Raw genomic sequence first — 71,878 nt, forward strand, 5'->3', positions numbered from 1 at the left:
GTTTCGTTTCCATGACAATTGTTAATTTTAGACTATATCAAGCTATCAAACGCCACAGAAACCAAATCCAGGCAAGCTTACATGTACAGCAAGTAGCACAGCATAGCCAGGTAGAAAGTACTACAAAGCCCAGAAAATCTGCAGTCAGTACACTGTATGTGTATCTTGTAGTTTTAGTTTGTTATTTGCCAATGTATTGTTGTATAATTTTCATTGCAATACATGGAAGTGCAGACTGTTTCCTTCGCTACTCACGGACCGTTATGTTTTTCAACTCTTCATTGAATCCTGTTATTTACTGTTGGAGGATAAGACCAATTCGTCAAACCATGATGGACGTACTGCGGAACATATTCCCATGCAACTCGGCATCAGAATCAGTGCCAACGAAATCTTCGCATGAGAGAACAAGAACAGCACATGGCATCCACACTACGAGAAATTTACAAGAAAGTTGAGGCGGTTGTGACCTTAATTTTGACTGAGTAATTAGTACACTTTTAGTACTGCGTAAAGCACTTATAACAAAAATCGTTATGAAAAATAATGCGTTCTATCATAAGACACATGAATACTTGGAATAAAAATCTTAATTTTAAGCGCTCCAATAAGAATCATATCTATGCTCTTCTGGTTTTGATCGGATTTTGTTAGAAAAATTTGTGGGTTACTGATGCTCAATGTGCCATTAAAAAAAAAAAAAAAAACCGTGACAGTAAAAGTGGGTTTCTGTGACAATCTTTGTTGTGCTAGGATCTGAGTGTTTGATAAAGCCTTTGCAACGACGTTTAGTAGAAAATGAAGATAACATATTTGAAGCCTCATTGATGAGTTCTTTTCTTTATCTGACACTGACATACTTCATGCAAAGCGTATATGGTGTAAATTTTTTTTTCTCCCCGCGCCTCAATGCAAATATTCCTAAAAATAAACCATTTTTCATGATGAAAATCTGATTCTGAAGTTATTATCAAAATAGAGGAAATGGGACTTAGCCTTTCGGAGAAACACCGATGAATTCTGAATAATCAATATCGCTTAAGCTTTCAGTGCCTCGCAGGTTTTTCCGCACACCTGCAGCCGAAAGTCGTTCTTCTGAAGTTGTACTGTGTTCCTATTGGTCAAGCTAGACCAAACTCTGAGGCACCCTTTAATCCGGAGTTCAGAGTAAATTTCCTACGCGATAGTCATGGGAATTCTTTCTGTAGCGGCTTATCATTTAATTGGTTGATAGTCAAGCGCGTTAGAACTGGTTTCATTCTTCTTCCTGTAGCCCTTGTGTTTTCAAAAATTTCCAGAACAGTTACGCTATGCTGACAATTCTCCATATGAAATTTTTGGTTTTTCTTGACGGAAATGATTGAAGTACGTAATCAAGTTCTTTTGCGTCATTGCCACCTGGTAGAGGAAGTATTAATGCTTCAGACCGCAGCGTTGAAACAAAAATATTTTTTCTTGAAGGGAAATCAGTTGGTACTTAGAAACTTGGGACTCGTACAGTAGAGTTACGGTCTCGTTTCAATTTTTCACAAAAACAAAATGAAAAAAAATAACCGTTTAATTTGTCTGAGTTACGTATGATCATCTGGCACACTTCACTGGAACAAATTTTCCAAACTGTCGTCCTCTCAGGTCACTGTTTAAATAGGTAATCTTTAATTTGATTCTAGTTTGATTCACCGTTTTAAAACCTGAGTTGTGAGTCTCGCTGCCCCCGCTATGCATTAGCATATTAGACAATCCCAATATGTAAAGTAGAGGTTCGTTTCATGAAATATAGGAAATTCAAAATTCTTTTACTTAAATCTTAGAAATTTATGTCAGTTCAAGAAAAAGGACGCGAATGCTTTTTGCGAATTTTAATTAAAACGTTTTGCGATAACTAGGATTAATGTGGATCTTATTGATACAGAATTGTGATGACCGGCCTTTCGTCAACAAAGATTAAGTTATCGGTAGCTCCCCGTCGAGTGGTCGCCGGTTCACCACTAAGCACAGCTCCTCGCCACCGTGAAACACAGGAGAGTGTTTGACATAATACAGAATAGAAATGAAAGAAAGAAGAGTCAACCTGACAAGTGCGAGCATCGTAAATTTTGACTTGAACGCATCATCAGCCCCAATAGCAGATGTTACTAAAACTGGTTACGAGGAACGGTGAACGGGTAACGGAGGACGGGGAACGAAGATCGGGGAACGGGGAACGGAGAACGGAACGGGGAACGGGGAGCGGAGAATGAGGAACGGGGAACGGGGAACGGGGAGCGGGGAACGGGAAACGGGAAACCGGAAACGGGAAACGGGAAACGGGAAACGGGAAAGGGGAAACGGGAAACGGAACGGCGAACCGGGAACGGGGAACGGGGAACTGGTGTACAGCAGTAACCCGCCTTAGAATTCAAAATGGCGGAGTAAAGAGAACTAAAAGTGTCTGGCAACTAGTTTTGAGTAAGTGCTCTTCGAACGCGATCGTCGGAGCAAAAAGCACGGACGGTAAGAGTAGGTTTTATTGAAGGACTTTACTTTGAAATGTTGAGTGCCTCATAAATTTAGTTTTTTTCTGGCACACATTGCAGGTTGCATAGAAATCAAATCCTCGGAGAGGTAAGTAACTTACAATTCATGCACAACATTTGAACAATCAAATCAGAACTACAAGCTCGCGGCATTTATTCTTATATTCATAGAGTACTTGTACTGAAAGGTAATGAAGTTTACCTCCAATATCTTCACTGTTACAACCTAGCAATGTCAATAATGTTGTAAAGCAAACAGCTGAATGACTTTCACGCCCATTATGGGAATCACTTTCTCTTGAATATGATCAATGCAGTGTAAATATTATTGTAAGCATTAGCATGAATGTGAATTCATACACCTACATTCTTGAAGACATAACTGATATTTTCCTGTTAAATTAAATGTTATTAAAAGTTCTGTCAATGTTTGATTTCTCTATTGTTTACATGGAAGTTTATGGGTCGATACAATGATATGTTCCTGATGTTATTTTGCGGTAAGGTAAGCAGATATCTGCATGTAGTAACTTTAATAACGAGGCTGGTTATTACGTTTCCTAGCTCATTTTTGTTAATATAAAATATTACCTCCTTGCTACTTATCAGCAAAAAATGCTGTTGGGCAATGTAAACAACCAACATACCCAAACCCTGCCAAAAGATGCAGATTTCAAGAAGGAGAAACAAAGAGGGACGTCAGAACAGATGGTGGCAGCCATTGCAGAAACGTTGACTTCGGATACTCGCCTCGGAATACTAGGCTTCGTGGCTTCGCCTGGGCAGTAGTTAAATAAAAGCGAGTCGTCTAATTTCGCTGCAAGCGGCGACCTAGCGATAAAATCAGTGTTTGTAAACATCGTTTACGCCGCCATTTTGAATTCTCAGGTGGGTTACCGTTGTACACCCGTTCCCTATTCGCCGTTCCCCGTTCCCCTTTCCCCTTTCCCCGTTCCTCGTTATCCCTTTCCCGTTACCAGTTTTAATAACATCCCCCGTAGCCATCATTTTGAACAATTTAACAATCCACGTCATGAGAAAGACTGTCGTCGTTGCCAAAGCTTCTAAAAATATTACTGCTGAGTCTTGCTGTCTCTGATCTTGCTGTTGGTTTAATAGCCCGGCCATTATTTATTGCATTGAAGATTTCAAGGTACTATAGCCCATTTACTGTCAAGTTGTTCGGTGGAAATCTGCATGCACTTTCTAACACATTGTTCCTCGGTGTCATGGCTCTGAGCGTGGACAGATTCTTGGCTGTTCAAATTCATCTCAGATATTAGGAGCTTGTGACGTATAGGCGTGTCTTTGGTGTGGTGATTTTACCGTGGGTGTTAAATATTGTTTTTTCAGCAGTTTCCTTGAATTGGATCCACGTTAAAGTTTTAGTTCTCGTAATTTGGAGTATTTGTTTTATTTGCATAGCAGTTATAAGTTGCAGACTTTATTTTGCAGCAAAACGCCATAAAAATCAAATTGAAGCCCTACAAGTTCAACAAGCAGCGCCGAATGGTGAATGGACGATGCTAGGAAGCTGAGAAAATCTGCAGTCGTCAGGGTATTCTATTTATATTTTGTATTCATAGTTTGTTACATGCCAATATATTCTTACTAGTGTTGTTGTCCGGTTAAATTTTGGGAAACATCGCTTCAGCAGCACAGCATCATATCATTTTTATTGTTTCTCTCAGACTCTAATGTTTGTAAATTCTTCGTTGAATCCAATTATTTACCATTGGAGAATGAAAGACATTCGATATTCTACCATTGGCATACTGCGACAGATATTTTCATGTCAGAATTATGGATGATCAAGAAAGAAAAATTTTACAGAACTGACTCGGCTTTCCATTCATGTGTCTACGACATTTGAATTCCTAAGTTTTTTAAGATTTTGCTTCTTTAAATTTATGTAACAGTGACTTTTAAACCTACTAAATTGAGGTTGGAAAGGTTAATAATGTCTTAGTAACTTAAGTATAAACTTCGCTCAGAATTCGATCATATACATTTGTTGCCTCCTTATTCGGGGTGCGTTTTGGAAAATTTAGCAAAGTACCGACCCTGTAGTTTTTTGTATGTATGCAGTGATTGTGTCAAGCGATTTTAGCCACCCTCCCTTTGAAAAGAAACTAGTTCACGGACGCAAGTTTATGCCTTATCCCAAACAAAATTATTCGACTGCAACACCCCTGGAAATAAATTTTGGCATGGTAAAAAAAGGAAATATTCAAGATCACAAGATTTTCTACCGGTTTACGATCATTGCTGGTGCAGAAGATTATAAATCATTCATTTCTTGACTAGCATCAACTTTACAGCTAATCAGGCAAAACTGACAATGACACAGTTTTTTGTCGGGTGGGACAAAGCAGGATTTACATACATACTTTAGTTTAAAGAAGGTTGCACAGTTTGTAAAACTTAGTGGAATATTGATGCGAAAGATTATATGAAATTAAAACTGATAAAAGTAAAGTGATTATTCAAAATAACTGAAATCGAATGCCGGTTAACGGGCCCCCTCAAACTGAAGATTGACTCCTCTTAGATGTCAAGACCCAATCTGGTACCCAAGCAGCTATGGTTAATAAAGCTTAGGAGCTAAGACTCCTTAATCCCAAGGGGCCAGTCCTTATTTATTGCCTTAGGGAGTGGGAGATTCCGAGGGGATCCCATGGTTTTTTCAGGGAGAGCGGAGGAGGGATCGGTCGTTGTCAACAGAGTATAAAGGGGAACTATAGAATACTGACTAACAATTTACTGTCAATGAGCGTTGGGGGGTTATAGGACTATTACAGAGCCTTATAGGGGCATCTGGTGAATTTATCTTGACTCAACAACCAGAATCCTCCCTTCCCTCCCCCCCCCCCCTTCCCCACGTTGTCTTACGAAAATTTTTCAAGATGAATTTGGCAAAGGAAAGAAAAAGGACGTGAGTTCCATAGGTATTTTTTTAAAACTTATGAAGAGTTGTTCATGACGCGCAATAATGAGTTCTCAAGTAATTGTTCTATTTTTACTCTGACAACAAAGCAGCCTTCTGTCACAAATTAAAAAAAGAAGGCGTAACTCAGCTTTGAATGGCTTTTATGCAATTAGTTTGGCTATTGAACAGGAGAATACCGCTCATCTGTCTAATTATGACATACACATGGTGGGAAACATCGTCGATATCTTGATGATTAGTAAAACCTCCTCAGTCTTAAGTCGTAATTTTTTAGTTTGGTATATGTCTGAAAGCCAGAGGCTATTATTCTTTACACTTAGTTTTAACTTGGTACCCATAGTATGAGCACTCGATTTTTTACTTTTTCATTTCATACTCATTTGCTATCAATGACCATGTTTGTTTCCTCCTTTTTTAGTTTTTTTTTTTTACCTTGTCTCAGTCTCGTTGCCAATCTTTCGTGAAAATAAAGACTTGAAATCGAAACCAGGAATGATATCACAATAAAACATCGAGTAGATTAGAAACACATTGAATATTAGTACTTCATTTGGGGCACTATGATTCATATCCCATGTTGTCAGCTCTTCATTTTGCATGTCTCCTCTCAAAGCAGCTGAAGACATCTGGCTTGGTTTAGACTAAATATTTGCATGCATCTTCAAATTGACAAGCTTTCAGCTTGAATAAAACCGCGTGGAATTGAACTTTTCATATAAACGAGTAACTTCCCTCGTAGCAAAATGGCAGATGATGAACGTACACGACATTCTACGTATTTCATTAATGTCGTCTTGAGCGCCCTTTCAGCAGCATTGATAGCGATCGTTTTCAACAGTATAACAATTCAAGCCATACGGAAAACTTCCTCTTTACCAGAACCTTTGAAAATGTTGCTGCTGAATCTTGCCGTCTCTGATCTCGCAGTCGATTTAGTAGCTCAGCCGTTGTTCATTGCAAGTGTCTCAAGTAACCTTGATATCAAAAGTTTATGGCTCATCCAATTTGCAATCGCTAACGTTTCGTTCTTTGGTATCATGGCACTAAGTCTGGACAGATTCCTGGCTATTCATCTCCACCTCAGATATCGAGAACTTGTGAACCACAAACGCGTTCTTTGTCTGGTAATCTTAGCATGGGTGCTCAATGCTATTCTTTCATCCGTTTGCGTTTGGGTCACTACTGATGAATCAAAATTAGTCAACATCAAAATCATCTTTTGGAGCCTTTGATTCATTTTCATAACTGTTACAAGCTTCAGACTTTACATTTTCATTGTGATTCAGTTTAAAAAAGGGGTTCGGTTCAAAGGCACTGTGGATAAATTAGTAGAATTAAATTATGCGATATGAATTCATAAGGCCTCAAGGTCTGCCTTCAGCGCTGCTCATTGGCTAACGTGGCATTATTTCTCATTTACTCTTTATTTAAGTCAGTCTCATTTCAAATCTTTTATGAATATAAATGTTTGCACCCGAAGCGTGAGACGACATCAAAAGAAAAAAAACAGACTAGAACGGGAATTCATTGGATCTCACCAGTTTAGTTAGGAACTTACTAATCGGCACACTGTCGCTTTGAATTTATTCATAACCCAAGTTATAACCCGCTATCATGTTCCTATCAGCAACTTGAGACATCTGGCTTGGCTTGGGCATAAAACATTACCGTATATTGCTAAACTGTTATTCGCTCAGCTCATACTCTGTTAAACCGTTCCGCCGGTAACCATCGAAATTTGTTCAAAATTTCATGTGACATATCAGGAGTGATACAAATCAAATTGAACGCGTGTTTCCATGCAGCTGACAAGCTGAATCAGCCATAACGCCTAAAATTGATTTTATAAAACTGGAATGCCTGTTAAATTGTATATACGAGATCTTCTATTCGTGATTCCGATAACTCTCCAGATAGCTAATTTAATGCTAGCTAATAGAAATATACTTGGATGAGAATATATGACCATCTGAAATTCATAAACTATAACGTCATCACAAAACGCTGGAAAGATGGTGAAGTTTCATCCGCTACAGCGCGCTTTCAAAATATTTATTTATTTTTTGTAGATTTAACTTTTACATGCATTCCCTCAATACTTTAAAATAGAATTTTGAGGAGTGCGACTTAGTTAGTTACCTAACTTTGCAAATTATTTTGAATACCAAACGTCACAGGAAGTGTGATACCTTAAGGACGTTGAAAGGTTGCTTCTAAAATTAATTATTTTACCAGAATGTTCCATATTTGAAGATACTTATTGTGTCCTGTGAAGAGGAAAACAATTCAGAAGCTCCAAAGCCACAAGTGAACGATATCACAACGATATACTTGTTGTTTATTTCACAGAAACATTTGCTTGTGTCGAAAACTCGACTAACTAGCAAAGGAGAGGTTTTCTGCAAAGGGAAAACACGCTTAAAACAAACGAAATTACAACATAAACAACTAAAATGAAAACTCACCGACTGTTCGAGCTTAGGGTTTACAAACAACCACAATACACGGAACAAAACATTTTTGAAATGAAGGCGACGATTTTCCTCTTTGAAGCACATAGGCGATTGCCCGGATGTTCACGTAAACATAGGCCCGCAATGGGAGCTACAATACTGTTTTTTTTTTTTTAATACAAAAGAGTGACGTTTAAAATGACATAGTCTTGCATACTCCTTGAAAGACTTTGTATAAACTTCCTCAACCCTGGAGGAACACCAGACCAAACTACCCTAAAATCAGAATACGTTTTACTGTGGAGATCAATCAAAACTGAGTTATATATGACTTTACAACTCAAAACATTTAAACCATCTGTCAGAACATCTTTAAGTTTCAGTGATCTTACACGGAAATATCGTTCATGCACATCAAACTGTCATAAACTCTTCTGAAAATTTCTACGGCCAAAATGGAACATCGTTGCACTTGAAAAAGCCTCCATGTGACCAGTTTAGGGATCAGGACAAAGGTACTCTCATTGTCTAATTGATTTTGACTTTTGCTCTAACTTGGAATAAACGTGGCATGTTGAGGCTATTCCTCAACAAGTTTTATGTTAGTCCGTTCCGTTCCGTTCCTCATTTTTTTGTATGTCAGTAGACCACAATCCTTCAGTAGTAACTTTATTTTTTTGAGCCCCTTCACGCACGTGGAAAAGCCCTTGTGAATGAGTTAGGTACGTAAAAACTGTTTTCTTTTCTTTCGTTTACCGCCTTTCATCATGTGGTTTTTACGGCTCCCTGAGCCTCGTAATTTATGATGAAAGGGCGACCGGATGGTTTTGTAAACATTGGAATTCTTCGCCGTCATTAAATTCGTTGGGTTAATGAGCTGTTCTGTTGTTATTCGTCATCAACGCCGCTAAATGTGTCCGACCCGGACATTGTTGTAAAAACCACATGGTTGTCATCGCTTCTTGCTGTGGAATTTGTGCTTATTTACGCTGTATGTGACCTGTAACTGGAGAATCGCCGATTCATCGAAAGAAACCGCCGTCGTTCAATATTTGTGTCATGTCGCAACGTGGAATTCTCCATGAAAGGTTAGAGTCGCTGGATAGATCTCGCCGAGGACATTTGTCATCAATTACAAAGGTGTGTAAAACGCTAGATGAAAGTCTTAAAGATTTTGGAAACATTGTTGAGGTACGAACTCAACAAACTCAACTTAATACCGCATGGGAGAAATACTGTGCATACTGTGATAAATATGATGATTTGCTTGACACTTCCTGTGAAAAATATCAGAGTGTTTTGAAAGACCGTGACACTCAACGTGTAAGGGTACAAGCTTACAATGAAAACATTGAACAATTTGTTATTGACGCCTCCGAATTCTACAATGCTCGAGTGTCTGAAGAGTTAAAGGAGAGAAGGGAAAATTCCCAACCGGAATCTGTAAAATCCGGAAAAAGCTATTCCTCAAGATTGAGTGTATCTAGTTCGAAAGCGCGCGAAGCTAAAATCCAAGCAGCAAAGGCAGCATTAATGCAGCAACAAGCTGAAGAGAAGTAGAAAGACAGTTGAGCGGGAGGTGAAAAGGGTCGAGATGGAAATAAAACGAACTCAATTGGAACTCCAACATAGACTGGAACTAACCAAATTGGAAGCTGAAAAGAAAGTTGTGGCCGCAAGGGATTAGGCAGAATTAGCCAAACTTGAGTTCTTTCTGGCAGAACAAGAAATATCTGAACTGACAAATGAACAAGAGGGTATTAAATGGTCTCCGAAAGTTGAAGAATTTCGACCAAAGAACAATCTGATGCTACCTCCGGAAGTACCAATCGCCTCTTTGCCCTCAGTGATCTCTAGTAGCCTTACTCCTGCGCCTGTGTCAGCCGGCAACCCGCCTCTCACATCTACACCAGCGGTAGAAAACCCCGCAGCCACTACCTCGATACATGCTACTGGGGGAATCTGCTTTAGTGATCCACTTCCGGTTCCAAGAATAGAACTTAAGCCAGTCATTGGTGAGAGTAATGTGTCCAAACCCATCAGAGGTGATTGTCAAAATAAACCTAAATCACAACCATTGACTCCTGTGACCGCTATCAGTACGTCCTCTTCAGTCACGCCTAATGTGTCTGGTGCAACTGCGAATGAAAGCCTTGCAGCGATTATGTCCTCAATGGAGAGGATAAGCGCTTCCCATGATCTCCCTCATGTACGAGTCCAGAAGTTTGATGGCTCGCCACATCAATATCCCGCCTTTCGTCAGAGGTTCAAACAACTGGTTGATGCAAAGCCACTTGATGATGCTGTCAAAATTACCCGCCTATTACAATTCCTGGAGGGACCTGCTCTCCTCGCCGTTCAACGGTATGAGCCATTACCAGGTGGTTTATCAAAGGCGCTTAGGACATTGGAGGATCGTTTTGGTCAGCCATTCCAAGTGGTGAGAACATCTGTGGAATCCCTCACAAAGGGACCTGTTATACAACCTAGTGACAGGGACAGCTTGCAGCGATATGCAGATATGGCTCAAGTTACTTATGATACCCTAGAGTCGATGGGATATTTGAATGAAATGAATACAGAAAACCTTGAGAAGGTCATCATGCGACTTCCTAGGTGGATGCAAGCCAAATTTGCTGAACGTTTAAAGCGACTAGAGAGTGAGGGTCATGTCATGCCAACCTTCAAAGATGTGGTGGATTTCCTTAAGGAGCGAGCGTTTGTCTTGAATCATCCTTTCTTCAGTGATAGAAGTCCTGAGAATGCAGTTACCAGAATCAAGCCCACAGTAAAGCCGTCTTTGATGCCTAAATCCCCTTGTTATGTCAACATGACAGCAGTAAAGGATGAGTCTTGTCCACTGTGTCATCAACCCCACCGCCTATACAGGTGTGAGACATTTAAATTCAAATCTCCTAAGGAACGAAACCACTTCGTTAAGCAGCACAACATATGTTTCAATTGTATCAGTTCGTCTCTACACTACTCAAAGAATTGCAAGTCAGCCATTAGGTGTAAAGTGGAAGGCTGTGGAAGGGCACATCACACGTTGTTACATCTTCTTGAGCCTAAGGAAGAAGTTAGCCAGGGAACTGTCAACCAAAACAATGAGGTTAACCGGGACTCGTTGCCTGACCAAGGTTCATCGTTCAATACTTCGACACGTTCAGTCGGCACAGCCTTTGATTCCTTTGAAGTACTACTTCAAGTCATTCCAGTGAAGGTAATAAGCAATGCCGGCCGTCAAATCACGACCTATGGTCTTATTGACTCAGGGTCTGACATAACCATGGTTGACCCTTCTCTTGTGAAGTTGTTAAACATTGAAGGAACACCAAGCAAGCTCTCTCTCACGACAGTGAACAGTGCTGATGTCGAAGAGAAAGGGATGAAGGTTAAGTTTAAAATTGCATCATTGGATAGCCAGAGTGACCATGTGATTGCCGTGAATTCTGCATGGGCTGTAAAGGATCTTACCATTCCCTTGAAACACACAAAGTTGTCGAGATCTGTAGAACAATGGCCACATCTACAGGAAGTGCCTTTCCCAGAGGTGGAAAGAAAGAAGATTTCTATCCTACTCGGTACCAACATCCAAGAAGTCTTCGTACCTCTTGATGTAAGAAAGGGTAACCGTAATGAACCTCTCGCCATTAAGTCCTGTCTTGGTTGGAGCATACTAGGTGGCTCCTCAAACCTACAGTCCCATAGCCAAGGACAAGTTAACCTCATCGGTGGTGAAGATCTTTCCCTAAACAACCAGTTCGAGCATTTCTGGAAGATTGAGTCCTACGGTGCCACAAGGCCTGAAACCAAACCATTATCTGTGGAAGATCGAAGAGTTCTAAAGCTCATTGAAAACTCAATCAGCCTGCTAGATGGCCATTTCCAGATGGGCCTTCTGTGGAGAGATGACAATCCTGTACTTCCTTACAACCGACCTCTAGCCGAAGCAAGATTACAGTACTTGAAGAAGCGCTTCCTTCGCGACCCTGAGCTAGAGGTTAAATGCAGAAATGTGATTCAGGAGTGCGTAAATAGAGGGTACGCTAGAAAACTGAGCCAAGAAGAAGCTGCTGCAGTTAGTAATATCACGTGGTACATTCCGAACCATCCTGTAACAAACCCTAACAAGCCAGGGAAAGTGAGGGTAGTGTTTGATGCCGTCGCAAAGTTCAACGGAATGTCTTTAAATGATCAGTTATTGCAAGGGCCTTGTCTTACAAATGACCTTACTGGGGTCCTAATCCGCTTCCGTGAAGAAGAGGTTGCCTTTTCCGCGGATATAGAAGGTACGTTCTACCAGACCAATGTGACGCCAAGTGATACTGATGCGCTGAAATTCCTGTGGTGGCCTAGTAGCATCAACGACCCACTAGAAGATTACAACATGCTGGTCCACATTTTCGGTGCAAAATCCTCGCTCTGTTGCGCCAACAAAGCTTTAAGTATGACTGCACAAGACAATGAAGGAGGATACTCGCCTGAAGCCATCAGAACGATTCGTAGAAACTTCTATGTTGACTATGTGTTAAAGTCCGTTCCAATCACAGCACAGGCTGTTCATCTGACAACTGACCTAACTAATTTGCTAAGGAAAGGAGGCTTCCGGCTCACAAAGTTTGCAAGCAATAGTCGAGAGGTATTGCAATCTATCCCATCAGAGTTGAGAGCAAATCCACTACTAGACTTAGATCTAGATCAGTTACCATTAGAGCGAGCATTAGGTGTGTACTGGGCTGCACAGTCTGACACTTTCAAGTTCAAAGCTGTTCAGGCGAAAAAACCGTCCACCAAGCGAGGGGTGCTTTCGATCGTAAGTTCTTTGTTTGATCCACTAGGATTCCTTTCACCCTTTGTGTTTTCCGCCAAGCTTCTGCTGCAGGAACTCTGGAGAGATAAACTCCCTTGGGATCGACAAATTCCGGAACCGCACCTCTCTCAATGGCAACGTTGGCTGGCTGAACTACCACATGTTGTTGCCATTGATATCCCAAGGTGTTACAAGACTCAGTCATTTGACAACACATCGACCGTTCAGCTTCATAACTTTGCCGACGCATCCAGACGCGGTTACGCAGCAGTTTCATATTTGCGTTTCGTCAATAAGGAAGGAGTGATTCATTGTTCCTTTGTGATGGGAAAACCCGCATTGCTCCCATTAGAGAGTGCACTATCCCTCGCCTTGAACTACAAGCCGCAGTATTAGCAGCCCGTCTGAGCAAGACAATATTGAAGGAACTCGATCTACCAATAGATCAAACCTTTTACTGGTCGTTGTTGTTGTAATCTTTATTTAGACACGATCAATTCATCAGCCTATAAAAATACATATCACATACGCTAAGATATTTAAAATTAAAACTACATACTATAACACTAAAGCTGTTTTCCGTGAATGCCGTGCGTTAGACTTTAAAAATGTCATTGATCTTACGTTTAAATAACCCCAGAGACTCTGTGTTCCTTATATCGCGTGGTAAACTGTTCCATAATGTGGCGCCATTGTAGCTAAAGCTTTTTCTGTAATAATTAGTGCGCGGTAGTGGAACATTAAGCTTATTTTCAGAGTCCCTGAGGTCATAAGCAGAGTCACGCCACGTAAACTTTGAATATAGATACCTTGGAGCTAGCCCGTGCAGACATCTAAACATCATGGTGGCTTTATGGATTTCCTGCTGGCGTGCAAGATTTTTCCACCCTAAAAACTCGAGTAGCTCAGTTGCATCAGCATCATAGTTAGAGAATGTCAACACACGGGCTGCTCTATTCTGCAATTTCTGCAGTTTGTCTCGTAGCGTTTTCCCACAGCTACCCCAAACAATGTCACAGTAATCAAAGTGAGGTTTTACTAAAGCTTGGTAGATGAGATGTAAGGTTGATGCTGGGATCAGGTGCCTAATTCGCTTTAGGGCCCCGATACCAGAGGCGATCTTTTTCGTTAGTTTTTCGATGTGACTATGCCAATCGAGTTTATCGTCTATTATTACACCAAGCGATTTTGTAGCTGAAACCTGGCTCACTTGAGTATTGTTCATTCTAATTGTTGGAGAAGCTGTGAGAGTATTCAGTCTCTGCCTCGACCCTATTAGCATGAATTCGGTTTTAGTCATGTTCAACGTGAGTTTGTTCGCTTGTAGCCAGTTGAAGACGTTTTCTAGGTCTTCATTTAGACAAAACTGAACGTTCTCAAGATTGCTTCCCGCATATGTGAGGTGCGTGTCATCTGCATACATTCTCGGTTTACAATTTGATAAGCAATTTGGAAGATCGTTGATATATAATAAGAACAATAATGGACCGAGGATGGTCCCTTGTGGGACGCCGCAAGTCAACGAGTAGCTACTGGATAGCGACCCGTTGACAGAGCATTTTTGTGTTCGGTTTTCCAAATATGACTGAAACCATCTGAAAGATTTTCCATGTATACCATAACAGTTTAGTTTCGATAGAAGGATCTGATGATCAACAGTGTCGAAAGCTTTTTTCAAATCTAGAAAAATGACTCCATTGATTTTCTCGTTATCAATATTATATGCCCAAGAATCTGTCGCTTCCAACAAAGCTGTTACAGTTGAATGATTAGCACGAAACCCTGATTGGTTTTGACATAAAATATCGTGCTCTTCCAAATAGGCATATAACTGTTCATAAACTATCCTTTCAAACACCTTCGCCATTATTGGAATCACCGATATTGGGCGGTAATTGTTCGCATCACCGCGGTCACCCTGTTTATAAAGAGGGGTAATCCTTGCATATTTCCAGTCGTCTGGGAACGTCCCTTGGCTAATAGATTGATTGAAAATATCACATATCGGCACACAAATGAGATCAGCACATTCCCTGATAAACCTAGCAGATATTTTGTCAAGGCCTGTTGCCTTTGACTTGTCTAGTTTATTTAAAAGTGAAAATACTTTAGTTGGATTGGTGGGTTGGAGCTTAAACCGTTTATCTGTTGCGGTAAGATATCTTTGATAGCTACCACTATCACAATTTATCTCACTGGCAAGTTTTGGACCAATATTAGCAAAGTGGTGATTGAATTCGTTTGATAGCTCCAATGGATTAGTTATCGTTAATCCGTTCACTTTTAGTGACGCCACTAGCGTTTTCCCAGATTTTCGAGAAGTTAACTCGTTTATAGTCTGCCAGGTCTTTCGGGAGTCGCTGGTTTGCTTATTAAAACTATTTTGGTAATAAGCTTGCTTAGCTGAGCGTATTTGCTTATTGACTATATTTCTTTGTTTCTTAAATAATGCCTAATCGCTAGGATCATTTGTCTTGCTAGCTTTGATTTTTAATATGTCTCTATTATGCATAAGGTCTTTCAATTCAGAGGTAATCCACGGAGAACTCCGTGAACGAACGCGCATCGTTTTCAGTGGGGCATGTTTGTCAGCGATAGCCAGAAATGTACATTTCCATTGCTGCCACATCACGTTTGGGTTGGAAGACTCGTATACATTATCCCAACATTGAGATAGAATATCATAACGAAACTTTTGGCGATCGAAATCTCGGAAATTTCTGTATGTAATAGAATTATGTCCGTTAGACATCCCATTCAGGGCAAGTTTTCTATATACATACACCATGCTATGGTCACTTATTCCGATATGACAAACTCCCGAACATGCAATCTTATCCGAGCAGTTGGTATAGATTAAATCAATTAGAGTTGATGAGGTGGGTGTTATCCTCGTCGGTTCAGAGATAAGCTGCTCGAGTCCGTAGACATCAGCAATACTCCTTAATTTGGATGTGTTATTGTCATATCGAGTCGTGATCATGTCACAGTTCATGTCTCCCAGTACAAAAAATTCTACATTTTCACTATCCAATCTCCCAATTAGGGATTCAAAAGGTGAAAAAATGCCAATAGGAGAGTCAGGTGGTCTGTACCAAGTAACAATCACAAAGGATTTTGAATTTGGCTTATGGATTTCCAAGCAAAGATTTTCTAGTGTATCCATGTGTAGGTCATTTCGTACTGTAAAGTTGATTGAAGTTTTTACATAGAAGCATACCCCTCCGCCGCATTTTGTTAGTCTATCGCGGCGAACTATTTCGTATCCCGGAATATGAACTTCTTGATCTCGAATACTCTCGTTCAGTTTCGTTTCATTTATGGAAACAATATCGATATCATTATTTGCTAATATGATTCTTAATTCGTCTATATGAGTAATTAATTGATTAATATTGAGTGATGCCATTCTAAAACCGCGCAAAGGAGGCAATATTGAGACAGATTTTTCGGCCTTTTGGTTGTTTAATTGATCCCGCACGGCATTGACGGACAGCACATTATCTCATTCTAGGTGCGATTTAAAATTATTATAAAACTGCTCATTACCTTTAAAATTTAAGTGCAGTCCACCTTTGTTGAGTCCACTATGAGATATGTTCTCATGATGGATTAATTTCCATCCATTTTGATGGCAGAACTTCTTTAGATGCTTGTTGGCTGTTTTTGTTGGCTTTGTTTTTGGTCCGACTCAATGACATCTTTACAGTATATCAAGAACGAAACAAGGTGTTTTCAAACCTTTGTCGCCAACCGTGTCACCGAAATCCTTGAAACAAGTCTTCCAGAGCAGTGGCACCATATTCCCGGTGTCCTAAACCCTGCTGATGAAGGTTCACGAGGTGTTAGTGCTCAATATTTTCACGCTGAATGTCGCTTGTGGTTAGGTCCAAAATTCTTTTGGGAACCTGAATGTGCGTGGCCAAGTGTGTTAGTAAAAGATATTCAAGATGACGACGAGGAATTACGGAAGTCACCAAACGTTATGTTCGTCTCACATGCGCCGCAGATTGACACCTTGCTGCAGCGCTATTCATCGTGGTCCCACCTATTGAGAGTAATGTCATGGGTGCTTCGTTTCGTAAAGAGAGTTCGAAATGAAACTCCAGAGTATCCTAAGTCAAGTACACTCAAGCTGGTAGAATTGCAACAATCAAGTCGAGAAATTGTGCGTTTAGTTCAGCGTCAACATTTGCCTGAGGAGTACTTGTGTCTGAAAGAAGGCAGACAAGTGAAACGTCACAGCAAGTTAGCTAATCTCAGTCCAATCTTGATTGATGATGTTATACACGTGGGAGGTAGGATTCATCGCGCACCAATCGCCTTCGAGGCCGCACACCCAATGATCCTTCCAAAATCCCATCACGTTTCCGTCTTAATAGTTCGCTACTACCACCATGTACTGGGTCATGCAGGCCGCGAACATGTATTATCCGTAATCCGTCAGCGTTTCTGGATCATGAGGGGAAGAGCTCTCGTGCGCCGCGTTGTAGGCAGTTGTGTGAGCTGCCGCAAACGTAACTCGCCTCCTCTTCAACAAGTTATGGCTGATCTTCCCAAGGAGAGGTTAGTACCTTACCAGCCTCCGTTCACTTTCACAGGTCTGGATTTTTTCGGACCGTTTTACGTGAAGCGAGGTCGCAGTGCAGTGAAAGTGTATGGCTGTATATTCGTGTGCTTCAATAGCCGAGCAGTACATATTGAAGATGTCAGTTCACTGGAAACGGACACTTTCATCCAAGCCTTGGTACGATTCATCTCGGTTCGTGGTCGCCCAAAGGAGATATGGTCAGATAATGGTACAAATTTTACTGGTGCTCAGAAGGAACTTCGCCTGTCGGTTCAAAATCTGAACGAAGAACGCATCAAGAGTGAGTTACATTCTCGTGAAGTGGAATGGTACAGCTGTAAACTACCAGAGTGGCGTCTTCAACCTCCTGCCGCAAGCCACATGTCAGGAGTTTGGGAAAGGCTCATTAGAAGTGTCAGGAAAGCTATGAAGGCTGTTCTCGGTAGTCAAGGTGCGCTGGTTAGTTTGGAGACGTTGCGTACAGTCTTTGCTGAATTCACATCAATCTTGAACAGTCGTCCTATTTGTCCTTCCAGTGACGATCCCAATGATTTAGAGCCGCTCACTCCCAATCATCTTCTGCTACAACGCCGAAACCTAGTCGTGCCTCCTGGAGTTTTCGTTCAAAGGGACTTGTATTCCCGTAAACAATGGAGACACGCTCAGTTCATTGCTGATTGTTTCTGGTCTCGTTGGATCCGAGAATATGTTCCGACATTACAGCAGCGCCACAAGTGGTTACTGAACAAACGGAACTTAGCAGTTAACGACCTGGTCCTCGTTGTGGACAATACCGTGCCCAGGTGCCACTGGTTGTTAGGTCGTGCAACAAGGGTTTTTCCAGGTAAAGACTTACGTGTACGCACAGTAGAAGTGAAGACGAAGAGCTCGAGACTTGTTCGACCCGTGACGAAGTTGTGTCTTCTTGAAGAGGCAATATGATAAACCAACAGAAGATGTGAGCGCTATGAACATTGACATACCTCAACATTGAACACTGAACACTTAGGTTGAGATCAAATTTCTTAACTGTTGGGTTTTCTCAGCCCTATCCCCCGGGATGTTGAGGCTATTCCTCAAGGTTTTATGTTCCGTTCCTCATTTTTGCGTATGTCAGTAGACCACAATCCTTCAGCAGTAACTTTATTTTTTTGAGCCCCTTTACACACGTGGAAAAGCCCTTGTGAATGAGTTAGGTACGTAAAAACTGTTTTCTTTTCTTTCGTTTACCGCCTTTCATCATGTGGTTTTTACGGCTCCCTGAGCCTCGTAATTTATGATGAAAGGGCGACCGGATGGTTTTGTAAACATTTGAATTCTTCGCCGTCATTAAATTCGTTGGGTTAATGAGCTGTTCTGTTGTTATTCGTCATCAACGCCGCTATGTGTGTACGACCCGGACGGTGGCATAACAAATTTGCATAGACCATCTGACCATCAGAGTCAATGAATCCACTTTTAAAACTGTCATCGATTTTCAGTAAATTCATCGCGTAAAATTATCAATTATCGGGGCATAACAAATTTGCATAGACCACCTGACTATCAAAGTCAGTGAATCTCGCTTTTGAAACTGTCATCGGTTTCAGTAAATTTATCGCGTATAGTGATCGATTATCATTGTTTGCAAACAGTATGGGTTGTCAATGGAAATTCTACCATACGAAATGCCTCCGCGTAAGAGAATTCAAACTGACATCGTTGTCGTTATTATGTAAATTCAAAAGGCAATTCGATTTTCATTTCATTTTCGGGTGTTCATATAAAACAAAAACAAGCGAGAAATAAAGAATCTCAAAGTCTTCATCAATTGGCCTTCTCCCTTGCTTTATAAACATCATACTCGGAGGACATATTACGAGAAAAAGGTTTTCCCAAATTAATTTTTGCAGGATCACGGGAGGTAGGCCTCCAAATAGTTTGGTAGATGGCAATTAATATCAAAATTCCTCAATCACGATCGCCGGGAAGTCATAGATAATTTAAAGCTGCTTTCGTTCACTAGAAGTTACCATTTTGTCCACTGATAGTCTCCTGGTCGACTATCCACGCGTTTGATCTTCATCTGCGTCCTAAACAATGACAAGCGCTGAGGGTCCCTATCGTTCATCGATGGTCGCCAATTGTGTGCTCAACCCATTGTTATCCTACACCGCCATCACATTGAACATCATAACAATTTACGCAATGAGAAAAACCTCGTCGCTACCGAGGCCGTTAAGAACATTTCTGCTGAGTCTTGCTATCTTAGATCTTGGTGTTGGTATATTTGTACAACCTTATTACGTCGTGCTTTTAGTTAGAGGGTTGAAAAGCGCCGATCCTGTTGACGAATCAACGAATAAAGCCATGCTTGCCATCGCGGATACCCTCTCCATAGTTTCAATTCCCAGTGTTTTCGCCCTCAGCATGGACAGATTCCTAGCTGTACATCTTCATCTCAGATATGAGGAGCTTATCACCCACAGACACTCTGTTTTGGCTGTGATATCAATCTGGATGTTCAGTGTATTTCTTGGAGTATCTGGAAATTTTTGGATGCCTCCCTCCCTTCTGATTTTTTTTCCTGTTGTCCTTAGGTTCTGTTTTATGTGCACAGGATTAGTTTACTGCAGGATTTATTTGGCTGTATGGCGCCACACGAGGGAAATTCAGTCCTTCTGAGTGCGGCGAGCCGAGCAGGATGACGGTGACATGGAACAAACCGCAAGGATGAGGAAAATCGCTATTACTACATTTTACGTGTATCTTGTGTACTTGGTCTGTAATTTGCCTGAATACTGCACTAGTATTGCTACTACTGCCAATAGCGAGCTTAGCGTTGCTTTGAAAACTTTTAAGTTTTACAGTTGGACTCGTGTGTATGAATTCATCGCTAAACCCCATTATTTACTGTTGGAGTATGAGGCACATTCGACACACCATCATTAACACTCTCAAAAATATACACCTGTGCGGAAAGTGAGCGACACAGAAAAATAACAAGTCGAACTTCTATGGCTATTGCACCTGACAGTTATTATGTGAGTGGATACAATAACACAACTTGATAAGCTTTTTGAACTAACAGCCTGCATAAAGTAGTAATAAAATGGTTTACTTGTAAAATTCTGTCGCTTTTCCTCGAGTGGAAGCTTTTATATTTTCATTTTACGCTCTGTTAACGGTTGTTTTACACTTCGGGTTTACAAATCTTGAAACAAATAAAGATCCAGAATACATTATCTGACCCTTCCTTCCTAAACGAATCCAAACGAGATTCGATACACACACGTCTCGTAGTTCTCGCAGCAGTTATTGGACATAAACAAATTAGAGGAAACCCACTAACCGGATAATGCCTAGAACATTTGTATTTATAAAAGTGTTTATTTGGCATCGATTATGTAAAATCAGAATCATCATGAAACTTAGGCTCGGCCAAACGCTATCAAAATTTCAACGCAAGATCTTGCAACGTTGTTGCGCGCAACGTGTTCCACACCTTTGGCCACCCCATTAAATTCTTGGTTGGTGTTGTTTCAAGTGGTCAAATTTTTGGTGCAACATTTTTGGATGTTGCAAAATATTGCTCTCGTTTGGCCAGGTTCTTCACAACATTTTTCATCACACGATCCAACAATGTTGCGTTGAAATGTTGCGTGCGTGTTAAGACGGGCCTTGAAAATGTTATTCGGTTTTAAGTACCTCAGAGGACTTAGTGATTATAGTTGGATCAAATTTCTTTATGAGTAATGCACGCCTTTGTTTTGTTTGTTTTTAGGTTTTGTTCTGTGAATGGCACGCATCCTTACAAAATATTTCGGTTTAAATTGGCCAAATATACCCGCAGTTTATTGTCATTCAAGCCAACCCTCCGCCTCCACAGCCCACCACTTATTGTACCAAACAACCCTCTTCCCACACAAAAATATTATTAAGAAGTCTTCATTTCGATTTTTCCGTTTTACAGCGCTCGTTACATAAAAGTAGAGCGCGATATATACTGAGTTAGGGAAATGCAAAGACTACGCTTTCATCCTTACAAGCCTGTTTCTAAGATCACTAAAAAAAGTATTAAATATTTTGAAGTAAAAACGGTATTTTGTTTATTTTCTTACAGCTGAATAGAGCTTCAATCGAAAGCCCATATATATTATGGAAGAAGAAATTATCCCCTACTCAAAATATGAGTCATTTACTTTCATGGAAAACTGAATCGCAGAATAAAAAACCCGCAGTATAACACACGCATCACCCGCGTGTTTTTAGTAGAATGTGCGCTGAGTTTGACTAATGGTCGTGGCTGGTGGGTCGTGGTTACAAGTCGTGAGTCGTGGGTGTGGGTGTGGGTAAAAATGGTGGATGTGATTAATACTTAACAATAACAAAAATCACTTAAAATATTAGTTATAGTAATACATAAAGATTATATATTCCTTGTCATTGTATCAGCTCGGTTTCAGTGATCCTAATATTTCATTGATTTCATCCAACAGAATTAATTCATTTCACCCAAAAAGAAAAGTGAAACCAAAGACAAAGTTCTTATTTGCAGGATGATGTAATCTCTTAAAATGAGGGTCATTCCAAAGACTTTGAGGAGTTTTGTTCAGGTCAAACGCTTGATCAACACACAAAAAAATAATCTTACACTGAAAAGAGAGAAGTGTTACACTTAAAAGAACAACGTTTTCAGAACATGAAAGAAGCTTCGAGGATCAGAAACACGGCTATTGGCCGTGTTCTTGAATTAAAATGAAATTGTGCTCTCAGTGTCGGTTAAAAATAAATGAAGTTTCAAAATTAAAAGTATATCCCTCTGTTGGTTAGGGAAAATAAAACTTGCGTTGATCAATGACATTCAGACAAAGAGCCGAATGCTTCATCAATTGTCATCTCCGTATCGCGTACCATCTACCCCGCATCTAAGAAAAAAAATGAAGTGAAACAGCGAACTGTTGCAAGATAAGCCGATAAGTAGATAGCAACGTTGCAACGTTAGTTGCAGGTCTGGAGATGTTGGCTCCAAGATTTTTCCAAGGCACGAAAATATAAAATCTCTGGTATCCAGTGTGCGGTACAATCGACAACCGGAAATCGCAAGCCAATGTTAAATTGGTCACAACTGGCGTCGGTGACAAGAAATTAAACTAAGAACCAATTAGTAAAATCTTAAAATTTTTCTTCGTCCATTTACTGGCCAGGTCCTTTTCTAAATCATAAAATAAACTAGATATGAAGAATTACTTAAATAAGTAAATTAATAAATAAAGAGGTTCTAATAATTTCAATTTTTAAACGATTCATTTCTTATCTGACAGACCGGACTCCGCAGAGTTGCGAAATGTGACGTACTCAAGAAACAAACCTTTCATTGTTCGTCAAGAAGTATTGCATTACTTCACGGTAGCTAATGACAGTCATGTTTCACGTCTTGTTTTAAGACGCTTACAGGATAAAGTTTTGGAAAAGAAGAATAACAACGGTTCAAGTCACGTTTCCCGAAAAAAGCCAGTCACCTCGCAATTTCCATGAAGAAAAGGCGATTCAACGTTCACGGCGATATAACCAAATCACGTTTAAAACCAGCCAAAGGGCCCTTCACCATAACGAAAAAACCCTTTTCCCCTACAAACATAACAGTAATTGATTATTAGTAGTGGTATTATCGACATTATTAAATATGAGCTCTTAACCATTAATTGTTATGTATTACCCACACCCACACCCACGACCCACGACTTGTACCCACGACCCACTACCATTAGTCAAACTCATGTGCGCTCAGATCACTATCGTCTGAGTGTGACTGTCCCTGCCATAAGTGTTTCCAAGGGGCAGAAAAGTGAGGTTGATTATTTCCGCTGAAAAACCGGTCTCGACGTGTGGAGCCATCATAATCTACTTCACATCCGTATATCATAAATGCATTCGGAGACTAATTAATCCTTTTACTCTGAATAAATACCGCGAGGCTTGTCTAGTCTGTAAAATTCTTTCATCGTAGAAGAAGCCAAACTAAAACCGATCACTCAACTATTTTACCCGAAAATGAATACCCAACATAATTTTTTTATAAAAAATAAAACACATAAAAAGTTAATATACAGAATAAATCCAATGTCTGACAAAACGTTCATAATTTAACTGAATAAAGCTGCCGCGCTCAGATTAAACAAAAAAAAGGACTGAGAAAGTCTAAGAGGAGCCCTTAAACCCAGGAGTAACATTTCATAATATAGTGAGGCTATTGAGCGTGCTTAGAAGGACGTTTTGTTGTCAGCGACAATGATAGGCGCCTCAACATGCTGAGCGGGTGATGATATCCGTTCAGGTCATCTTGAGAAAAATATCTATTATGTGTATATTTTCGAAAAGTTCCCGCAACTTCATGAATGTTTAACAGGGCCGACAGTAGTGTCTACTAAAGTCAAAATATAGGAAAAGCTTGTTCCGCATTCAAACCAGTTTCACTCCCTGAGTAAATAAAAAGACCGTAAAAATAATTTGAATCGAAAGTTGCCCTGAAAAGGAAAATGATTAATTTCATCCAGATAATATACTTTCTTGTTATCACTACGAAAACATAAAAATGTACTCTCTTAAATATATGCTCAGTTCACTTGCAATTGGACTGGGAAGAAAAGAGGACTTTTATACTGCAATGGACAGAGATGTCAATGAACCAAAACATAAATTATGTTAAAAACGTCACAACAGATTCCTCTTCCGAGAAATGCCTTTAATGGAGCAAACTTGAACAATTACATGAACTTTTACCAGCTCAGAGAGCTAGGAGCCTCAGGAAAAGGGGACATAATTACATCCTGCCTCTAGTTAGAACTGAACGTTTTAAACGTTGCTTTTTTAATAGATGTCTTTTCGAACTTGTGTAGCCACTTAGTCTTGTATATACATAATGAATTAATATATGTAGAAAATTGTAAGTCCAGACGTTTTGTCTCTGGACGTGTTTCTTTTAATTTTTCCAAGTCAATTAAGATCTTAACTAAACTTAATTAAAGCAGAAATAATAATTATGAGTTTGAAAGTTTTCTTCCTCGCCTTTGGCCACTCATACAGATATACAAACAGAATGAAATAAAAGTATAGTCGTTGACTTAAGCCAGAGTGCACTTTTTCTCTCAGTACACTCTTTACTAAAGCTTTCTTGATGGGTTTCGAGCAGCGATTGTTTATTCATTGGAAAAAGCTCATTTTAAGAAGGGCAGGTGAACCCGCCCTTGATTGAATTTACTAGTACTCACAATCGGCTGCGATGAATAATATGATTTTAGGGAAAATAAAACAGTTCAGAATCATTCTCTTTTTCTCATGATTAAGTTTTCCCACAAACTGATGAAAAGAACATAAAAAAGACAGTTGAATGTATTCCTAACTTTCGAAAATTTCAGTCCAATATTTGATTCCGACTCTGAAGTCTAAATTCGGTTTTCACCTCGCCGCTATGCTAATGAAATATAATGAAAATCCGGCACGTATTTTACAAATTGAATTTGACAAACTTCATTCAAAAAAGAAAGAAGAAAACAGTCGTTGAAATATTACAAGATATCAGCGATGGAAAAATTACAAAAACTTCTACTGTTGATCTTGATTTTGTGAGGATAGAAAAAAGGCATATACTTGACATGGTATCAGCAGATAAAAGGGTGCGGTAATTTTAGTATCAAGCAAACAAAACGAATTCTTAAGAATAATTTCTGTGAGCAGCTGTTCATCATTAAAGCGGACCATGTTCATCAGCCCGTGAACGGTGCTAGAGACAGTTTACTGTAAACATCTCTGTGGCAACGCTCACTGCAGTTTTCTTTACGACCACAGAATGGAAGTCTCGTACATCGTTAATCTCGTCTTGAACGCCTTCAAATCCTTCACCGCCATCAAGTCCAAGACTTCACGCGATAAGAACAACTTCATCCTTACCGGCTCCTCTCAAAGTCCTTGACTGACTGGTTGACTGCCTTGCTAACGGACTGTTGACTAACTGGTTAATAGACTGGTGCCTGACTGGCTAGCTGACTGGCGACTGGCTAATGGACCGGTTGTCTTATACTGGCTGACTGATTCACTGGTACCTGACTGGCTGACTGACTTGTTGACCGAGTGGCGACTGACTGATTGAGTTAATGGCGACTGACTGGCGACTGACTGGCGACTGACTGTCTGACTAAAACGTGCCCTTTCATTCACAACAGTGATAAAATATCGGGACCTAAACGATCCATTAAGATCACCGATCACTTCACGTGCGCCTCCGCCAATGTAACCTATTGTATAATTTGCACTTATTGCAAAAAGTTATCGGCGAAACAGGCAGAAGACTAGGTGACCGATTCCGAGAACATCCTCGAGATGGGGAAAGGAATGACAAGGACACATTGAAACCAGTCGCTAGACATTTTAATTTACCTAATCATTCTAAGCAACATATGGCAATCTGCGATCTTTCCTTACACTTAAGTAGCACGGAAAGCCGTAAAAATCTTGAACAAAACCTCATCTTTCAAACCGGCAGTCTAAATCCCACAGGGATCAACGAACGCTTTTCATTCCACTAATTTATTCTTGTTCTTCTCGTTGCCATGTTCCCACCAATAGCGTAGCTCCATTCTCTGCCTTTAAAAGCACACACAACCCACAATTCCTCTATTCGCTCCGACGAAGGGCTAACGCTCGAAACGTCAGCTTTTGTAATCGTTACGGTGGCCAATTTACCACTTCAACTTTGTTGATATATCCAAATTATTTCGTTCTATCATAAGACACATAAATACATAAATATCTTAATTTTAATAAGTGCTCCAATAAGAATCTTATCTGTACCCTACTGGTTTTGATTGGATTTTGTCAGCTAAATTTGTGGGTTACTGATGCTCAATATGCCAAAAAAAAAAAAAAAACATTAAAAGTGGGTTTATGTGACAATCTTCGTTGTGTTCAGATCTGAGTGTTTGATAAAACCTTTGCACATTTAGTAGAAAATGAAGATAGCATATTTGAAGCCTCATAGGTGATTACTTTTCTTTAACTGACACTGACATACTTCACGCAAGGCGTATATGGTGTAAAGTTTTTTTTTCTCTCCGCGCCTCAATCCAAATACTCCTGAAAATAAACCGTTTTTCATGATGACAATCTGAGTCTGAAGTTATTATCAAAATGGAATAAATGGGGCTTAGCCTTTCGGAGAACCACCGATGAATTCTGAATAATCAATATCGCTTAAGTTTTCAGTGCCTCGCAGGTTTTTCCGCACACCTGTAGCCGAAAGTCGTTCTTCTTAAAGTTGTACTGTGTTCCTATAGGTCAAGCTAGACCAAACTCTGAGGCACACTTTAATCGTTAGTGCGTTGTCATTAATTCAAGTGAATGGTAGTTCAGAGTTAATTTCCTACGCGATAGTCACGGAAGTTCTTTCCATAGTGGCTTATCAGTTAATTGGTTGATACCCAAGCGTTTTAGAACTGGTTTCATTATTTTTCCTCTAGCCGTTGTGTTTTAAAAAATGTCCAGAACAGTTACGCTACGCTGACAATTCTCCATATGATTTTTGGTTTTTGTTTTTCTTGACGGAAATGATTAAAGTACATAATCAAGTTCTTTTGCGTCTTTTCCACCTGCTAGAGGAAGTATTAATGCTTCAGATCTTTGCGTTGAAACAAAGTTATTTTTTCTTGAAGGGAAATCAGTTGGTACTTAGAAACTTGGGACTACAGTAAGGTTACGGTCTCATTTCAATTTTTCACAAAAAAAAAATGAAAAAATAACCCTTTCATTTTTCTCAGTGACGTATGATCATCTGTCACACTTCATTGGAACAAATTTCCAGACTGTCATCCCCTCGGGTCACTGTTTAAATAGATAATCTTAATTTGATTCTAGAAACCCGTTTTGAAACCTGAGTTGTGAGTCTCGCTGCCCCCACTATGCATTGGCATATTAGACCATCCTAATATGTAAAGTAGAGGCTCGTTTCATGAAATATTGGAAATTCAAAACTCTTTTACTTAAATTTCAGAATGCTTTTTGCATGCACATTTTCTAACACTTTCTAACACATGCACAATTTCTACCACATTGATGTGTTTCAGCAAAAACCAGCATTCCAAATTCCAATTCGATCTGGAAACAGTGGACAAGGAAGAACTACCCAGTTGAATGTCCATTGCTAAATTATTATTTATTACTATTTATTTATTTATTTTAGCCTCGTTTTCACGCTGGACTTCATGGTTCAGAACTTAACCCCCCCCCCCCCCCCCTTAAAAGCGGTCTGAGCAAGTGGCAAAGCTGGCACCAAAACTTTTCATGTTTAGTAGGACCTAATGAACACTTTTACACTCAGGTGCTTGCTTTCAGCACGAACTCCACACGGGACCTTATTTTATGACATTTGCTTCCAGACTATGATATGGAATTCAAACTGATAAAAGTAAAGTGATTATTCAAAATAACTGAAATTGAATGCCGGTTAACGGGCGCCCTCAAACTTAAGATTGACTCCTCTTAGATGTCAAGACCCAATCTGGTGCCCAAGCAGCTATGGTTCATTTGGTTAATAAAGCTTGGGAGCTAAAACTCCTTAATCCCAAGGGACCAGTCCTTATTTGCTGCCCTAGGAAATGAGAAATTCCCGGGGGATCCCATGGTTTTTCAGGGAAAACGGAGGGGGATCGTTCGTTACCAACAAAGTATAAAGGGGAACTATAGCATACTGACTAACAATTTACTGCCAATGAGCGTAGAGGGGTTATAGGACTATTAAAGAGCCTATAGGAGCATCTGGTGAATTTATCTTGACTCAACAACCAGAATCTTCCCTTTCCTGTCGCCCCCGCCGTTTCCCAAGTTGCCTAGCGAAAATTGTTCAAGATGAATTTAGCAAAGGAAAGAAAATGGACGTGACTTCCATAGGTTTTTTTTTTTAAACTTATGAAGAGTTGTTCATGACGAGCAATAAAGAGTTGTTAAGTAATTGTTCTATTTTTACTCTGACAACAAAGCAGCCTTCTGTTACAAATGAAAAGAAAAAGACGTAACTCAGCTTAGAATGGCTTTTATGCAAATAGTTTGGTTATTGAATAGGAGAATATCACTCATCTGTCTGATTATGATATCCGTATGGTGGACAACATCGTCCACGTTTTGATGATTAGTAGAAGCTCCTCAGTCTTAAGTCGTAATTTTTTAGTCAGGTATATGTCTGAAAGCCAGAAGCTATTATTCTTTACACTTAGTTTTAACATGATACCCATAGCATGAGCTCCTAAATTTTTTACTTTTCCATTTCATACTCATTTTCTATCAATGACGGTCTTTGTTTCCTCCTTTTTTCGCTTATTTTTACCTCGTCTCAGTCTCGTTGCCAATCTTTCGTGAGAATAAAGACTCAAAATCGAAACCAGGAATGATATCACAATAAAACATCGAGTAGATTAGAAATACATTGAATATTAGTACTTTATTTAGGGCACTGATTCATATCCTATGCTGTCAGCTCTTCATTTTGCATGTCTCCTCTCAAAGCAGCTGAAGACATCTGGCTTGATTTAGACTAAATATTTGCATGCATCTTCAAATTGACAAGCTTTCAGCTTGAATAAAACCGCGTGGTTTCACATAAACGACCAACTATCGATAATTGTAACTTCCCTCGTGGCAAAATGGCAGCTAATGAACTCACACATGGTTCAACGTTTTTCATTAATGTCGTCTTGAACGCCCTTTCAGCACTGGTAACGATCGTTTTCAACAGCCTAACAATTCAAGCCATACGGAAAACTTCCTCTTTACCAGAACCTTTCAAAATATTGCTGCTGAATCTTGCCGTTTCTGATCTCGCTGTTGGTTTAGTAGCTCAGCCGTTGTCAATTGCATTTGAGTTAGCGGGTTGCCGTGTTACATATATTTTATGGGCCATCCAATTTGCACTCGTTAACGTTTCGTTCCTTGCCATAACGGCACTGAGTCTGGACAGATTCCTAGCTATTCATCTCCACCTCAGATATCGAGAACTTGTGACGCACAAACGCGTTGTTGGTCTGGTAATCTTAACATGGGTGCTCAGTGCTATTCTTTCACCCCTTTGTCCTTTGATCATCAAAAATCATCGATCAAAATTAGTCAACGTCAAAATCATTGTTTGGAGTCTTTGCTTCATTTTTGTAACTGTTACAAGCTTCAGACTTTACTTTGCAGTAAGACTCCATGCAAAACAGATTCAGGCTTCACAAGTACAGCAAGCCGCACGGAATGGTGAATTAGCAAATGCCGTCAGACTGCAGAAATCCGCCGTCAACATATTTTATGTATATTTGGTTATTTTAGTTTGTTATTTGCCTTTTTATTGTTCTCTTCTTGCCAAGCAATTCTTTGAGTCCAAACCAAATTGGTACAACGATTTTTCTTTTTACTGTCGCACCCTAATCTTTGTAAATTCATCTCTGAATCCTATTATCTACTGCTGGAGAATGAGCGACGTTCGATACTCTGTAAAGGACCTAACGCGAAATATAATTGCAAGGCTTAAATGTGGATAAGCAACATGGAATATTATATATTGCCTATACCAGTCCACTTATTTCTTCTTATTATTTAATTTTCCCAGGCGGTTTTTTTTTTTTTTTTTCTCAATTCGGTTACAGTGCAATGAAAGTCGCTCGTAACAAAGAGTAAAAATAGTCAAAACTGAAAAAAATTCTAATGTTCGTTTAAAATACACCTCTCCCTTGAATACCTCATTTTTATAATTATAATAAATAAAATGTGCTGAGAGGGCCTTACTAATAAAAAAAAAACAGAATGAAACCCTCAAACATTAAGATACGAATGTTGCGCACGTGAAGCGTTTCTACGCTCAAAATCGATTTCCTTGTTTTATCATGATCATATTTTCGACTGTTTATCAAGTAAGCCGTAATTTCGCTCCCGCTAAAAAAGAGATTTGAAGAATGTAACAGGATGCGTAGCAGCATAAAATTAAACAATGTTGCATTATATCAGGTACTTTTAAGCCGTTAGCCACATATGGATTAGCAGCACGATATGAGTGTTAAATAAACTGACGTGTGATAGGAAATTAGTGCACATGAATTCTTCTAGAAAGCGAGCAAGCTTTGTTTCTCACTAGGAATTACGCATCTGGGTAAGGACTTCCTTAGCTAATAGATGCAGCATTTTTGTAACCTTGAGATGGATAAATCGTAGACAGTACAAAGTTGAATTGTGAAGAATAAAGTCCGATTTGAGCGAAAGTTTTGCAGTCCAAGATTGTTAAACCAGCGTGAGCGGAACTTCTCTCGAACACAAGTGGGAAATTTTGTGAATTTAGCGCGACTCTTTGGCTCTACGTATACTTTGGGTTCTAACTTTGGTGGAACCCTGTGTTGATAACACTGCCCGAAATTGAATAAAGGAACCACAAGAAATTTAACACTTAAAGGGCTCTGCGCGAACCGATGAGTCAGAGCAAAAAGTTTGTCATTTGTTGTTTATTTTTATTCTGACAGCACTAGCTGTTCTGAAAAAAATTGAGTTTTCAATTCAACTGACTCCATATTTCTAAATCTAGAAAATTGCAAACCATTCTGCTGTCTATTTTTGTGATGGTTCATGTTTTATAAGTAATTATTTGATTCATATTTCTCTTCATTTTGTGATTCAGTTTAGAGAAGGGGTTCGGGTAAAAGACACTGTGGATAAATTAGTAGAATAAAATTATGCGATATGAATTCATAAGGCCTCAAGGTCTGCCTTCAGCGCTGCTCATTGGCTAACGTGGTATTATTTCTCATTTACTCTTTATATAAGTCAGTCTCATTTCAAGTCTTTTATGAATATAAATGTTTGCACCGGAAGCGTGGGACGATATTAAAAGAAAAAAATAGACTAGAACGGGAATTCATTGGATCTCACCAGTTTAGTTAGAAACTTACTAATCGGCACACTGTCGCTTTGAATTTATTCATAACCCAAGTTGTGACCCACTTTATTACACGACTCGGGCAGTCAGAGGGCTAATAACTAAAATTAACCAATCAAAATGCTCTAGTGCCGGTCAATATTCTCTCAGTATTGGACCGGGCACTGTCCCGAATGGTCCCGAATGATACCGTACTTGTGTCCCTTTGAACTTCAGTCGTATAAGAAATCTCTAATTAACCAAGCGTGCTCGGGACCGTACTGGAAGAATATAGGCCCTCGGTCTTTTTTGTACGGACATCACTGCGCTCGGTCCGTACTGTCAAGACCTCTGGCCGATATTCTCCCAGTACGGCCCTCGCACTTGGTTAACATGATATATATCAAGCTCCTATCATTAGCTTAAGACATCTGGCTTGGCTTGGGCATAAAACATTACCATATATTGCTAAACTGTTATTCGCTCAGCTTAAACTCTGTTCAACCGTTTCGTCGGTAAGCATCGAAATTTGTTCAAAATTTCATGTGACATATCAGGAGTGATACAAATCAAATTAAACGCGTGTGTCCATGCCGCTGACAAGCTGAATCAGCCATAATGCCTAAAATTGTTTTTATAAAACTGGAATGCCTGTTAAATTGTATATACGAGATCTTCTATTCGTGATTCCGATAACTCTCCATATAGCTAATTTAATGCTAGCTAATAGAAAATACACTTGGATGAGAATATATTACCATCTGAAATTCATAAACTATCACGTCATCACAAAACGCTGGAAAGATGGTAAAGTTTCATTCGCTACAGCGCGTTTTCAAAATATTTATTTATTTTTTGTATATTTAACTTTTACATGCATTCCCTCAATACTTTGAAATAGAATTTTGAGGAGCGCGACTTAGTTAGTTACCTAACTTTGCAAATTATTCTGAATACCAACGTCACTTATATTTTAAAGTTAAAAGTTTTTCTATAAAAATAAACACTTTTCTTCTTAATAAAAGAAGTAAACAAACATTCCAGCAAAAGGGAAGGAAGCAAAATACTTGTGTGATTTTCTGCTTTTCGAGAGAACGGGTGATGGATCTGCATTTAATGTACAAGATTACCATGTGTTAAACACCGCGGATGTATTGAGATAGCATTTTGACCAGCTGTTCATTTGCTAAGATCAAACTATTTGATTGAGAGCCAGCGGAGAGTTTCTTTACTGCACACTTTCTCATTTAGACGCTCGGTTTTCTGAATTTTAACTCAGTTCGAAATGGACGAGATTGGACGCGCTTCTACTTCATCGAACTTGACTGTCAATAGGGACCTTAAGCGGTCAGGACGGCAACGCCAAGATGACGTCGATTAAAAAATGAATTTCTACTTTAAATTAAAATTTCGAAAATGGCTGCATGTGTTTACCATCTCATAGAGCGCCACAACTCAACCTCAACATAACGTATATAAGTAGCGTTGAGTTCCAAATGTAAAATTAAAATAATTTACTGTCGCTGTTCCGGTTCGCAGACGACGCAAATTTTGGTGATTTCACTTTGTTGTTTTGCAAAGGACGCCCGCTAAGAAATTTACTAAGTTTTAAAATGCAACTGAGCTATTTTTCTGCCGATTAGATCTTTTGTTTTTCCACGTCCTCGTTGCCGTCGCCGTCGTGCTTTGCTTAAACCCTCGTATTATTTTCATAACGGTTGTAAGTTTTAGGCTGTATTTTGCAGTAAGACGCCACAAAAACCAAATTCATGCTTTACAAGTTCAACAAGTAGGACCATGGTGAACTAGAGAATGCTATAAAACTGAGAAGATCTGCAGTTAGTGTACTTTATGTATATTTAGTTTTTTTCCTCCGCTATTCGCCAGTATACTGTAGGCTTGCTGCCAAAATACTTGGAAATAAAACTACTAATGCTGGGCACAATCATTTTTTCTTTACTCTCTAACACTAATGTACATGATAAATTCATCTCTTAATCCAGTTATTTACTGCTGGAGAATAAAAGACATTCGGCATTCGATCAGGGAAAGTTTGCGAAATATGTTTTGTAAGTGAGAAGAGTAGATTATCAAAACGAAAAACCATGTGTTACAAACAAGTGCATCAATATTACTCGGGCCTCCTGAGGAATCCATGAGTCATGAATTGGGCTTCGTTACTATTCTTGTTAGTTTTTACTTTTTCTGATTTTGCTTTAGAGAAAGTTGTGCAGGAAAAAATTTATTAAGACTGATAAAAGTTCTAATGGGTCGTTTAAGTCAATTTGTTTTCATGAAGAACGTTTTTATGAGGTACTACAACAAATATTCACTTTAAGCTCAATGATGTGTCACGTGGTTTACTAAACATCTTCACAATTCGAAAGCCGGTGACAAGGAAAGTTGTAGTTTCAATCCCATGCCGACATACTTGGTCTTAATTAGTTTAGAATGTATTGACATGCCGCTCCCAGTGATCACCAAAATGATAAGTCTATCGCTGGATTCTGATGTGTTCGTTGATGCTTGGAAATGCGCTCTTGTCAATCCACTGCTAAAAAAAGACCTGAGCTGGATCTACTATATAAGAACCACCGACCCATAAGCAATTTACAGTATGTGTCTAAATTGAAGGAGAAAATTGTATTCGACCAGACGCATGCGCAAATGATGGCAAACTCGATATACCCCGCCTTGCAGTCATCCTATGGCGTTTCAAAATAATGAATGACATTTTCACGAACATGAATTCTCAAGAGATCCCTTCTGCTGTTGATACGGTGAATCCTGATGTTTTGATCGAACGTTTGCGGGAAGAATTTGGTATTTCTACCAACACTCTTGACTGGTTCAGGCCATATTTAAGTTTTCATTCAATCTACACCAAACGTCGCTTGACAGAAAAGGGAACTTAAGCAGTCACGACGGCGACGGCAACGAGATCGTGGAAAAACAATAGATCTAACTGGCAGAACAATAACCCAGCAGGTGCGTTTTAAAACTTTGTACATTTCTTAGCCGTCCTATGCAAAACAGCAACGTGAAATCACCAGAATTTGCGTCGTCTGCGAACCGAAACCGCGGCGGCAAATTATTTAAATTTACATTTGGAACTCAACGCTACTTTTATGCGTTATGTTGAGTTTGAGGTCTGGCGCCCTATGAGACGGTAAACACAAGCAGCCATTTTCGAAATTCCAACTAAAAGTAGAAACTCATTTTTTAATCGACGTCTTCCGTGGCGTTGCCGTCGTGACTGCTTAAGTTCCCTAATGACAGACAGACAACCTTTATTTTAGCGCGATAGTAATAAAAGCAATGCAGCTCATGGGGTCGTGCATAAATACTAAACCTAAGAACAAAATATATACATAATAAGTAACAATATCAAATTTTCTCAAAATTAAATTGGTAGAAGCTATGATGTAACCTAAAAGTAATGGAAATCTTTACATCTAAAATTTGTAGTTGTTGTAGAGGTCTCTTTGAAAGTCAACTCTAAAAACATCAATTGAACGGGTTTTCTTCTTTAGGTTTTGATACCTTGTATTGGGAATAGTTGCCATAATACAAGGCCTCTATAAGCAATAGAGTTTTTACTATAAGTAGAGCTGGAACGTGGCACCGCTAAGGAGTCTGACGCTCGTAAAGAGTAACCTGTAGAGCGTTTCGTCATAATATTTTTGGATAGCACTAGTGGGAGCCTATCATGAAATGCTTTGTACATTAGCTTTAACAGAAATAACTTATAACTAGAGCTCAGTGGATGCCAATCAGCTTGTCTTAACACGTCCAACGATCTCATGTCCTTAAGTAAATTAAAAATTATCCTCGGCGCCCTGCAGTGCAATCGTTCCAATGAGTCGAAGAGATCTACATTAAAACACGACCCCCCACAGAACGAGGCCGTAAGTTACTGATGGTAATATGACTCTGAGATAAAAGTTAATAAGAACGTCATTCGGCAGGGACCTCAATCTCCCAATTAGATATAGCTCTTTGCGAAACTCTTCTTGAGATCCAACATGTGCGCTACCCAGGAGAGTTTATCATCGACTGTTATACCCAGTAGCCTGGACGAGACTTGTTAACCCACTTTATGGCATCGGTACCTATATATGTGGATAGGCGCCACTGGCGCATTTTGGTTTTGCAAATTAACATGGCTTCGCTTTTTTGCGGATGTGGGGTAAGGCGATTTAAAATACACCATTTGTACAGCTCATCTAAAGCTTTATCCAATTGAGCTACCGCTTCATCTGCCGTTTGTTTGATACAGTAGATCGTAATATCATCAGCGAATAAGTAGACGGAGCCTGATTTCACACTTGGTGGGTAGATCGTGACAAACAAAGAGAACAGTGTAGGGCCGAGCACTGATCCCCGTGGTATACCGACGGATATGGGAAAAGTGTCAGAGATATTTCCATTATCGACTGTGTACTGCTTTCTCCCAATTAATTAATCTGTAATCCAACCCAGTGCTTGATCACAAATGCCAAAATTTGAGCGTAATTTCTCCAACAAGATCTGGTGCGATACACTATGAAACGCTTTGCGAAAGTCTACAAAGGCAACAGCCACTATGGAACCAGAGTCAACTGCTTTTCTCCATGTTTCCGTGAGATGAACAAGCAGGAGCTCGATAGAGTACCCCTGTCGATAAGCCCATCGTCTGAAAGCTTGAGAGCTTGAAAGCCGATGATGTTCATTTCCACCCGAAATAAGAGAAAACGTAGCAAAGCAAGACTGATAAAATCGTTTGCATGGGGGCTTGGAGAGACAAGTGTTTCCCATCGGCCTTAGGCCTACTTTGTATCTTTTTCTTAGGATGATATAGCAGTAGCACAGATACGCTAAGGAATCACTACTGTTTCGGGGGAAATCACATGATCACGTGTTCGAAGACGTTGCGCAAGAGAAAGCGAGCTGTCCTTGGTAAGGGCTGTGACTAAAAGAGGGACGGGGACGTGGGAAGTGGGACGTAGGGACGTGGGACTCGGTGACATGGGACGCGGGGAAGTGGGACGTGGGGACATGGGACGCGTGGACGTGGGGACATGAGACGTGGGACGCGAGGACGTGGGACGCGAGGACGTGGGACGTGAGGACGTGGAACGTGAGGACGTGGGACACGGGGACGTGGGACACAGGGACGGGAACGAAATTTGCAAGGATAAGGCACAGATGTTGTAAGATCAACAAGAAACAATGGATACTTACAGGGAAAGTCCTCCATGGCTGTCCAGAGTTCTTGCGGTCAAATAGGAAAACAAACATATCCGGTCGAACTATGGACGCTGGAAATCATCGGCTGCTACTGACAAGCTCTCCAACATGAAATAATACCTTTCCCGAGACCACCGAAAATTATACTTTTACAAATTCAGCGCAAAAATCAGGTGTTGTTTGTTCATCACATCCCCGCGTCCCAAGCCCCCGCGTCCCACGTCCGCGTGTTCCACCTCCCCGCGTCCTACGTCCCCGTCCCACTTTTAGTCACAGCTCTGGGTAAGAACATGAGTTAGAGGATTCTTCCCACCGTTCCTCTCCATCGTTTTCTTTTCCTAGCTTTCATTCTTTTTCTGTCAAACACTTAACATCGACTCAGATTTAGTTCTCACTGGAATCAAAGAACCCAATGAATCCCTTCCATAGTTCTTTATACTTTTCAAAAAGATATCAATAACAAGACTATTGCAATGCCATGTTATGAATTTTTTCAGAAGATTGTATCGCTGGAGGAGGGAGAGGGAAAGTGCTTGCTATCTAAAAATTGGCATGTTTGAGGCTCATATTTTTTACTTTGGAACCGATTTTGGTGAAATTCTGAAGAATTACACATGTCATTCTGAAAATTGATGTGCTGTAGAAGAGTTTCGTGATAATTACTGTTTCAGAAAAAAATTGGAAATTTGTGTTAAAATACATTGTTTCTTTGGAATAGGGGGATCAACTGTTGTACCACTTATTTGACAATATCACCCATTTCACAGTTTTACCCTCTCTAAAGTCTTTAATTCTTTGTTGTAAAACAACTGAGCTTTTACAAAGTGTGCTGAGCACAGAAGAGTTATTTTGAAGTAAGAGTTGCAGAAAAGTTGTACATGTTCATATAACCTGTATAAGCTCTTTCAAGAGGTTTAGAAATAACTGGTAGGACCAAGATAGGCATATAGTTATTCTTATCTTGAGGCAAGTCTTTCTGGTAAACAGGGGTTAACCTGGCCTTAACCTCCTCTTCTATAGCAAAAAGAGAGTATCAGCGCTATTGTGTGGAAGCCGATTGCCAGCCAAACCTTTGAACAAACCGACTTCAAGGTAAAAAAAAAATAAAGAAACTTCCTTAATCCCTTCCTTTTTTATTTTCATTGCTTAACTATATCATAGTTAACAAATGACGCTCACTAAATTCGAGCACGTGGCCCTATCCGAGCTTTCTTGGGTTCTTGATCTTTTCCATCTGTTGCAGGGCATCAAAGAAAAAGTTTGATCCTTTGGCAGAGTTTTCAAGGTTAGCTGGAAAGTTGAAAGATAAAGTAATGAATCCAAACAAAGGTAAGTAACGGTGAAGTTGATTTGTGTGCTCCCAGCAAGACTGAAAAGTATTTGAAGCAGCAGTCAACGTGCCATACGCATTAAATTACAGCAGATGTACCCGCTTTGCCATACTTTACTTTAATTGAAAATTTTGTGGGCAACAAAAGCTCTTGACTACAGTTTTACGCAGCAGCGATGGAATCTCTCTTTAATCATTAAAGTTACAAGTTCCCTATAGGTTGTAGGGAAATTTTTTTCAGTTGATATCTACAAGTACTTGCGCAAGTACATTCGCTAAAGATAGTGCAAAGTCAGCAACAAATTATGTGGTGAGTGAAAATCCTTTGAAGTTTTTACCTCATTTCATTTGTTTTACGCTCCAGATGACTCACAGTATGAAGAGGACCCGTGTGATATCCCAGACACACCTCCGGTAACACTCTACAACTTTCACCAACTAACTTAGTAGTGTAAACGATTTGGAATTGTTTAAATGTAGGTGAACAGTGAAAGGATCACAGAGCAATTGAATCATGGTCATCGATGTTGATCCTGAAATCAATTCGTGATTTGCAAAAGCTCGAAAACGAATTTTTATTCATTTGTTTGTATGATTGTGACTGGGAAAGTGAAGAAGAAAATGAAGAAGTGGAAGAAAAGAAGACGCGTGACCTCAGCTTGTGGAAGATAACGATTCCTCACGTGATCATGGAAACTAAACAGGTGATTGGTCATTTTACTTCAAGTAAAAACCGGGAAGATTGGGTCGGGTCTTGAGATTAAGTACGCGACCCGACCCAAACCTTCCCGGTTTTTTTTCACTCCTTCGCTACCATCGCGCCCTTTGCTTTCGCGTTTCGTTTTACTAATTGAACGTCAGGGATAGGCTACCATTGCAGGTTAAAGTGAGGAGGAAATAACCTTATCATTTAGTAGTAGTAGTAGTAGTAGTAGTAGTAGTAGTAGTAGTAGTAGTTCTTCTTTATTTAATGCAGCACCACACTTAGCTACAAGCTACTTTCCAGGAAATAATTTGGATATATCAACAAAAGTTAAATGGTAAATTGGCCATCGTAACGATTACAAAAGCTGACATTTCAAGCGTTAGCCCTTCGTCGGAGCGAATAGAGGAATTGTGGGTTGTGTGTGCTTTTAAAGGCAGAAAATTTCTGCCTTTAAAAGCACACACAACCCACAATTATTTCGTTACCCTCACCGACACAGCCCCAAATAGTTTCTTTTGAAACTATCAGCCTACTTTCCATGAAGCCCACAACAAAATATTCAATAAAAAATTACAACCTACATCAAGAATTATGTACATTAAGTCAACTATTATTAAATAAGGATATCGTAAACTTTAATGACTGTAACGCGGTTGACTTGGAAAATTGTAATTTCCATTTTGTGACAATCAAACCAGATCCTTTAAAATTCTGTTGGATCAGTCTAGTGATAGGAATGGTGACCGTGTTCAAAGATAGTAGAGTGAATCCTTAAACTCGTGTTAACTGTGGTGTGTTCGCTAGCTCTCGATTACTGTATCTGAGAGCAGTAATAGACTTTCATACATGACATAAAAGGTTTCTTTGTTTTGCAGAAATGTATGTTTATTATATCCGTGGAAAGAGCTGATGCAGAAGAAGGTGCGTATGCTGTAAATATACATCATGTACAATTGCCGCTATTCCGAAATCAAAGTTCCTCTTTTTCGTCGTAGAACCTTTAGGTATTCTAGAACAATCAGAGCATTTTCCATCACAAAATCAACGAAGACAGAATTTACTTTTACCCAACAAATGTGTCATCCTTTTCATCAGCAGGTTTGTTTCACTAAATAGTTTATCCCTCAGCGACTTTGACCCTGTTTACTTGACTTAATGTTTTGATCGGAGAGGTGTTCTCTTCTTCCTATGGTTTCCATCTTTTTCAACCAATGTTTCTACGCTCTCATGATTCCAGCTTCCGTTTCCGCCAAATCTCTGGATATTTGTGCGAACTTCTTTTCCAAACTTACTGCTGCCTTTGAGTTATTTGCGTTTGTTCCATGGAGGTTTGTAACCATAATGCACTTCGTGAAAGTCTTCGGTCGGTGAGTGCGAGCTGGTGATTTAAGGTTTCAAGCCAAACGCGCAATTTTTCATATTCCATCATCTTCTCTTTAGAGTTACAAGCCAGGCTCTAGTTCGCTTCATGCTCTATCAACGGTGTATATAGTTTTCAAATAATCAAAGCGACGCTGGCCACCTTTTGAAATAAAAAAGGTATAGTTTCAGCAAAAAGTGGCTTTCTTTGCAACAAAGTCGATAACAAGATGACGATAATTAAAAGTCAAAATTATAATAACTATTACTATTTAAGCTACCAATTTCAACATAAGAACGGTTCATTAAGATGAAACATTCTGTTCGACAAAGGGTTCAATGCGAGGTATTTTTATTCTTACTGTTTCTACTGAAGTGGTTAGGTATTTTTCCATAGCTATGTTCGAGGTTCCTTCGAGTGTCCGCTCATTCCACAGATACTTTGCGAGTGTATTTCTGATTATGAGCGTATCCTTCTCAGTCCCTTACACCTTTCTTTAGTCCAGTGTGAAACGGTTTCAATGGATACCAAACTAGCACTACCTCTGAAAACTGACGCCTTCAAGGCACCCCAGCTCCTCCAGAACCCACGCATATGTCAAAATCGCTTTGTGACTTTACATAAGCGGTGACCCGTTAAAGGAGCAGTGAAAGTGATCCAAATGAAAGAAATCCCTGTTTTCGTTTTACCACTTTCTTGAGGAACGGTACGGTACTGGTAAAGCAGTTTAGAAATGCATGCATTTTGGTAAAAAGGGGGGAAGCTCAAGCAGTGAACTTATATTTGTTTTTTCCCTTTTCTTTGTAGTGACCCGATGGGATGTAGCACGGTAGGTTTTAATTACTGTTTGTCATCAGCTTCCCAGATTACGAGCAGTCTTTCCTTTTCGGCGTAGTTCGTCGCACGAGTCAAAACAAATTCAGTGAAAAAAATAACGGTGTTAGCGCACCGCGCAGAACTCTAGGTGCGAGGCGCACTGATTTTTTCCCCTCGTGCGACGAACTTCACCGAAAAGCAGAGACTGCTGTTAGTAAGGGGAGTTCAAGTTATACAGATGCCCTTCCATTCTATATTTTGTTGAGGAACTAAACGAATTTCACGATTTTGACATTTTTTCACAAAGCAATCGAAGTTTGCTAAACATTCCTCTTACCTTTTCCATTTTGAAAGTGGCGAAGGCACTGGTAATATCGTTTCCCTTTTTGTTCATATTACCAACAATAGTCGCTAAGGGGGAACTATCGTGCAAGTCCTTGTAAGGGGAAGTTGGTCCTTTACAGACTTGGTTTTAACAGTTTTAATCGCCCTTTGATGTTTATTTTAAATCAACAGGCGGTATAAGGAGTTCTTTGTTCTTCAAAGCAAGTTACAAGAATTCCACGGTAAGTATTGGAGTTTGATCCATGTTTGCTTTGAATTATTTCCATTGGAAATATCACACCGAACTAAAAGGCATAGACACAGGGTCATTTTTATCAGCCAGCACGCGCAAGATGAGAGAAACACCCATGAAACCCACTAGACGAGTCTTTTTTCCCGTTCGACACTTCTAAAAAGTGCTTCGTGCATATAATTTCATTTCATTTTGGCTCCTGCAGGTTCAATCGATGACTCGCTTCTTACACCGAAGCGTAATTCTTTAAAATCAGTTTGACAGAAGAGTACAGCTACTTATTTCGATGCTTGCAGAGTTCAGTTTGAGAAATATTTACAGGTGAGAATGAGGCATGAATGAATCTCGAGGCTTGGAGTGAATTCTTCGAATAATTTGTTGTTTTTCTGTTCTCTAGTATTTGTGTTCTAATCCGCTGCTAAAGGGAAGCGGATTATTGTTCAACTTCCTTTCACCAGAAAAGGAATTCAGTAAAATGTTTGGCCCTGACAAGATGGGTGATAAAGCGGGTAAGTTGTATACTGTTTTGCACCACTAATATATCCTATGCACAGATAGAATGAAAAGAATACAGGATGAAATCAATAGAAGAATAGATTAATAAGCAACGTGACGTTACTGAGCGAAAAAAAGCTTTTTTGAAACATACTTACAGCGAAGAGGGTTATAGGACTGATAAATTAGTCAATCTAAGCTAATCAGAAAACAATGTCAAGTGTGACAGGTTGTTTGCCCAACGTGATTCTCTGTCATAGGAATATTACCGACACCCTCCTGCAGTTTTAGCTGTTGGAGTCCATACTTTTTGTTCTAATTTCTCGATTCCACATTTTTCGCAGGTAAAAAGATCAAGTCAATGACAACAATACTCAAAAAGGAGGTAAGCCGGCGATGCTTTAAAGACAAGTGAATTACTTGATTCTTATACTGAGTTCTATTCAAGTATTCAGTCGGTGGGTATACAATAAATGTCCCGTGGGTATACAAGGAGTGTCCCATGGGTATACAATGGATATCCCCTGGGTATACAATGGATATCCCCTGGGTATGCAATGAATGTCCCCTGGGTAAAACTGTTAACCTTGCTGTTTCTCTCTACAGAAAGGTCAGAACCTCGATCCATTTTTGCAGTCGATCTTATCATCTACCGTAGAACCAACAAAAAGGAAGCCATTACCAAAGTTAGTTATTTTCTTCATGTTGATTTTGTTTTAAGCTATCAACCATAAATCTCAGACCGATCTTGCAAACTATCTCTATAATCACAGGCAACGAGCAGAGCCTCTCTTTCCAGTTTATCTTGTCACATGAGTCACAAACAGTTAACAGAAACCAGTTGTTTTATTCACCTCTGGTTATTGGTGACTCGCACAAAAGAACAAAAACAAAGACAAAAACAAATGCTCTTAGCTTAATGGAGCCTATTCAAGGTAAGCCAAAATTGTGCTATTTAATTGACTTGGTAAATATTGGGTTTTATCTATTGTAGGGGTCTTCTAGATGAATCAAGAAGAGGCGAGGTACGCTTACATTTTAGACATGATTTTCTTCTCTCCATATCTGTTTTCTATATTTGATTAAGCGTTTTTGTGTAGATGGCTTTGAACTCACTTTTACCAGCCCTCAATGGTACACTTTCAAACAATTTTGTACTTTCGGTTTTGAAACCTTTTGATCATTTTAACGAGTTACATTTGATTGTTAAATTGCATCTAGGAGGGACTTTTTCCTGGAAGGAAAAAACCGGCATCGTGAGTATTGCGTGGTTCGCAAACCTTTCTTTTTATTCTCGAGAAGGACAACAACTTAAATCAACAATGTTATACATATGATGCACGATCCTCGCAGTAGATAGCGCTATTTAAGCAATAGCGAAAATCAGACCTGAAAAAAATCAGGCCTGTACGGGATTCGAACCACTGACCTCTGCGATACTAGTGCAAAACATATGAACTTCATATATCTATTGTATCTGATTTATCATCACGGGTTTATTACGAATCAACTTAACGGCCTGCTCCCAGTTGGCTTGTTAGCTCAATAGGTGGTTTGCACGTTACGTCATAGCCGCCATGTTGGTGGACGTAAACAATGAATATCTCATTAGCTTCGTTTGTTCGTCCACCAGCATTCGTTCCTTTCACCATTGTTACCTGTGTCTCTAGAGGTTGGTTGCAAACCACCAATTAGTAGAGCGCTGCACTAGTATCGCAGAGGTCAGTGGTTCGAATCCCGTACAGGCCTGCTGTTTTTCAGGCCTGATTTTCGCTATTGCATAAATAGCGCCATCTACTGCGAAGGATCGTGCATCATAAATATATCTTTGATGTTAAAAGAAACTAGTTAACATTTGTTCACCGAAGCGGAGGTGAATTATTAGGGACCTTAAGAAACCACGACGGCGACGGCAACGAGGACGTGGAAAAAAAAGAGATCTAATTGGCAGAACAGTAGCTCAGAACGTGCGTTTTGAAACTTGGTACATTTCTTAGCCGTCCTATGCAAAACAACTTGAACGTGAAATCGCCACAATTTGCGTCGTCTGCGAACCGAAACCGCAACGGCAAATTATTTTAATTTCCATTTGGAACTCAACGGCTACTTTATACGTCATGCTGAAGTTGAGCTGTGGCGCTGTATGAGACAGTAAGTTCCTGCATCCATTTTTGAAATTCTAACTAAGAGTAGAAACTCATTTTTTAATCGAAGTCTACCTTGGCATCGCCGTCGTGGTTTCTTAAAGTCCCTATTATTTTGGTATAGGAGAGGATAACGTGTAAGTAATTCAATCGAAACTAAAATGAGACAAAAATTCATAGTTGTATAAACGAATATCTATTTATCTTTTCAATACTCTCACAGAATCACTCAGTGTACTTACAAAAATAATCTTTCGGCAAAATACGAAATCAACACCTTTAAGAAGCCATGTTAAGCAGGAGATGCTCATAATTTATCGTCTTTACGTGTCATATTCCTATTTCAAAGTAAAAAAAAAGCTTGTTTTTCTTTTTCGTTTTTAGAGTTATCTGATTAAAGACCCTCTAGCTAAGTAATTGGCGTTCGTTTGAATCAATTTCCGGGTAACTTATAGGTAAAAAAATATATAATAAAACAAAAACAATAGCTGTTAACGTCATCGGTCACCCCCTGAGGGTCCCCCAGAGGAACACATAGCCTCTTCACACAGAGAACAACTTACAAATCTAGTTGAGGATTTATATTGAATACCCTACATTTGAAAAAATGCACAGAACTTAATCTAGAAAGATTTTTTATTCAAAATATGCTAGCTTTTTGGCTTAATTTGTTGAATGGTTTAAGTTCGATTTTATCATTATTAAAGCTCGTCACTCAAACCGCACTTTTGAATGATTGCTTATCAGCAGTCGATTCCGGTAACATTTTTGAAACTCTCAATCGAAATTTCAGTAGCATTCCCACCCACTGATTACAGGTGATGCCTGGCGCAGGTCAGCAGTATTGTTTGTGACATGGTCTAATGCGGAAGCAAAGCGTCGTACTGTAAAACCAAGACCTCACAGCGGTTTTTTTTTAAACTAAAAATATAAATTCGATTTATCTGTATTCGATTGGAGGAGTCCTTTATCGATTCTTTGAACTGCTAAGTTTCTCTGTAGTATACTAGAGGTGGAAAAAAGTGTTGAAGCTTCGAAGAAATTAAATTTCTCTTCACTGGATGATTATGACATTTCAATATCAGAACGACTAATAATTGAGTTTACACTCTCTAGAAGACTGCCATAGAAGGGAGCAGGTGATCTGTTTGAGGAAAGTCAACTGAACAGCAGTGAAATGAAAGAAATTTCTAAGTGTCAAACATTCGTCAACAGACTCAGTCATGATAGGCGATTTCAAGCCTTTGTTCGGTAACAATTAAAAAAACAATAATCAATATTGATAATTAAGCCTTGCAGAATATGTCCAATTGAAAACTGTAGCTGTATTGAAAATGCCGAGGAGTGACTTGGAGCAGTTACGTATGAAATTAATCACAAAATAGCCCGGATCTGTTGTTTTAGAGGTAACACCTCAAAAGTACCCAATATTCATTTTTAATAATACTTCATGGACCTTGAAAGGTAGTTTTGCGGCTTGCATCGAACGGAAATTTATGTGACCCAGAAATATCTGTTTTATACTCTTTTTAGGATGAGCTTTTATAAACAATCTACCAATTTCGATGAAGTTCAAGCAAGTTGAGTGGGTGTTGATTTTGACAGATTGCTTGTCAATAGACATGGTAAACCCTTTTGTCAAAGGTGACATATATTATTAGTAGAAAACTAGAAGCCATCCACTTTTAATATTGCCATCCGTTTTCTAGCCAAGGTAATTACATTCTAATTTGAATGCTGCTAACAGATCTAAGTCGTAAACTTACGACTCGAAATTTTGAAAAGCAGGATTCATATTCCCAATTTACTGATTTTAACTCGCTGATATCAAACTCGTGAGGCCCTCTTATCAGTCTCTGTTTTCAAACGCCTTAAGAATTTCTTAGATTTGGAACCAAATTTGGAAGGTGAGTATTTACACAGTATAACTAATGATCCTATGGCAACCGAGCTTGATAAGAGGTTTTGCCAGAATTTGCTACCTCATCGCCCTTCTGACCTTGCATTGGTTGTAATGAGAGTCACACTAAGTTCTAACTAAAGCTTATTTAAAAATTTTCACTATTTATCATGTAATTATATTGTTAGTAACTCATTTAACTTCCCCACCATGGCCACTGGGAAAACTGAGAGGTAATAATCTACATAGCATTACACAAACATAACGTATATGAATAGAAACTAAACTCAGGCATAAAAGATCACATCATGCAACTCGGCAATCACTACAACCCGGATCCGAAAGGATTATTTTTCCAGATCTCTGGCATATCCATCAAATGATTCCGTCCATGCAAGTACTTTTGCTACCGACAACAACTGATGTAATCAAAAGCTCTTAAAGCAATACGCAAATTCATTCATATTTGTGTGCTAACCAGAAGATGGAATAAGTTTTGCGGAGGAAACCACAATCGCCTACTCTTCAATTATATTATTCTATGGGCCAGTTAAAATCAACGGCTGTGTTTGAGAATAATTTTACTTCCCCCATTGGCCACGAGCATGGGTAAAGAAATAAAAGGCATGTCCTTTCTTTTTGATGCAGTATACTTACGAGTGGTTCTTGTCCAAAATTCAATTGTTACACTAAAGGCGGTAGGAAGTTACTACTTGCTAAGATAATGCAACAATCCACAACTTGGAAATTCTACTTGTTTCGGAGCTTTGTCCACTAGAAATGACCTTTGGTTAGTTTTAATACATTCATTGAGCTTAATTCCTTGTAGACTTGAAATCAGATGTCTTAAAGAGCATCGACCATATCTTTAGTGGTTTATATCATTCTTTACATGGTTTTTTGCATTTGTATCTTGTATTTATTATATAATTTTTTTAGTTGGAGGGCCAATGAATTGTAAATCTTTGTGATTATCATCATGATCTTGTGCTATTTCTTAACTAACCAAGGCATTTCCGTATTACCTACTGAAAATAGTCAACGGTTATGTGGTACGGCGCCTAATTGACCTTCTTCTTGTAGAATAACCTTCAGAATTTTGTCAACCCACTGATCGGACAAAATACAGGGAAGAGTCACGTTCTCATATATAAACACTACCACGAACGGCACAGCGAAGTCCCGAAAGACCTACTGAAACGTTTTAGCATTCTGAAAAAGTGTAGTAACAAGTTCGCTTGTTTGGTGAACGAAATGCTTTTCATCAGAGACTTAAAACCCACTCTGAACGTGCAAAGCGATTCAATTCGCGCAAAAGTATTTCTTTAATTAGCTCGTAACATATTTATGCTAATTTAGTGTTACACCTTGCCACAAACTTCATTTTTTATTTCTCCTTGACAATGGCGTCATGATGACACCGAAACGTCGGTTTTTATCGTTAGTTTTTGCTAGTCTTTGCATTTCTAAATCTTTATTGATAAGAATATATGACTTTACAACTCAAAACATTTAAACCACCCGTCAGAACATCTTTAAGTTTCAGTGATCTTACACGGAAATATCGTTCATGCACATCAAACTATTATAAACTCTTCTGAAAATTTCTACGGCCAAAATGGAACATCTTTGCACTTGAACAAGCCTCCATGTGATCAGTTTAGGGATCAGGACAAAGGTACCCTTATTGTCTAATTGATTTTTACTTTTGCTCTAACTCGGAATAAACGTGCCATAACAAATTTGCATAGACCATCTGACCATCAGAGTCAATGAATCCGCTTGTGAAACTGTCATCGATTTTCAGTAAATTCATCGCGTAAAATTATCGATCATCGGGCATACCAAATTTGCAGACCATCTGACCATCTGAGTCAATGAATCCATCGATTTTCAGTAAATTCATCGCGTAAAATTATCGATTATCGGGTATAACAAATTTGCATAGATCATCTGACCATCAGATTCAATGAGTCCGCTTTTGAAACTGTCATCGATTTTCAGTAAATTCATCGCATAAAATTATCGATTATCGGGGCATAACAAAATTGCATAGACCATCTGACTATCAAAGTCAGTGAATCTCGCTTTTGAAACTGCCATCGGTTTCAGCAAATTTATCGCGTATAGTGATCGATTATCATTGTTTACAAACAGAATGGGTTTTCAATGGAAATTCAACCTTACGAAATACTTCCGCGCAAGAGAATTTAAACTGACTTTGTTGTCATTATTATGTAAATTCAAAGGGCAATTCGATTTTCATTTCATTTTCGGATGTTCATGTAAAGCAAAAACAAGCGAGAAATAAAGAATCTCAGAGTCTTCATCAATTGGCCTTGCTTTATAAATAATTGGCCTTCTCCCTCGCTTTATAAACATCTTACTCGGAGGACATATTACGAGAAAAAGGTTTTCCCAAATTTATTTTTGCAGGATCATGAGAGGTAGGCCCCCAAATGATTTGATAGATGGCAATTAATATCAAATTTCATCAGTCAAGATCGCCGGGAAGTCATAGATAATTTAAAGCTGCTTTCGTTCTCGAGAAGTTACCATTTTGTCCACTGTTAGTCTCCTGGTCGACTAACCACGCGTTTGATCTTCATCTGCGTCCTAAACAATGACAAGCGCTGACGGCCCCTATCGTTCATCGATGGTCGCCAATTGTGTGCTCAACGCATTGTTATCCTACACCGCCATCACATTGAACATCATAACAATTTACGCAATGAGAAAAACCTCGTCGCTACCGAGGCCGTTAAGAACATTTCTGCTGAGTCTTGCTATCTCAGATCTTGGTGTTGGTATATTTGTACAACCTTATTACGTTGTGCTTTTAGTTAGAGGGTTGAAAAGCGCCGATCCTGTTGACGAATCAACGAATAAAGCCATGCATGCCATCGCGGATACCCTCTCCATAGTTTCAATTCTCACAGTTTTCGCCCTCAGCATGGACAGATTCCTCGCTGTACATCTTCATCTCAGATATCAGGAGCTTATCACTCACAGACACTCTGTTTTGGCTGTGATATCAATCTGGATGTTCAGTGTATTTCTTGGAGTATCTGGCAATTTTTGGATGCCTCCCTCCCTTCTGATTTTCCTTCCTGTTGTCCTTGGGTTCTGTTTTATGTGCACAGGATTAGTTTACTGCAGGATTTATTTTGCTGTACGGCGCCACACGAGGCAAATTCAGTCCTTGCGAGTGCGGCGAGCCGAGCAGGATGACGGTGACATGGAACAAGCCGCAAGGATGAGGAAAATTGCCATTACTACATTTTACGTGTATCTTGTGTACTTGGTCTGTAATTTGCCTGAATACTGCACTAGTATTGCTGCTACTGCCAATAACGAGCCTAGCGTTGCATTGAAAACTTTTAGGTTTTACAGTTGGACTCTTGTTTGTATGAATTCATCGCTAAACCCCGTTATTTACTGTTGGAGTATGCGGCACATTCGACACACCATCATTAACACTCTCAAAAATATACACCCGTGCGGAAAGTGAGCGACACAGAAAAATAACAAGTCGATTTGCACCTGACAGTTATTATGTGAGTGGATACAATAACACAACTTGATAAGCTTTTTGAACTAACAGCCTGCATAAAGTAGTAATAAAATGGTTTACTTGTAATACTCAAAATTGATCTCTAGTAATAAGGACAAAATCACCGTAGGGAGCCTGTCTAAACGAGAATATTGGTGCAATTTTTGCTGTTGCTCCTCTGCTAACGACATTGGCACAGAAAATAAGTGCTTTGTATTTATGATAGCCTAATTTAGATGCAACATGAAAAGGCACACATCAAAGAGTGTCGGTTGCTATTGTACATATTTTAAAAGGAAATTTCTACGTAATTTGAAGACAAATGTTAAGCATGGTGATAATTGGAATTAGAATAGAGAGCTTCAGCTATCTACGTCTTCTAGTTCTACAATATATTAGAGAGCTATCACATAAAAAAAAAAACAAGCAAAAAACACCTCAATTTTCATGGCTCAGTAATTTTGCATCGAAGGAAAGACAAAGAACTTTTGACTGATACAGCGTTGTCGCTCAGCCAAAAACCATATAATTAAACTTTGAATTGACTTTTTAGTTGCTTCCACAGTAGACGCCGACAACTCTCTGACGAAATGAATTTAGTGAAAGTGTTTTTTTTTTAAATTCTGTCGCTTTTCCTCCAGTGGAAGCTTTTATATTTTCATTTTACGCTTTTTTAAAGGTTGTTTCACACTTCGGGTTTACAAATCTTTAAACAAATAAAGATCCAGAATTTATTATATGACCCTTCCTTCCCAAACGAATCCAAATGACATTCGATACATACGTCTCATAGTTCTCGCAGCAGTTATTAGACATAAACAAATAAGAGGAAACCCACAAACCGGATAATGCCTAGAACATTTGTATTAATAAAAGTGTTTATTTGGCATCGATTATGTAAAAATCAGAATCATCATGAAACGTAGGCTCGGCCAAACGCCATCAAAATTTAACGCAAGATCTTGCAACGTTGTTGCGCGCAACGTGTTCCACACCTTTGGCCACCCCATTAAATTGTTGTTTGGTGTTGTTTCAAGTGGTCAAATTTTTGGTGCCACACTTTTGGATGTTGCAAAATATTGCTCTCGCTTGGCCAGGTTCTTCACAACATTTTTTATCGCACGATCCAACAATATTGCGTTGAAATGTTACGTGCGTTTAGACGGGCCTTGAAAATGTTATTCGGTTTAAAGTACCCCATAGGACTTAGTGATCATAGTTGGATCAAATTTCTTTAGTTATGACTAATGCACCCCTTTGTTTTGTTTGTTTTTAGGTTTTGTGAATGGCACCCATCCTTACAAAATATTTCGGTTTAAATTGACCAAACATACCCACAGTTTATTGACATTCAAGCCAACCCTCCGCCTACACAGCCCACAGCTTATTATACCAAACAACCCTCTACCCACACAAAAATATTATTAAGAAGTCTGCATTTCGATTTTTCCGTTTTACAGTGCTCGATACATAAAAGTAGAACGCGATATATACTAAGTTAGTAAAATGCAAAGACTACGCTTTCATCCTGACAAGCCTGTTTCTAAGATCACTAAAAAGATTATTAAATATTTTGAAGTTAAAACAGTATTTTGTTTATTTTCTTACAGCTGAATAGAGCCTCCATCGAAAGCCCCTATATATTATGGAAGAAGAAATTATCCCCTACTCAAAATATGAGTCATTTACTTTCATGGATAACTGAATCGCAGAATAAAAAACCCGCAGTATAACACACGCACTACCCGCGTGTTTTCAGTAGAATGTGCGCTCAGATCACTATCGTCTGAGTGTGACTGTCCCTGCCATAAGTGTTTCCTAGGGGCAGAAAAGTGAGGTTGATTATTTCCGCTGAAAAATCGGTCTCGACATGTGCAGCCATGATAATCTACTTCACATACGTATATCATAAATGCATTCGGAGACCAATTAATCCTTTTTCTCGGAATAAATAGCGCGAGGCTTGTCTAGTCTGTAAAGTTCTTTCATCGTAGAAGAAGCCGAACTAAAACTGATCACTCAACTATTTTACCCGAAAATGAACACCCAACATATTTTTTTTATTAAAAAAAAAACACATAAAAAGTTAATATACAGAATAAATCCAACGTCTAACAAAACGTTCATAATTTAACTGAATAAAGCTGCCGCGATCAGATTAAACAAAAAAAAAAGACTGAGAAAGTCTAAGAAGAGCCCTTGAACCCAGGAGTAACATTTCATAATATAGTGAGGCTATTGAGCGTGCTTAGAAGGATGTTTTGTTGTCAGCGACAATGATAGGCATTTGAACATCCTGAGCGGGTGATGATATCCGTTCAGGTCGTCTTGAGAAAAATATCTATTATGTGTATATTTTCGAAAACTTCCCGCAGCTTCATGAATGTTTAATAGGGCAGACAGTAAGTCCAAATATAGGAAAAGCTTGTTCCGCATTCAAATTAGTTTCACTCCCTGAGTAAACAAAAAGACCATAAAAATCATTTAAATCGAAAGTTGCCCTGAAAAGGTTAAATGATTAATTTCATCCAGATAATATACTTTCTTGCTATCACTACGAAAACATAAAAATGTATTCTCTTAAATATATGCTCAGTTCACTCGCAATTGGACTGAGAAGAAAAAAGGACTTTTATACTGCAAGCGACAGAGATGTCAATGAACCAAAACATAAATTATGTTAAAAACGTCACAACAGTCTCCTCTTCCGAAAAATGTCTTAATGGAGCAAACTTAATTAAAGCAGAAATAATAATTATGAGTATTCTCTTAAATATATGCTCAGTTCACTCGCAATTGGACTGAGAAGAAAAAAGGACTTTTATACTGCAATCGACAGAGATGTCAATGAACCAAAATATAAATTATGTTAAAAACGTCACAACAAGTTCCTCTTCCGAGAAATGTCTTTAATGGAGTAAACTTCATTAAAGCAGAAATAATAATTATGAGTTTGAAAGTTTTCTTCCTCGTCTTTGGCCACTCATACAAATATACAAATAGAATGAAATAAAAGTATAGTAGTTGACTTAAGCCAAAGTGCACTTCTTCTCTCAGTACACTCTTTACTAAAGCTTTCTTAATGGGTTTCGGGCGGCGATTGTTTATTCATTGGAAAAAGCTAATTTTAAGAAGGGCAAGTGAACCCGCCCTTGATTGAATTTACTAGTACTCACAATCGGCTGCGATGAATAATATGATTTTAGGGAAAATAAAACAGTTCAGAATGATTCTCTTTTTCTCATGATTAAGTTTTCCCACAAGCTCATGAAAATAACATAAAAAAGACAGTCGAGTGTATTCCTAACTTTCGAAAATTTCAGTCCAATGTTTGATTCCGACTCTGAAGTCTAAATTCGGTTTTCACCTCGCCGCTATGCTAATGAAATATAATGAAAATCCGGCGCGTATTTTACAAACTGAATTTGACAAACTTCATTCAAAAAGAAAAAAGATAAACAGTCATTGAAATATTATAAGATATCAGCGATGGAAAAATACAGAAACTTCTCCTGTTGATCTTGATTTTGTGAGGATAGAAAAAAGGCATAGACTTGACGTGGTATCAGCAGATAAAAGGGTGCGGTAATTTTAGTATCAAGCAAACAAAACGAATTCTTAAGAATAATTTCTGTGAGCAGCTGTTCATCATTAAAGCGGACCATGTTCATCAGCCCGAGAACGGTGCTGGAGACAGTACTGTAAACATCTCTGTGGCAACGCTCACAGCAGTTTTCTTTATGACTACAGAATGGAAGTCTCGTACATCGTTAATCTCGTCTTGAACGCCTTCAAATCCTTCACCGCCATCAAGTCCAAGACTTCACGCGATAAGGACAACTTCATCTTTACCGGCTCCTTTCAAAGTCCTTGACTGACTGGTTGACTGCCTTGCTGACGGACTGTTGACTGACTGGTTAATAGACTGGTGCCTGACTGGCTAGCGACTGGCGACTGGCTAATTAAACGGTTGTCTTATACTGGCTGACTGACTCAATGGTACCTGACTAGCTGACTGACTTGTTGACTGACTGGCTGACTGACTGATTGAGTTAATGGCGACTGACTGTCTGACTAATTGGTTGAGTGTCTCACCGGCACCTCAAGGCTATCTGATTGGCTAACTGATTTACTGACCGAGTGGTGACTGATTGGCTAACTGACTGGGGAACTGACTGGCTGACTCACTGACTCACTGACTCACTGACTCACTGACTCACTGACTCACTGACTCACTGACTCACTGACTCACTGGTACCTGACCAGCTGAGTGACTGGTTGACTATCTGGTTAACTGACTGGTTCACTGAAGGACTTATTGCTTACCGACTGGCGTATGACTGGCTGACAGACTGGTTCACTGATCACTCGCACCCGACTTGTTTTTAAGCCTGAGTTGAGCTCGACAAAAGCTCGCACTTTTCACTTTTTGGCCAAATTTTGCAAAACACATCGCATTTCAGCTGGATTTTAATGTTTTCTTAAAGATTTCAAGCCCATGAAATGAAAAAATTTAATCTCGGCTTGTTTACAAATACTTTCTGCAAATAGTGTTTTACAAGCAGTTTCTGACCTTATCGCTGGTTTGTTAGCTCAGCCATTATATATCGATCGTACTTATTGTCATTCGGTCCAAGCAAAACACCGCAGACGGCGATACCTTGGCATCCACCCCACTACTGGTCATGATATGTACACTGTGCACCGCTTCACATCTCAGCGTCATGGGTCCTCCCCATAGTCCGTCTAATAAGGTACCCTGGGTAAGAGGATATTTGTAAAAATCCATTGAAAACAGTGAAGATGGACAGTATCGACGATTTAGTCAAGTCGATGAGTTTACCCGGGTTACCTTAGTATGTGTGAAGAGTTGGTGTTAGAAGACTATGGGGAGGACCCGTTGAGAGAGATTTGACTAGGGTCCAGGTTGACCGCGCATTAACGGTCTCTCAGCTGCACAAGAAGTTCCTTCCACGCATTAGAAGAATTCAGAACGGCCGTTAATTTAAAATTCTCGCTGGATTGGTTGCTCGACAAAGCGACTTTTGTGGGATTTTTTTTGGTGAACTTAAAGGGCAACTATTTGGCTTTCGTGCTGCCGAGTTTTGATTCAAGAGAAAGTATTTAAGAGTTGTTTTCGAGCGATTTTTGCGAGCATGTGTCAACAGAAGTTTCCGACCTTCCCCTATTTTATGCACGGTAATTTAGGGCGTCAAGCTAAAACACAGCAAAACGGCCTCAAATCGCGAGGAGAACAACACAGACTACTCTCTACGAAGGTAAGACTTTATTTCTTTGATTATTTCGCACAAATTTACATTTACGGAGCTCAAAAGCAAGTCCAACTAAACCACTATACAAACTCTTTAATTCTATCAGTCATCACCGCAGAGATTCCACGAGATCACTACGCATGCGCATAACTGGTCATTCTGCTACGCTTACGCTTACGCTCCGCCATTACATGTGCGACTGGTCAAGCGAATCGAAATCAAAGAATATCTTCACCATCCTACCTCCTTTACAGACAATATATAAACCTCTACGTAAGGCGCTGCCTTACAAGGATAATTTGGTTGTTTTGCGAGGCAAAACTGTATTTAAAGCGTTTTATCGCTGTCTACCAATATGAATTCAGAGGGATCAACGCTGAGCGCGTTTGACATAATTGTAGAGGAAAATTGCCCCACGGCGCCGCCGGGGAAACAAGGGAGTGATGCTCCAACAGGCAAAACTCCCAATGCTGGTACAAGGAGAGAAAAACAACCAGCCTTAAAGGTCTCTAAGGTCAAAAAGGCTTCAAAGTCAGCAGAGACCATAACATCAAACACGATGATCAACGAGGAATCATCCAAAACGTCAAAAGGATTTGACGAACTCAGCCACAAAATTGACCAACTCACGGCAGTTGTAGGTAATTTCGCTCCCGTTATTGCCGAACTAAAGGCGGCTTATGATGCCGGCTTAAATGAGGACTCGCCTGACGATAGCGAGGACGATAATGGAGTCGTGGGGGAACCCCCGGCAAAAATGAGTAGGTCAAGCTCAGACAATGATAAACCCGTCGCGGACGGTTTAGTTGATGTACTTGTTCAGGAAGTCACTGGAGATGAACAAACTGGCAAAGCATTAAACGAGAAAATTGCACAAGTTCTTGATAATATCTTAGCTTCAGGACTGAGCGAGCACGTGTTGACGAAACGCAAAGAGGATATAAAACGGCCCGAAAATTGCAAACTGCTGCGGGTCACAAAGGTCAACACTGAAATATGGGATATTGCTCAGAAAACCACACGTAGTATGGATGCCAGAATCCAGAAAATGCAAGAAACCCTGATTAAGGGTCTAACTCCACTCGCCTACCTAACAGGGAAGGTAGGTGAGACAGTGGAAAACCAGGCTCCACTGCCAGCCCCAGAAGAAATATGGGAAAGCCTTACAAGGTCTGTGTTGCTGATTGCCGCTGCCAATCATGACCTCAATATGTGTCGTCGAGATCTTTTCAAGGTTGATTTGAATACAAACTACAAAACTATATGCAGTAGCAAAGAACCTGTTGGTTCAGAATTGTTTGGCGATGATTTGACAGAGCGACTGAAAACTGTCAAAGAGAGCAAAAAGGCAGCTCAACAACTCACAAAACAAAAGTATGGAGAGTCTTCTTCTAAAAGCACAAGTAACTCCAGGAGGAATTTTTTATCGCATCGCAGGGGGCGTGCCAATCAAGGACGCTCCCACAGAAGGGAACAATACAGCTACCCCCACAACTACTATCCAAAAGGAGTCAAAAACTATCAGTCGACAAAGGCGACCAAACCACAGAAACAAAAATAGATGTGTCAAATGTGTGTATGACAGGGATTGAGGGAAATGGTGTGCCTCATTCCTCTGAAAATTTGACTGCAGCAGGGAACCCAGCCACCAAAGTAGCAGGTCGAATCCAAAATTTTTTCCAAAAATGGAGAGAGCTCACTCAGGACTCCTCCATATTATCTGCTATCTCTGGATACAAAATAGAATTTTTAGTACAACCTGTGCAGTTTTCTGTACCGGGGCCAATCAGATTTTCAGCTGATGAAAGCTCGAATATTGCTTTACAACTTACTCAGTTCCTTGACAAGGGAATCATAAAAGAAAGTCATCATGAACATGGACAGGTTATCTCAAATATATTTTTAAGGCCAAAGAAAGATGGTACATACCGTATGATTTTAAACCTCAAAGAATTAAACAAGTTTGTGGTTTTTCACCATTTTAAGATGGATCCAATTCACACCTGCACCCAGTTAATGAGACCAGGGTGCTACATGGCCTCAATAGACCTACGAGATGCATATTTCTCTATACCAGTCCACAGGGAACACCAAAAATATTTAAAATTTTATTGGAACAACACATTATACCAATTTACCTGTTTGGCCCAGGGCCTTTCGTCTGCCCCACGCCTTTTTACAAAAATTATGAAACCAGTTTTTGCTGCACTCAGGAGAATGGGGCACATCTCAAGTGGATACCTTGATGATTCATTTCTAGTTGGATACACATTTGATGAATGCCAACGTAATGTAAATGACACCCTTACCCTGCTTGAAGATTTAGGTTTTTTGCCACATAAAGAAAAATCTGTGACATCACCTACCCAAACAATTCACCACCTGGGTTTCATACTTAACTCCAGGGACATGACTATATCCATTTCAGATGAGAAATATCAAAAACTCAAAGGGGTAGCTCATGGGGTATTGGAACAAGCCATGCCTACCGTAAGGGAGGTTACACAGCTTATTTGCATGATGGTCTCCTCCCTGCCAGGAGTTGATTATGGTGAATTGTACTTCCGCCAGATAGAAATAGAAAAGGCTGCTGCCTTGAAGTCTACTCATGGTGATTTTGACTCGTCCATGCAATTCTCTAGGAGAGCAAAATCTGATATTTTGTGGTGGATATCTAATGCCTTGATATCAAAAAGAAAAAATTGATAGGGGGAAAATCTCACAAACCCTATATACCGATGCATCTACCCAAGGTTGGGGTGCAAGCCTGGATGGCAATACTACTGGGGGAAGGTGGTCAGCCTCAGAATCCCACTATCACATAAACTACCTTGAACTCAAGGCAGTCTACCTTGAGCTTCAAGCTCTATGTAAAAATCTAAACCAGACTCCTATCAAAGTGTTGACCGACAACACGACTGCTGTTGCTTATATCCGTGACATGGGGGGCTCCCATTCCCTGCCATGCAATCAAATGGCAAGGGAAATATGGGAGTGGTGTATCCCACGGGGAGTCTGGATTATAGTGAGTCACATCGTGGGGAAGGATAACATTGTAGCCGACAAACCGTCCAGGATTTTTGATGACTCAACTGAATGGAAACAAGATTCAAATATTTTCAGAGAGGTCACAAGAATTCTGGGACAGCCAAACATTGACATGTTTGCCTCAAGACTGAATTGTCAGATTACCCCCTACGTTTCATGGTTCTCAGACCCAAATGCACTTGCTGTTGATGCATTTACAATTGAGTGGAGTAATTATTTTGTATATACTTTTCCTCCTTTTAGTGTTTTGCCACACACACTGCCGAAGATCGAGAGGGAAAAGTCACTTGCAATCTTAATTGCCCCAAATTGGCCATCCCAACCCTGGTACCCCAGGCTCCTGCGTCTGTTGATCAAGAGACCCATTCTACTACCTCCACAGAAGACCAATGTCCACTTGCCCTTCAAGAGGGACAGACCTCATCCTCTTGGAGTGAAGCTCAAACTGATGGCCTGCCTTTTGTCAGGAGATCCCTTGCAAACAAAGGCTTTTCAGCAGCAGTACAGGCAACGATCTGTAACTCCTGGAGATCAAGCACCCAGATATACGTCCATGTGGGACACTTCAATTGTTCTTCGATATCTTCAAACACTTCATCCACTATCGGATCTTAGTTTGAAAAACCTTACATACAAATTGATCATGATGTGTGCACTCGTAACAGGTCAACGCTGTCAGACAATCCATCTAATGAGCCTTAAGAATATGCATATGGTTGAGGACAAATCTTATTTGTTTTACATTGACCAATTCGTAAAACAATCTGCACCAGGTAGGGAACAGCCTGTACTCACCATACCCAGATTCACCTCAGATGAGAAATTGTGTGTGACCTCAACACTTGAGGAATACCTGAGTAGGACACAAGACTTACGGGATGGGGAAAATTAGTTGTTTATCAGTGTTATACGGCCATATAAGAAAGTGTCAAAAGAGACCATATCCAGATGGATTAAAGAAGTTATGGCACTCTCAGGCGTAGACACTACAATGTTTACACCACATAGCACACGAGCAGCTTCTACCAGCAAAGTGTTCAACAAGGTCCCCTTACAAACAATAATGAAATCTGCTAGCTGGAGGAGTGACTGTGTGTTCAACAAGTTTTATAACAAACCAATAGCAAGGTCAAGCGAAAATAGTTTTGGACATGTTCTTCTGTCTGCAGTGTGAACACTTGTATATTTTTTACTGTCAGAACCCATTATGTTGTTGTCCTCTAATCCATATAGCGATTAGACTCACTCATTTTCAACTGGAGAGCTATCTTGTGAAATGTTAACATTTGTTCTGTTATGCAGTTACTTTGTCACAAGTCAGAGTTGGAACTCTAGTTATTTTTATGGGGGATGCATGTTTATCTCACCACTACCCCCACATTATGCAATCAGTTTTTGGATGTTATGTTGGTGTTATACTCAGCTTAAATTCAGTGCTTGATTAAAGCAAACTTGAAATTCTCCAGGGATGTCTCCCTTGTAGAAATGTGGATAATCAGAGTGACCACATGACTTTAAAGTCTCGTGGAATCTCTGCGGTGATGACTGATAGAATTATAAAATTAAACGAGACTTACCTGGAAGTTGAAGTTTGATTGGGATTCTATCAGTCATCACAGAGCAGAGATTACACGCCCACCCTTCATGGTACCTGAATCCTCCCTGCACAGTGGAGTGCACCTTTGTCATTGTTGCATATAGACCCTCATGTGGCCACTCATAGTACCCTTTTAAAAAAATGACCAGTTATGCGCATGCGTAATGATCTCGTGTAATCTCTGCTCTGTGATGACTGATAGAATCCCAATCAAACTTCAACTTCCAGGTAAGTCTCGTTTAATTTTATAATTATTCACTGTGAAAGAGCCCGTGACAGAGCTTGGGCTAGCTCTGATGCGCTTTGATATTTGAATCCCGCAGTAAGGGCAAAAGGATACGCGTACCTACAAAGCGATTTAGCCAGAATGGGTGGTAAAACGGAGCGGCTCTCGGATCGATGCAGCGGAATTTGGAAACTTTTGCCACTAGAAAGGATAGGTAATAAGTAAGCGCTCTCACGGGTGGAAATTTGAGAGAGATAGGTCGACTTTTGTGCAATTTGTCGGCCTTCGAGTGGCGACGGTTGGTCTCCGGGACCGGTTGAAGTTTCTAGCCTTAAGTTTTTTTATACTTTTTTTATACTTTTTTTATACGGTAGCTCCACACGCGTTACAAAGAAAGTCGTCAAAACGACCGTTGGCAACAAAGCAGGTACGGAAATAAGGTAAGGAGACTGCACATGTTTTATTCCTCGCTTTTATTATCCTTTTAAATTTTTCTTATTTTTCTTAATTTTTTCTTTTCTTAGCGGCCAACACGTATGCTTGAAATTCGATCCTAATATGTTAGTTATCGCCTTTAATAAACTTTACATCCAAAAGCCACACACACAGCACGCTTGGGCCACCTGTGATCTATCCTCTTTTTCAGTGTAATTGGGCATTCATTTCCTCTTAATTCCCAACTTACAAAGTGAGTATGTAAAGATGAAATGGCTCGGATTTTTCTATTACACTAAAAATTGTTCCCAACTTACGTAGACAGAAATATTAGCGTTCGGTTTCCAATGTTATAGCTATTGTTACTTAAAGTTAGTCAGTTTTAAAAAATTCATCCTGTGTATCTGTTTTCGTTGCCGATTTTTCAATTCTCTCCATATCGAGAGTTGAAATGAGTTCATGATCAATCTTCCTACACGCAGCGAATCGCAGACATTTTCCTCATTATATGGAAAAACAATCTGTTTGGTAAAATAGCCAATTATCGCGGCGACATGATAACTGATAACACATTTTGTTACCATAGCTATTTATAGCTGTTTTTGTAAGCTATCAGGAATAAACCTAAAGCAGAGTAGTATGCTTTTCAGACGAAGACACGACCGTGATAACCGGAACCATAGTTAATAGAGGGGACTGGTTATGAAGGCCGGCATACATGAAAGAGCCGGCCCATTGTTCGGCTCCTGAGGTTGAAACGTACCGTGATGTCACGCGAACGTGCACATCCTTGATTTGCACTACAAGGCAACATGGCGGATAGTAGTGAACTTTTTATTTTCGGCGACGATTTTGATGCCATTTTAGACATTTTAGAAGAAGAAGAAGAGCTAGATGAATACTTTACAGAAGCTGCTGACGATGTAACTATTATAACCTTCCTCATCAGTTTAAAAAGCGAGAGAAAACAACTGTTTTGCTATTACCATTTCGGTATGTTTGACAAGATCGAGTTCAACTGTTATCGTGCTTTTATGTCGGGTATTCTGTAATCTTTTTAATATCATATCTATTTGCAATAGGTCGAATTCGATGACCTAGTATGCGAACTGTGTTCCAAGAAGTGCAAAAGCAAGAGTGGGTCAAAGCGACACAAAACAGCGAAGCACAAAGACCAAAATAGTGCAGATTCGTCCGAAAAGCCAAGGGAAACAGAGCAATTCACCTTCGAGATTTATTGTGAAATCATCCACAAAGCAAAAGCCAAAATAGTTGGATAGAAATTGTATCCAAGTTCGATTAGAGAGGAAATAAACACCTACCAAACAAATCCAGCAAATGGAGGTATAAGCGAAATCAAAAACATGTATGGTCGCTTGGTCAAGTCTGGCAACGCAGAACGATTCTATACTTCCTTCTACTCTGCAGTAGTCTCACATGCAGTAATTTATTTTGAGGGGTTGTCTAGGGATGCTGCGACATTGCTATCTACCAAAGTGGTAGATTTTATATTGGCTGGCAGCAAGGAGAAAGGACTACAGTACATAGGAGGATATGTTCTACATAAACTTCATAACAAACTGGCAAATAGTAAAAAATCACCGGAAATTGAGCAAGCAATCTCAATTCTTAAGGCTGGAAAGTCAGATGACCAGGCTGTTTCATATAGCCAGAGGCTAACTTCATCTTTAAATCGTGGAGGCTTATGGACAATAACAAAGAATACCCAAACAAATAAAACTTCAAAGGCTGACATAAGAAAGCTTGATTGTACTGACACTATATCAGGATCTACCCATGACATAGATGTAGTCTCTGCATATCATTTAATTTTTTCTGATGCTGAACTTACAGCAGAAAGCACTGTTGCCAGAGATGTACTACATAACATCATTCAAGTGTATGTAAGAGTCCGCTCCTTTTCTTTCGCAAAGGATATCATATAGAAGCATAAGGTACAAGCAAAGCAGTTGGAATCCAAAGCGCTACGTAAGGAAATAAGCAGAGCTTGTAAAGAATCTGAAAATGACAGGCAGTCCTAGTCCAATATAAATTTTAATGACTTTTCACCATATTGCTAAAATTGTATTGATTGACTCAGAGGATTTTAAAGAGCATTAAAAGTTACCTGGCTTATACTTTTCCCAAGAAACATTGTTATTGATGTTATACAAAATTAACATTTTATCATTACATTTAAAAGCTGTTACTGACTGTATGCATGAAACCCATGTTCCTCATCTCTCTGGAATCAAATAAATACTTGTCACGGTTTATAATTACTTTTAGCTAATTGAAATGGTAACAAGTATAGTTTAGTTAATACAATAGAGTGAGCACAAAAATCATCCATCAAATATAGTCATTGGACTAAGAGTTATTTCTTGATCTTCTCCTGGTACCATTTGATTGATATTTTACTCGAATACTTACACGTTTTGATATCCTTTGGATCGAAATGCTTCTCACATGTAAATACATTTCCTTTATCAGTTTGACTTTGGAAATCTTTATCGATAATTCTTGTTTTGGTCAGCTGATTCAGCCACTCTTTGCGCCATTTTTCGGCATTTCGCAGCGAGGGCAACTTAAATATGCCGATTCCTTTCGTTCTACGACATGTACCGCAACCAAACACGGCATAGTTGTCGCCAGGAATTGTAATTTCGCGTTTAGATACTTAAATAAACTGTCCCGGTGGACAGAACTACATCATGACGCTTTAGAAACAGATCAAACCACGTACACAAGTCTTCTAGCCCCCCGCCATCTTGAATGTGTGTGCACGGTCACGCTTGGTTGGCTTCGATAAACTCGAACAATAACCTAGCTCTCTGATGTATGCCGGCCTTCATAACCAGTCCCCTCTATTAACTATGCCGGAACTCTGAAGTTTAACATGACTCTTACTCAAGTTTTTGAGAACTGAAAGGTATTTATCATGTATGGTTTTCGAAAATTGCAAGCAATACTTCGTAACTTATTCGATAAGAGCTTAATTCAGGGTAAATAGGAGTGACTTTGAAGAACTGAGTCGATTCTTAATATTTTGAAAAGCTTTCAGTATTTACGCGCCTATATTTAGAAAATTGTTCAGTATTGAGATCACTTTCACTTCCTCCAACTTTATCTTGTGTGAAGGTGAGACAACAGACAAATTATCACAAACATGTTAGTGTTCTTTCTATTTCAAAGGAGTAAATTTCATCGCGGAAGCTAATAGAAAAAGATATAAGCTTCACATAAACTCTTCCTTTCTTCGTCATGCACGGTAATTAATGCTAAAAGAAGGAACTAACAAATATCGATTTTGTTGCTCTATTCGAAGCTTAAGACTACGTGTGCTATTCGCCAGACACGCTCATCTCTCAGCCTTTTTTTAATGTTTCTTTGTGCATCTTTAAGAAGGGCAGGTGAGCTCGCCCCCGCTTGAACTGACTGGTGCTCACAATTTCAATGATGAATAAATTGTTTTAAGTAAAGTAATATAAATGTTTCAAAATTTTCTCCATCGCGCAAAAATCTCAGCCATTTCACGAATCCGGCGAGGGAACCTCAAGGTTAACAAACTGTCAAGACCTCAATAAATGTATTTCTAACTTAAGAAACTCACATCCGCTTCTGATTCTGAATTACAAATTCCCTTTATTTGGTGCTCAACAGTATGCAAATAGATTTAAATAAAAATCCGTAATGCTTCTTACAAAGTGCATACCCTAACATGCATTATAACATCATGACGTGTGTTTGTCCAATGTCATTCCTATTGAGTTACAATGGTATAAATCTCTTAGTACCTACGGCCGTGCGGATATATCGTGGCGTATGCAGTCACATTCGGCTGCAACGTTCCAGTCCAATTCAGCTGCGAGAGGCTAGAGAAGCTGTAATTGCTGTCGGCTATGCCTCGAGCAACTTTTAAGCTTCGATGGCGCTCTCTAAACTTCCCGCGTGCATCCGTGTTCTGTAGCTCTTAGTAAGAATCATCTCACTTTGAAATGAAATTGTCGCACATTATAATGAAATAGTCTCGCTTTGTCATTAAAAAGCTGTGATAATTTTTTCTAACAATCCATGTTAAGACGTCGTTTTTAAATTAGGTTTTTAAAGAGACACGAGTTGTTTTAATTATTTTTATTAGTTTCCCACCATTTCTGCACGTTGTATATTATAGAAAGTTATAATCCCGGTAGGAACATAGGTTACGTTATTACGCCCTATGTTTTTTTTTTCCTTTTTCAATTAGCTCAGCATCTAGAAGTTCGGTATTACGATAAGAAAATTAATAATAATGACGAAGATGGTGATGCAGGACTTTCGCCATAACGGACACTATCTGCACTTCCACAGAAAGACCGAGCTGTTACAAAGTGCGACAGGCTTTGTTACAAAGTATGGCAGCTCTTTTAATACAGAGTGCGACAAGCTTTATTAATTTTATTACAAATTGTGACGGGTATTCCGAAATAAAACGGAACAATTTATACCTCAATAAACGTACGCTAAGCATGAACCAGTCGTTAAATCATTTAAGGAGAGAAAGTCATTCATCTTGCCATTTATTAACTTTGAACTGAAGTGAGTTCAGTCATTCGCATACTACAGGGTATAGGCAATATAAAGCTAAGCAAATATGTCACCTGTTTTTACGTAATTTTATGAGAACAGAAAGTAACAGGCGAACGTTTTATGTGATATGTGATATCGTTGGCTATAAGGGAGCGAAAACTACACGTTCGATAGGATGACGATCTCCAGTCAGAAAGCTGGAAGTCAGTTTACTGTAAACTTCTTTGTGGCGATGTTCACAGTAGTTTTCTTTTTGACCACAGAATGGACGTCTGGTACATCGTTAATCTCGTCTTGAACGCCATAACATCTTTCACCACCATTGTGTTCAACACTTGTACAATCTACGCGATGAGGAAAACCTCTTCTTTACCGGGACCTTTCAAAACACTTCTCCTGAGTCTTGCAGTTTCTGATCTTATCGCTGGTTTGTTAGCTCAGCCATTGTACATCCTACTAATTGTCATTTTGTCCAAGCAAAACACCTCGGAGAATTCCTTGGCATCCACCCTGCTACTGGTCATCGTATGTGCTCTATGCACCGCTTCACTTCTCAGCGTCACGGCTTTGAGTATAGAAAGGTTCCTTGCTGTTCATCTTCATCTCAGATATCAGGAGCTTGTGACTCACAAACGCGTTGTTGGTGCAGTGATCGTGACATGGATATCAAGTGTGGGTATTTCACTAGTTTGGATTTGGGGGAAGGCGTATACAGCCTTCTCCTTCGTCGCAATAATTTGGAGTCTTTGTTTCGTTTCCATGACAATTGTTAATTTTAGACTATATCAAGCTATCAAACGCCACAGAAACCAAATCCAGGCAAGCTTACATGTACAGCAAGTAGCACAGCATAGCCAGGTAGAAAGTGCTACAAAGCCGAGAAAATCTGCAGTCAGTACACGGTATGTGTATCTTGTAGTTTTAGTTTGTTATTTGCCAATGTATTGTTGTATTATTTTCATTGCAATACATGGAAGTGCAGACAGTTTCCTTCGCTACTCACGGACCGTTATGTTTTTCAACTCTTCATTAAATCCTGTTATTTACTGTTGGAGGATAAGACCAATTCGTCAAACCATGATGGACGTACTGCGGAACATATTCCCATGCAAGTCGGCATCAGAATCAGTGCCAACGAAATCTTCGCATGAAAGAACAAGAACAGCACATGGCATCCACACTACGAGAAATTTACAAGAAAGTTGAGGCGGTTGTGACCTTAATTTTGACTGAGTAATTAGTACACTTTTAGTACTGTGTATAGCACTTATAACAAAAATCGTTATGAAAAATAATGCGTTCTATCATAAGACACATGAATACTTGGAATAAAAATCTTAATTTTAAGCGCTCCAATAAGAATCATATCTATGCTCTTCTGGTTTTGATCGGATTTTGTTAGAAAAATTTGTGGGCTACTGATGCTCAATGTGCCATTAAAAAAAAAAAAACCGTGACAGTAAAAGTGGGTTTCTGTGACAATCTTTGTTGTGTTAGGATCTGAGTGTTTGATAAAGCCTTTGCAACGACGTTTAGTAGAAAATGAAGATAACATATTTGAAGCCTCATTGATGACTTCTTTTCTTTATCTGACACTGACATACTTCATGCAAAGCGTATATGGTGTAAATTTTTTTTTCTCCCCGCGCCTCAATACAAATATTCCTGAAAATAAACCATTTTTCATGATGAAAATCTGAGTCTGATGTTATTATCAAAATAGAGGAAATGGGGCTTAGCCTTTCGGAGAAACACCGATGAATTCTAAATAATCAATATCGCTTAAGCTTTCAGTGCCTCGCAGGTTTTTCCGCACACCTGCAGCCGAAAGTCGATTTTCTTAAGTTGTACTGTGTTCCTATTGGTCAAGCTAGACCAAACTCTGAGGTACCCTTTAATCGGGAGTTCAGAGTTAATTTCCTACGCGATAGTCATGGGAATTCTTTCTGTAGCGGCTTATCAGTTAATTGGTTGATACTCAAGCGCGTTAGAACTGGTTTCATTCTTCTTCCTGTAGCCCTTGTGTTTTAAAAAATGTCCAGAACAGTTACGCTATGCTGACAATTCTCCATATGAATTTTTTGGTTTTCCTTGACGGAAATGATTGAAGTACGTAATCAAGTTCTTTTGCGTCATTGCCACCTGGTAGAGGAAGTATTAATGCTTCAGACCGCAGCGTTGAAACAAAAATATTTTTTCTTGAAGGGAAATCAGTTGGTACTTAAAAACTTGGGACTCGTACAGTAGAGTTACGGTTTCGTTTCAATTTTTCACAAAAACAAAATGAAAAAAATAACCGTTTAATTTGTCTGAGTGACGTATGATCATCTGGCACACTTCATTGGAACAAATTTTCCAAACTGTCATCCTCTCAGGTCACTGTTTAAATAGGTAATCTTTAATTTGATTCTAGTTTGATTCACCGTTTTAAAACCTGAGTTGTGAGTCTCGCTGCCCCCGCTATGCATTAGCATATTAGACAATCCCAATATGTAAAGTAGAGGTTCGTTTCATGAAATATAGGAAATTCAAAACTCTTTTACTTAAATCTTAGAAATTTATGTCAGTTTAAGAAAAAGGACGCGAATGCTATTTGCGAATTTTGATTAAAACGTTTTGAGATAACTAGGATTAATGTGGATCTTATTGATACAGAATTTTGATGACCGGCCTTTCGTCAACAAAGATTAAGTTATTGGTAGCTCCCCGTCGAGTGGTCGCCAGTTCACCACTAAGCACAGCTCCTCGCCACCGTGAAACACAGGAGAGTGTTTGACATAATACAGAATAGAAATGCAAGAAAGAAGAGTCAACCTGGACAAGTGCGACCATCGTTAATTTTGACTTGAACGCATCATCAGCCCCGATAGCGGATGTTACTAAAACTGGTTACGAGGAACGGAGAACGAGGAACGGGGAACGAGGAACGGGGAACGGAGAACGGGCAACGGGGAACGGGGAACAGGGAACAGGAAACGGAAAACGAAGAACGGGGAACGGGGAACGGGGAACGGAGATCGAGGAGCGGGGAGCGGGGAGCGGGGAACGGGGAACGGGGAGCGGGGAACGGGAACGGAGAACGGGCAACGGGAAACGGGAAACGGGAAACGAGAAACGGAACGGCGAACCGGGAACGGGGAACGGGGAACTGGTGTACAGCAGTAACCCGCCTTAGAATTCAAAATGGCGGAGTAAAGGGAACTAAAACTGTCTGGCAACTAGTTTTGAGTACGTGCTCTTCGAACGCGATCGTCGGAGCAAAAAGCATGGACGGTAAGAGTAGGTTTTATTGAAGGACTTTACTTTGAAATGTTGAGTGCCTCATAAATTTAGTTTTTTTTCTGGCACACATTGCAGGTTGCATAGAAATCAAATCCTCGGAGAGGTAAGTATCTTACAATTCATGCACAACATTTGAACAATCAAATCAGAATTACAAGCTCGCGGCATTTATTCTTATATTCATAGAGTAATTGTACAGTAAGGTAATGAAGTTTACCTCCAATATCCTCACTGTTACAACCTAGCAATGTCAATAATGTTGTAAAGCAAACAGCTGAATGACTTTCACGCCCATTATGGGAATCACTCTCTCTTGAATATGATCAATGCAGTGTAAATATTATTGCAAGCATTAGCATGAATGTGAATTCATACACCCGACATTCTTGAAGACATAACTGATATTTTCCTGTTAAATTAAATGTTATTAAAAGTTCTGTCAATGTTTGATTTCTCTATTGTTTACATGGAAGTTTATGGGTCGATACAATGATATGTTCCTGATGTTATTTTGCGGTAAGGTAAGCAGATATCTGCATGCGGTAACTTCAATAACTAGGCTGGTTATTACGTTTCCTAGCTCATTTTTGTTAATATAAAATATTACCTCCTTGCTACTTATCTGCAAAAAATGCTGTTGGGCAATGCAAACAACCAACATACCCAAACCCTGCCAAAAGATGCAAATTTCAAGAAGGAGAAACAAAGAGGGACGTCAGAACAGATGGTGGCAGCCATTGCAGAAACGTTGACTTCGAATACTCGCCTCAGAATACTAGGCTTCGTGGCTTCGCCTTGGCAGTAGTTAAATAAAAGCGAGTCGTCTAATTTCGCTGCAAGCGGCGACCTAGCGATAAAATCAGTGTTTGTAAACATCGTTTACGCCGCCATTTTGAATTCTCAGGTGGGTTACCGTTGTACACCCGTTCCCTATTCGCCGTTCCCCGTTCCCCTTTCCCCTTTCCCCGTTCCTTATTATCCCTTTCCCGTTACCAGTTTTAATAACATCCCCCGATTGCCATCATTTTGAACAATTTAACAATCCACGTCATGAGAAAGACTGTCGTCGTCACCAAAGCTTCTAAAAATATTACTGCTGAGTCTTGCTGTCTCTGATTTTGCTGTTGGTTTAATAGCCCGGCCATTATTAATTGCATTGAAGATTTCAAGGTACTATAGCCCATTTACTGTCAAGTTGTTCGGTGGAAATCTGCATGCACTTTCTAACACATTGTTCCTCGGTGTCATGGCTCTGAGCGGGGACAGTTTCTTGGCTGTTCAAATTCATCTCAGATATTAGGAGCTTGTGACGTACAGGCGTGTCGTTGGTGTGGTGATTTTACCGTGGGTGTTAAATATTGTTTTTTCAGCAGTTTCCTTGAATTGGATCCACCTTAAAGTTGTAGTTATCGTAATTTGGAGTATTTGTTTTATTTGCATAGCAGTTATAAGTTGCAGACTTTATTTTGCAGCAAAACGCCATAAAAATCAAATTGAAGCCCTACAAGTTCAACAAGCAGCGCCGAATGGTGAATGGACGATGCTAGGAAGCAGAGAAAATCTGCAGTCGTCAGGGTATTCTATTTATATTTTGTATTCATAGTTTGTTACATGCTAATATATTCTTACTAGTGTTGTTGTCCGGTTAAATTTTGGGCTACATCGCTTCAGCAGCACAGCATCATGTCATTTTTATTGTTTCTCTCAGACTCTAACGTTTGTAAATTCCTCGTTGAGTCCAATTATTTACTATTGGAGAATGAAAGACATTCGATATTCTACCATTGGCATACTGCGACAGATATTTTCATGTCAGAATTATGGATGATCAAGATAGAAAAATTTTACAGAACTGACTCAGCTTTCCATTCATGTGTCTACAACATTTGAATTCCTAAGTTTTTTAAGATTTTGCTTTAAATTTATGTAACAGTGACTTTTAAACCTACTAAATTGAGGTTGGAAAGGTTAATAATGTCTTAGTAACTTAAGTATAAACTTCGCTCAGAATTCGATCATATACATTTGTTGCCTCCTTATTCGGGGTGCGTTTTGGAAAATTTAGCAAAGTACCGACCCTGTAGTCTTTTGTATGTATTCAGTGATTGTGTCAAGCGATTTTAGCCACCCTCCCTTTGAAAAGAAACTAGTTCACGGACGCAAGTTTATGCCTTATTCCAAACAAAATTATTCGACTGCAACACCCCTGGAAATAAATTTTGGTATGGTAAAAAGAGGAAATATTCAAGATCACAAGATTTTCTACCGGTTTACGATCATTGCTGGTGCAGAAGATTATAAATCATTCATTTCTTGATTGGCATCAACTTTACAGCTAATCAGGCAAAACTGACAATGACACAGTTTTTTGTCGGGTGGGACAAAGCAGGATTTACATACATACTTTAGTTTATAGAAGGTTGCGCAGTTTGTAAAACTTAGTGGAGTATTGATGCGAAAGATTATATGAAATTAAAACTGATAAAAGTAAAGTGATTATTCAAAATAACTGAAATCGAATGCCGGTTAACGGGCCCCCCTCAAACTGAAGATTGACTCCTCTTAGATGTCAAGACCCAATCTGGTACCCAAGCAGCTATGGTTAATAAAGCTTAGGAGCTAAGACTCCTTAATCCCAAGGGACCAGTCCTTATTTATTGCCTTAGGGAGTGGGAGATTCCGAGGGGATCCCATGGTTTTTTCAGGGAGAGCGGAGGAGGGATCGGTCGTTGTCAACAGAGTATAAAGGAGAACTATAGAATACTGACTAACAATTTACTGTCAATGAGCGTAGGGGGGTTATAGGACTATTACAGAGCCTTATAGGGGCATCTGGTGAATTTATCTTGACTCAACAACCAGAATCCTCTCTTCCCTCCCTCCCCCCCTTCCCCACGTTGTCTTACGAAAATTTTTCAAGATGAATTTGGCAAAGGAAAGAAAAAGGACGTGAGTTCCATAGGTATTTTTTTAAAACTTATGAAGAGTTGTTCATGACGCGCAATAATGAGTTCTCAAGTAATTGTTCTATTTTTACTCTGACAACAAAGCAGCCTTCTGTCACAAATTAAAAAAAGAAGACGTAACTCAGCTTTGAATGGCTTTTATGCAAATAGTTTGGTTATTGAACAGGAGAATACCGCTCATCTGTCTAATTATGACATCCAAATGGTGGGAAACATCGTCGATATCTTGATGATTAGTAAAACCTCCTCAGTCTTAAGTCGTAATTTTTTAGTTTGGTATATGTCTGAAAGCCAGAAGCTATTTATGTTTTTGGAAAAAAGTTCTTTTGATTTTCCGGCGAATATTTGTTCCTGTCTGGATGTGAATGTGAGCTGCTATTCAGCGACCAGCGAGTTGTCAGTTTGTAAAGCTTGCTACCGACGATTGATCAAGTTCAAAAAGGCCTCTGTTCATCTTGAAGAGTTCAAAGATGAATTGAAGGGAATCTTGAAGGTTCGAGAACTTCCCAGAAAGAAGCGCTTATTGAGCGTTGAGAGCGACGGTGGAGAAATCCAAGCTTCGTGCCGTGGGAAATCCTCGAAATGTTTACAATTCGATCCGATCTATACGACTTGTACCTCTAATGCTACAGCCAATTCTAATATTTCTACCACGATCAGCCAAGAGGGACGTTATACTCCGGCAAGATTTCCTATTGGTTCTAATGGTGTATTGATCTAGATGCCTCAAAATTATCACTGGATAAACAAACACAAGAAAAACATGCTCAGGGGTATCAGAGCTAGATAAACAGTAAACAAAACATTTTTTGTGTTGCCTCATGGGAAATTGAATTCTGTAGTCCATAGCTTTTGAGAATTCGCACTGTCTATTCAGTATGCCACTGCAGTGTTAAGTAGTCTATGAATAGTCTGGAACAGCACAAATGTACAATATATGAGAGCCTAGTGACAAGTATGTGCCAATGATGACAAACTGTTACAGCCAAAAAATGTCAAAACAGGACCCTGAAAAAGTCTGTTAGCCCAGATTTTAACCCAAGAAGTACCCAGGTGCTGCAACTACTGATATAGATGAAGTTGATATAAATGTCTTCATATGAATCTGATCTATTCAAAAGTCTGAAAGATTTGCAATCTCACTGAATAATGACTATTATTAAA

At 39.4% G+C, this 71,878-nt stretch overlaps 8 protein-coding genes and 1 long non-coding RNA gene across 9 annotated transcripts in view; all 9 read left to right on the plus strand.

The window, feature by feature from the left end:
- LOC148721363 (melanocyte-stimulating hormone receptor-like) overlaps positions 1 to 458 on the plus strand; it is a 1,128-nt gene extending 670 nt beyond the window's left edge. The window contains exon 1 of the mRNA XM_088736145.1: positions 1 to 458. This exon is cut by the window's left edge and continues 670 nt beyond it. Coding sequence (XP_088592271.1) covers positions 1 to 458 — 458 coding nt within the window.
- Positions 459 to 9,596: 9,138 nt separating this feature from the next.
- LOC148721364 (uncharacterized) lies at positions 9,597 to 13,189 on the plus strand. The gene has a single exon (XM_088736713.1). The coding sequence runs from the start codon at positions 9,727 to 9,729 to the stop codon at positions 13,126 to 13,128; it is 3,402 nt and encodes a 1,133-aa protein (XP_088592839.1). The 5' UTR covers positions 9,597 to 9,726; the 3' UTR covers positions 13,129 to 13,189.
- Positions 13,190 to 16,426: 3,237 nt separating this feature from the next.
- On the plus strand, positions 16,427 to 18,244 carry LOC148721365 (uncharacterized). Its single transcript, XM_088736146.1, has one exon. It carries the CDS (start codon positions 16,427 to 16,429, stop codon positions 18,242 to 18,244), a length of 1,818 nt encoding a protein of 605 aa, XP_088592272.1.
- Positions 18,245 to 28,656: 10,412 nt separating this feature from the next.
- Positions 28,657 to 29,876, plus strand: LOC148721366 (adenosine receptor A2b-like). Its single transcript, XM_088734834.1, has one exon. The coding sequence runs from the start codon at positions 28,972 to 28,974 to the stop codon at positions 29,845 to 29,847; it is 876 nt and encodes a 291-aa protein (XP_088590960.1). The 5' UTR covers positions 28,657 to 28,971; the 3' UTR covers positions 29,848 to 29,876.
- A 10,737-nt stretch (positions 29,877 to 40,613) lies between these two features.
- Positions 40,614 to 41,450, plus strand: LOC148721367 (uncharacterized). The gene is made up of 3 exons (XR_015992651.1): positions 40,614 to 40,662; positions 41,166 to 41,215; positions 41,432 to 41,450. It is a non-coding gene; the product is annotated as an uncharacterized LOC148721367 (long non-coding RNA).
- Positions 41,451 to 48,388: 6,938 nt separating this feature from the next.
- LOC148721368 (melanocortin receptor 4-like) lies at positions 48,389 to 49,276 on the plus strand. The gene has a single exon (XM_088736147.1). It carries the CDS (start codon positions 48,389 to 48,391, stop codon positions 49,274 to 49,276), a length of 888 nt encoding a protein of 295 aa, XP_088592273.1.
- Positions 49,277 to 54,766: 5,490 nt separating this feature from the next.
- On the plus strand, positions 54,767 to 56,152 carry LOC148721369 (uncharacterized). Its single transcript, XM_088736149.1, has one exon. The coding sequence runs from the start codon at positions 54,947 to 54,949 to the stop codon at positions 56,150 to 56,152; it is 1,206 nt and encodes a 401-aa protein (XP_088592275.1). The 5' UTR covers positions 54,767 to 54,946.
- Positions 56,153 to 60,334: 4,182 nt separating this feature from the next.
- LOC148721370 (uncharacterized) lies at positions 60,335 to 61,807 on the plus strand. The gene is made up of 2 exons (XM_088736801.1): positions 60,335 to 60,820; positions 60,980 to 61,807. The coding sequence occupies exons 1-2, from the start codon at positions 60,710 to 60,712 to the stop codon at positions 61,175 to 61,177; spliced, it is 309 nt and encodes a 102-aa protein (XP_088592927.1). The 5' UTR covers positions 60,335 to 60,709; the 3' UTR covers positions 61,178 to 61,807.
- A 2,891-nt stretch (positions 61,808 to 64,698) lies between these two features.
- LOC148721371 (melanocyte-stimulating hormone receptor-like) lies at positions 64,699 to 65,678 on the plus strand. Its single transcript, XM_088736577.1, has one exon. The coding sequence runs from the start codon at positions 64,731 to 64,733 to the stop codon at positions 65,670 to 65,672; it is 942 nt and encodes a 313-aa protein (XP_088592703.1). The 5' UTR covers positions 64,699 to 64,730; the 3' UTR covers positions 65,673 to 65,678.
- Positions 65,679 to 71,878: the final 6,200 nt, after the last annotated feature.

This window comes from Stylophora pistillata, chromosome 10 (assembly GCF_964205215.1).
Source record: "Stylophora pistillata chromosome 10, jaStyPist1.2, whole genome shotgun sequence".
NCBI classification, from domain to species: domain Eukaryota; kingdom Metazoa; phylum Cnidaria; class Anthozoa; order Scleractinia; family Pocilloporidae; genus Stylophora; species Stylophora pistillata.

Bases quoted from the DNA above. Each gene is read 5' to 3' on its own strand.
- LOC148721369 (XM_088736149.1), top strand. From the start codon at position 54,947: ATGAATTCAGAGGGATCAACGCTGAGCGCGTTTGACATAATTGTAGAG.
- LOC148721366 (XM_088734834.1), top strand. From the start codon at position 28,972: ATGGCAGCTAATGAACTCACACATGGTTCAACGTTTTTCATTAATGTC.
- LOC148721370 (XM_088736801.1), top strand. From the start codon at position 60,710: ATGGCGGATAGTAGTGAACTTTTTATTTTCGGCGACGATTTTGATGCC. The intron at 60,821-60,979 runs GTAACTATTATA...TATTTGCAATAG, and splicing joins TTACAGAAGCTGCTGACGAT to GTCGAATTCGATGACCTAGT.
- LOC148721368 (XM_088736147.1), top strand. From the start codon at position 48,389: ATGACAAGCGCTGACGGCCCCTATCGTTCATCGATGGTCGCCAATTGT.
- LOC148721371 (XM_088736577.1), top strand. From the start codon at position 64,731: ATGGACGTCTGGTACATCGTTAATCTCGTCTTGAACGCCATAACATCT.
- LOC148721364 (XM_088736713.1), top strand. From the start codon at position 9,727: ATGCTACCTCCGGAAGTACCAATCGCCTCTTTGCCCTCAGTGATCTCT.
- LOC148721365 (XM_088736146.1), top strand. From the start codon at position 16,427: ATGACATCTTTACAGTATATCAAGAACGAAACAAGGTGTTTTCAAACC.